Genomic DNA, 72,089 nt, shown 5'->3' on the forward strand with positions numbered 1-72,089 from the left:
GAGTTGCGGAGCGCCTCTATCGCCGTTTGCGCGTACTGTCGTGGCGGCACTGTAAATGTCGTGGCACTGTCACAACAATTTCATTTGATGCTTTTCACTCTCCTTGATCATTGTTTAGACTCTTTTTTAATAGTTACGGTGGAATACTTCAACAGTACTTGGAGGAACATAGACACACAAAAAACTTAAATACACAGTATTGGTGTTCCACAGTAAAATTTATTTTATAGTTCAGTATAAACCAGCTTCACATTAGTTATCTGAAGGTGGCCTAGAAAGCCAAAAGCAACTTCATACAAAGCTACAAAATAAATATTATTGTTACCTATCAATAATGTGTATTTAAGTTTTAATAAGTCTTTCTTTAGCTAATTTTATTTATTACACTCAGAACTGATAACGAGATGCCAGATGTTTGTAATGGACTATGGCTCTATCTGTGAAAATAAATAACAAAGTTCATAGTTATAAGTTGTTATGCCGGCAGTACAATATTGAGTTTTAGTTTCAGCTCAGTAAATTTGTGTTAATTTAGCATTTACCATGGTTCTGCTTCAGCTTTACCTGAAATTGCAGCATTTTCATTGGTGGTATGCCTGGTCTTTCATTTTAATATTGTTTCTTGATCACATCTGGGTCACTACTTGAAGGTTTATACCTCATGTTTCGTAGTCTTTTTGTACAAAAATGAATATCCAAAAAACTGCTTCCATGCAACATTTTTTTTAAATAAAGCATGAACATAGAACTGAATCATTTGTTGTTGAAATGTGTTAAGTCCAATTTTTAAAGTTTTGATGAACACAAAAAAATGTTTTTCCAATCTTGTAATATGAGATGTAATTGTATGTGTAAAGTACACACTCGTGCAGTTATAATAAAGCCAAAATAGCATTGTTCCGTAAGTTACTAATGCTTTTACTGAAAAAATACACAACCGGACTTAGTTCCTATAAACATGGAATGAAGAGAACCTGCAAGTGAGCAACAACATTCACATCCTTTGTGTATTTCCTTTATTTGTAAATGAATACATGGATATGCAAGAATGAAAATAAAAGTTAACATGAATGGAATAAATATCATTTTCTTCCAAAAACACACAGAACTATATCTTATTTTCTTGTGTGGTATTTTTATACAACTCCACTGCTGATAAAACAGATAAGTTATTAAAACAGGTCATACTGTTTAGAAAAGGCAGGTAATGCATTTTCACTGATACGACCAGTCTAGTACTTCATCAATGAATGCTTTACTCACCACAGAAGTCGTTACACAATGATGAACCTCCCTGAGATCATCCTGTTTCATTCATATGATTTCTACTCGTTCTTCCTCTACTGGTTCATAAGAGGACCATTTCTTGGTCCAGTCTGAGAGAAATGGAATGTGTGATGGACTACACTCCCAATGAATGGATGAGCAACCACACTGCCAGGATGATTTGCAGAATACTGGAACTCTGAGAACAATGCAGGAGCAAACAGCACCACCATGTTTCTAGGAATGTCCTTCCCTGTTGATTTATCACCTATAGTTGTTTTCCTATACTGCTTAGGCCACCACACATCCACAACAATGATGTCAGTTCCTTCCACTATTTTTATTGTACCATCCCTTTTTACATTAACAAAGATTGTACAATATCCTTCGGGATTGTAGATTCTGTCACAGCATTTAATTTTTTTCTTGAAAAGACAAAGGGAGGAAGGAATGACCTCTAATAGGGAAGCAGTCAATAATTTCCTCGACCAAACCCATGCGGAAACAAGTAAATGAATGATTCTTATTTTGGCCTGGATGCACATCTGAGTACAAGTGAAGTTTCTTTGTGGCTGGTTTAAATAGTCAGATATGAAATGCACACCTCATTGGCCCCTTTCTCGGTGTGCCCCTCATGAAACAAAATGGTTCAAATGGCTCTGAGCACTATGGGACTTAACAGCTATGGTCATCAGTCCCCTAGAACTTAGAACTACTTAAACCTAACTAACCTAAGGACATCACACAACACCCAGTCATCACGAGGCAGAGAAAATCCCTGACCCCGCCGGTAATCGAACATGGCGCGGGAAGCGAGAACGCTACCGCACGACCACGAGCTGTGGACCCTCATGAAACATGTATACTTTCAAACTATAATAAATACATGTATCCATAGCTGGCTCCTTCTTCAGTTTCTGTTGTTACATTAGTTTAAAACTGAAGACATTCAAGAATGGTATGAAATGAAGGCAATGGGCCCTAAATAAATTGAAAGGACCAGGGGTTATTGATAATGTCCAAGGGAGAATTAGGCAACAATTTACCAAAACAGGTGAGAGAAATACAATAAAAAACAAATAAATTGAGAGCTAAAATAGTGAAGGCAGAAGTGAATCAAATATACAAAAACACTGCCCACCAGAAATCCTTGAATAACACATGAGACACCGAATTTAATTGGCAAATGGAGAAAATATAAAAATGAAACAGACAATGCAAGCAAAAGGATATATAGGCATCAAAAAAATGAAATTGACAGAAGGTACAAAATGGGAAAGCAGGAATGGCTAGAGGACAAATGCAAGGCCGTATAACAGTGCATAACTAGGGGTAAGATAAATGATGCCTATACGATAGCAAGCCAATACTACAAAAAGAAGAAAATGCTATACAATGAAAATGAACTATAACTACAAATTGGACATTAATAATGATCTAGAAAAAACAATGTCATTCGTATCACACAGCAAGACATGCATGTTCAATGGAGCACAAACTGCTGTCACTGACAATGCAGTAGCAATAGCAACTCAAAATCAGAAGAATTTTATGGTCTGTCAAATTTTGGTATTAAAAAGAGAGCTGACATTATACTACAACCACATTGTATAGTAATAGATCAGATTTTTATGAGCTGTTCATTTTGAGCTTGCATAAAGGTGACAGTAATTGTTTCCTTACACGAAATGGAAGAAAGAAAAGTCTATGCTGATAACCACTGTCCAATTTCTCTTGTTCCAATACTTTTGAAAATAGCGGAACATTGCATGTATCAACAAATTTATAAACATTTCACCTGTAATAGAACATTGACTGACAATCATTATAATCTTGGAAAAAAAACCACTGACACCGAAAGCTGATGAATATGTTGTATCGACAATATTTAGTGCCTTTGAAGCAAAATCACTTACTGGTGCTCTGCTAATTGGTCTGAGCAAGACTTTCAACTGAGTGAGTCATTGAATTCTTATAGATAAACTGACAATATTATGAAAAGGATAGTTGCTACTCACCATGTAGAAGAGATGCTATGCTGAGTCGCAAATAGACACAACAAAAAGACTGTTGGAATGTGAACCTTCGGCCAACAAGGACTTTGTCAAAAATAGACAACACACACACAATGAACTAATAAGGGTTGAGGCCAGGAGGGTTAAGGAAACATAGGATATATTGCAGAGAGAGTTCCCACATGTGCAAATCAGAAAAGCTGGTGATCGTAGGAAGGTTCCAGATGGCACATGCTATGAAGCAGTCATTGAAATTAAGAACATCGTGCCGGGTAGCGTGCTCAGCAACAAGGTGGTAAAGTTGTTTCTTGGCAAGTTTGTCAGTGGCCATTCACGTGTACAGACAGCTTGTTGATTGTGAAGCCCACATAGAATGCTGCACAGTGGTTGCAGCTTAGCTTGTAGATCACGTTACTGGTTTCACGGGTAACCCTGCCTTTGATGGGATAGGTGATGTTTGTGACCAGACTGGAGTAGTTGGTTGTGGGAGGATGTATGGGACAGGTCTTGCATCTAGGTCTATTACAGGGATATGAGGCATGGGCTTGGGAGCAGAGGTTGTGTAGGGAGGGACAAAGATACTGGTAGGTTCGGTGGGCAGTGGAATACCACTGTGGGAGGACTTTTCTGGTTTCAGGTCATGATGAGAGGTAGTCAAAACCTGGCAGAGAATGTAATTCAGTTGCTCCAGTCCTGGGTGGTACTGAGCTGCAACCATTGTGCTGCATTCTACATAGGCATGACAACCAACAAGCTGTCAGTGTGCATGAATGGCCACTAAGAAACTGTGGCCTAGAAACACCTTGACCACTCTGTATCCTCCTAGCCTTAACCTTAGTTAGTCATTGTCCCTACCCGTCTACCACCTTCCCTGTTCCCATTCCAGCACTACACAACCCTCTATTCCATCAGCACACCCAGTCTCTTTACTTCTCTCCTTTTCCTCTACCCCCCTCTCTCCCCCATCCCTCCTCCTAATATCCTGACTGCCCTATTCTCCACCTCATTCCTGGACGCTCCCACTAGCAGCACTTAACTGTCTCCCACCCCTACCCTGCTATCCGTCCCCTCCATGCCCCAGCCTCCTCCTTACCCCCACTCAGTTGCCTCTCCCATCATGCACTGCTGCCAGAAACTGTGGTCATGTGTGTATGAGTTGCATTCATGTGAGTTTGTGTATGCATGTACGTTTTCTGTTTCTGACAAAGGCCTTGTTGGCTGATAGCTCACTTTCCAACAGTCTTTTCATTGTGCCTATCTGTGACTCAACATCCCCGCTATATCGTGGGTAGCAACTATTTTTTTTGTAATATTGTTACATTCCATCCTGGATTTTTCATTAATAAATAAACTACAGCATTCAAGGTTCGGAACTCTTGTCAATAAGAAGCAAAAGGTTAACTTTAACAATTTTTAATTCCTAAATGTTTCAAGAGGCCTTCCTCAAGGTTTGGTATTGGGACCCTTATTGTTTATAATTTATGTTAATGACCTGCATAGTATCATCCCTTGTAAATCTGTTCTTTTTGCTGATGATGCAACCACCATTGCAACTGGAAGTGACATAGAGGACCTGAAGACAATGGAAAGCCAACCTAAGAATTCCAGTATCAGGTTTGTTGATGTTGTGGTCTTCAGTCCAAAGACTTGTTTGATACAGCTCTCCATATATTCTATCTATCTTGTGCAAGCCCCTTCAGCTCCTGATAACTACAGCAACCTATATTCATTTGAGCCAGCTTACTGTATTCATCTCTTGGTCTCCCTCTAGAATTTTTACCCCCTGACACTTCCCTCCAACACTAAACTGATGATTCCTTGATGTCTCAGAATACATCCTACCAATCTATCCAATTCCATTCAGTACTTCCTCATTAGTTACACTATGTGCCCATCTAATCTTCAGCATTATTCTATAGCAACACATTTCAAAGGCTTCTATCCTCTTCTTGTCTGAGCTGCTTATTTTCCATGTTTCATTTCTGCACAAGGCTACACTCCAGACGAATTCTTTCCTGAAAGATTTCACAGCACTTACATTTGTATTCTATGTTAACAAATTTTTCTTCTTCAGAAATTATTTTCTTGCCATTGATAGTCTTATGTTTTACACCTCTCTACTTTGGCCATCATCTGTTATTTCAGTGCCCTAATATCAAAATTCATGTACTGCTTTTAATGTTTCATTTCCTGCTCTAATTCCTTCAGCATCATCTGTTTTAGTTGGACTTCATTCCATTCCTCTTGTTTTGCCTTTGTTGATGTTCATCTTTTATCCTCCTTTCAAGACCCTGTTCATTCCATTCAAATGCTCTTCCAAGTCCTTTGCTATCTGTGAAAAAATTACAGCGTTGTCGGAAAACCTCAAAGCTTTTATTTTCTCTCGATGAACTTGAACTCTTTCTCCAAATTTTTCTTTGGTTTTCGTTACTGCTTGTTCAATTTACAGATTGAACAATATCAAGGGAAGGCTACAACCCTGACTCACTCGTTTCTTAATCACTGCTACCCTTTCAAGTCTTCGACTCTTGTAAATGCTGTCCGGTTTCTGTACAAGTCATATACAACCTTTTGCTCCCTGCATTTTATCCCTGCTACCTTCATAGTTTCAAGGAAAGTATTACAGTCAACAGAGTCATAAGCTTTCTCTAAATATACAAATATTATGAAAGTAGGTTTGCCTCTCTTCAGTCTGTCTAATAAGTTATAGGGCCAGTATGACCTCCCTTAATGCTACATTTCTCTGGAATCGAAATTGATCTTCCTCGAGGTCAGTTTCTACCAGTTCTTCCATTCTTCTATAATAGTTTGCGTGAGTATTTCACAACTATGACTGACTAAGTTGATGGTTCAGTAATATTCACATCTATCAGCAGCTGCCTTGTTTGGAATGAGATTTGTTACATTCCTCTTGAAGTCTGAGGTATTTCATCTGCATGATACATCCTGCATAGAGGTGGATTAGTTTATCAGTAGTTCTGAGTGAAAGTTGTCTACTCCAAGCCTTATTTTGACTTAGATCTGGTTTAAATATGGAATATTAACTGTAAATAAGAACAAAATTGTAAACATAAATTTTAGTTTATGGAATACTAACACTGGCTGTATGTCAGTTAAACTTTTGGGTATACAGTTGGTATCAGAATTAACTTGGAACCATCGCACAGGGCCTGTGTTCATTAAATTATGAAGAGTCATATAGTGATATATAAACTTAGAGCGTGAGTGAATGAAAACATGATGCTTAGCTCCTATTACACATTTTTTTGTAACCACATAACATACTGCATACTGCTTTGGGACAGTTGGAGCAGTTCCATTGAGGTAAAAAGAATTTTTAGCTGGCAGAAAAGGCAATCAGATCTGTAGCAGATATATTTTGTAGGCCACTTTTCAAAAATTTGAGTGTCATGACAGTCCTATTATTATTTATACTTAGCTGCCTAATCTACACAAAAGGAAACCAAGAGAGCTACAAAGTGAGGCAATCATTTCACTTTCATTGTACATGTCACTAACAAATGATTGACCAGCCTTACTAGGCTAAGCATGACTCTTACTGAACAATGGAAAATCCAAGACAAAATAACGACAATATTAAGAATAGAGTAGACTGCTGCTCACCATGTAGAGGAGACATCGAGCCGCAGATGGGTACAAAAAAAGATTGCTACACACTTAATCTTTTGGCCAAAAGATCTTTGTCTAAAGCAGTGAGGCCTCAGCAGCCTGAGATAGTGGTCATGTGTGTGTGGTGTGCTTGTGTGAATGTGAGTGTGCTTTCTACTTCAAAAGAAGGCCTTTTGGCCCAAAGTTGAAATGTGTAGCAGGCTTTTTGTTGTGTCTGTCTGTGACTCAATGTCTCCTCTATATGATCAGTAGCAGTCTATCCTTTTCATATTACTGTCAAGATCCATACAACCAGTACATACCTTAGTGTTAAATTGGTTAATACATGCCACCAAAAGCACACTACAAAACTTGATTAAAAAAGACCTTTATGCCATAGAGGAATACTTGGCACAAACTAAAATCTTAACTTTTAACTTATACCCTTATGTTTATATGTAAATCTGCATAATTTAACAATTGTCTTTATTGCTGTTATATTATTATTTTATCATTGTTTGTTACATAATTTGTGCAAACTATGGACATCAACAGTACACAGCACGCTTGTAGACAAAATAAATAAATAAAGATAATAATATACAAAAGGAAGAGGAAGGTGAGGTGAGTGATAAGATAATAGAAGACGAATTTGGTAATAGAACACTGACGGAATTAGGTCAAAACAAAGTCCCTGGGTAGATGACAGTCCCCAAAAATTATCAAGATCCTTGAGAGAGCCAGTTATGCAAAATATTATACCACCTTATGCGCAAGATATATATATGAGACATGCAAAAATTTCCTCAGGCATCAAGGCAAATGTAATAATTCCATTTCTTAAAAAAGGAGGTCCTGACAGGTGTGAATATTTCTGAACTATTAATTTAATAAGCCATGATACCAAATAAGTTTTGAAATGATGGAGCTGATCTCCCATGGTATGTAAAACAGGACAGAACACTGTTGCAAATGCAATGAAAAAAGCATGCCATATTTAAATGAATGCAAAATCCCTAAGACTGATGACCTTAAAATAGTTTGTTTCAAAATCTGGCAGAAAATCCAAAGAGATTCTGGTTGTATGTAAAAGTCTGGTAGAGTAGAGTTATTAAACACAGCCTTCCAAAATTGCTTCACCAAAGAAAATGAAGTAAATATTCCAGAATTTACATCAAGAACAGCTGCCAATATGAGTAACTTAGAAGTAGATATTCTCAGAATAATGAAGCAACTTAAACCACTTAATAAAAACAAGTCTTCTGGTCCAGGATCCTTGCGAAGTATGCTGATGCAATAGCTCCTTACTTAACAATCATATGCAACTGCTCACTTGACGTAAGATCCATTTCCAAAGACTGGAAAGTTGCTCAGGTCACACCAGTATTCAAGAGAGGCAATTGGAGTAATCCACTAAATTACAGGCCCCTATTCTTAATGTCATTATGCCGCAGGATTTTGGAACATATATTGTGTTTGAACATTTTGAAGAGAATAGTTTATTGACACATAGTCAACACAGATTTAGACAACATCATTTTTGTGAAACACAACTAGTTTTTTGCTCACAAAAGCGCTGAGTACTATTGAAAAGGAATTTCGAATTGCTTCTGTATTTCTAGATTTCCGGAAGGCTTTTGACCCCTCACAAACGACTTGGTAATCACGTTGCGTGCTTAGGGAATATTGTTTCAGTTATGTGACTGGATTCGTGATGTTCTGTCACTGAGGTCACATTTTGTAGTAAGTGACAGTAAGTCAATTAATAAAACAGAAGTGAATCTAGCATTCTCCTGGATATTGTTATAGGTACTTTGCTGTTTCTTATCTATATAAATGATTTAGGAGACAATCTGGGCAGCTGTCTTAGTTTGTTTGCAGATGATGCTGTCATTTATCGAATAGTAAAGTCATCAGAATATCAAAACCCATTGCAAAATGATTTACATAGAATATCTGCATGGTGCAAAAATTTGCAGTTGATCCTAAATAATGAAAAGTGTGAGGTCATCCAAATGAGTGCTAAAATGAATCAACTGAACTTCAGTTACACGGTAAATCAGTCAAACATAAAGACCCAAAATTCAACTAAATACCTAGGAATTACAATTACATACTAGTTAAATTGGAAAGAACCAATAGAAAATATTGTGGAAAGGCAAACCAAAGACTGCATTTTGCTGGTGGAACACTGAGAAGATGCAACAGAGCTACTAAGGAGACTGCCTGACTACACTTGTCCATCCTCTTTTGGAGTACTGCTGTGCAGTGTGGGATCCTTACCATATACGATTAACGGAGTACATCGAGAAAGTTCAGAGAAGAGAAGCACATTTTGTATTATTGTAAAATAATGTCACTAACATGATACAGGATCTGCGGTGAACATCATTAAACCAAAGGTGTTTCTCATTGCCGCGGAATCTTCTCACGAAATTTCGACTAACAACTTCCTCCTCGGAATGCGAAAATGTTTTTGATACCAATCTACATAGGGAGAAAAGATGATTATAATAAAATAAGGGAAATCAAATCTCACACAGAAAGATATATGTGATCGTTCATTCCATACACTGTTTGAGAGTGGAATAATAGAGAATAGATTAAAAATAGAGCATTAGTGTGAAGGTGGTTCAGTGAACCTTCTGCCGAGCACTTAAGTGTGATTTGCAGAGTAGCCAAGTAGATGTAGATGAAGAATGGAGAAAATAGTAGAGCCGACATCAGGGAAGATCAGTTTGGGTTCCAGAGAAATGTAGGAAGATGGAAAGTAATACTGGTCCTACAACTTACGTTAGAAGATAGGTTACAGAAAGCCAAACTTGCATTTATAACAGGCACAATCCGTAACACTTCAGGCAGGGGGGCTACATTCATAGTCTCAGATGTTATTGAATTTAGCATATGTTAAATTCAGGACTACCGGTAAGTAAGAAACACCAGTTTGAAGATGCGAATTTCGGGAAAATTTTTAAAATGCTGTATCCCTGTAGCAGTTATAGATATTTCGTTAGAATTTTTTGCTTTACGATTACAATGATATTCTCTGTTTGGACATATCTGTCGAAGTTCTTTTATTGTTGCCTTTTGAATTTTTTTATAATTTACAGAAAAAGTTTTCTTCTATTTTTTTTCTTTCAAAAATGCCAATCCAGAAAAGTTGATTAGTACTATGTAGTACTATATTCTCTGTAAAGGAGAGCTTCCACTTTTAAGTTGGACAGATTTTATTTTAAAAAAAATCATTTTTTTAACTTTCAAGGGTAATGTATGTCTCCACTGATGTTGTTTCTTACTTATTTCTTTCTTACAATGTTTATTTCTACTGTCTTTGTTGCAGTTATTTCTTATCACTTTATTTGTTGCAATTATTTCTTTTCACTTTTATTGTTGCAGATATTTCTTACACTTTGTTGTAGTTGCTTGTCAGTTTCTTTGTAGTGGTTGTTCATTGCAGGTTTCTGAATTGTAGTTGTTCAGTGCTAATTTGTTTACTGAAGAGGCTTCTAAGGAATCTGAGACTATCCAGGCCGGCTGGAGTGACCGTGCGGTTCTAGGCACTACAGTCTTGAGCCGAGCGACCACTACGGTCACAGGTTCGAATCCTGCCTCAGCCATGGATGTGTGTGCTGTCCTTAGGTTAGTTAGGTTTAAGTAGTTCTAAGTTCTAGGCGACTGATGACCTCAGAAGTTAAGTCGCATAGTGCTCAGACCCATTTGAACCGTTTGAGACCATCCAGTGAGTTCCATCCAGTGAGTTTTGTGTTTTCATGAGGAATTTGCCAGTTGACACAGTTGCAGTGTGTTTTGTGAAAAGGTCTGTTTGAAATGTCTTCTGACTGGGGCCACAGGCGAGTGAAGTGTGCTGACTACTTGCATATCCATAAAAGAGTGACATATAAGACAAACAGAAAAACTGACTTTGTTCAGGTTGGGAATAAGTGTTCGCATTTGAAGTCTCTGTTTCAGAGTGAAGATGTGACTTTTTGTGTTCTAAATGTTTTGACAGAATAACAACAATGATAGTATCTGAACATGATGAAGCCTCCTGTGGTGCAGATGATTCAGATTTTGCATAAGTAGAGGAAGAATTGGAATGGAAATGAAGTGCCATGCTTCTTGACAGAGTGTAGGGGAACAATGTGGGAGACCCACACTGCCTTACTAGGCAAGGTCCTAATGGAGGTGGTTTGCCGTTGCCTTCCTCCAACTGTAATGGTGATGAATGGTGACGATGAAGACGACACAACACCCAATCATCTCGGGGCAGGTGAAAATCCCTGACCCCGCCAGGACCCCATGCAAGGTAAGCGAGAATGCTACCACGAGACCACGAGCTGCGGACAGAGGAAGAATTAAATACCCTGAATCAGTCAACTACAGAGATAGGAAGCCGTGGTCAGTGAAGTCGAGTCATAAGCTGTATGCATCAAAAAAGTGCAGAGAAATTAATAAAGCTATAGATGAATACACTACAGCAAAACTGACCACACTCTTCAAAGTAGAAATTCCATCTTCAGAAGAAAATGAACCAAAGCACTCTTGCACCTCTTGCCAGGAATTTTTCACAGATATCAATTCAGCTGTTGAATATTGTGCATCCTACAGTGAAAAGGTGCAAGTTTTAACTATTATTCCAGAGACATTTTCGAAGAAAACAATTTTGAACCACATTCCATCAGTATCAAAGTACATGGTGGACAAATCAAGAAATGTGAGGTCTGTAAAAGGAGTCTTTGGAAGCCCAGACCATTATTATTGTCATCCTGTAGAAGCAACTCAAGTTTAAATAGTGCAGTCATTTTATCTGGAAGATAAATGGGACTGTTCTCGCCAGAGTGCGTACAAAAAAAGATACTATAACTGTAACAGTTGAAGGCCAAAAAGTTGTGAAAGTGAAGAGGTACATGACTTGCAGTATCAAAGAAACTTTTGCAAATTATAAGAGCAACTATACAACTTCACATATTGGAAGATCAAAATTTTATGCACTATGACCTAAGTGGGTAGATCCGCACCGACCTAGAGACGTCTGTTTTGTGTGTACTGCGCGAATTTTGAACTTTGGGTGGTAACTTTGAAGAACTTATTGGAGCATGTAACATATGACACCTTGATTGGAAATGTGAAGTCATTAGTAGTCGCTAACGTAAAACAAGAGACTTGTTTGTTTCAGGAATGTGGTGACTGTCCTGGAAGGGGAGGACTGTCTTTACACAGTAAGTCGCTTGTGCCAGCTGACTAGGTATACAGTGCTACTGGTCATGAAAAGGGGCCTTGTGATGGTGTATGAGGCCTGCTGAAGCGCCATGTTACAAAACATAATCTTTCCAGACCAAATACAGCTGCAATTCAGAGAGTCATGAAATCTTGCACATCCACAGCCCTCATTCTTTTGCACAAAGAGGAAATTGAAGAATTCTATGAGCAGAAAAAAAGGAATGGTCTGAACAAACATATTGCACACACTTTAAAGAGCAAGAAAGAAGAAATTTCATGCATTTGGCCAACACCTCAGAAACAGCAGGATAATGTTCAGTTTCACAACCTGAGAAGAGGGATGTTTCTGGCATGTGTGTGTATGACTGTGACTGGTCTATTGCAGAGATTATAGACACCAGTTATGAGTTAAACAAAATTGTAATGAACTTTATGCTACCACATTGACCAGCTGCTGGATTTATATTTCCAGCTGAAGGATAGCAACAATGCCATCACTGCTCACTTCCTGTTCACAATGTTTTGAAGACTGTTAAGTGCTCCAGTTCCTGTTGGTTCAACAGGAAGGCATCACTCTATTCCAAAGGAAGATACTGAAGCAGTGAAAATGAAATTAAATGTCGTGTGACGAGGACCTCCCGTCGGGTAGACCGCTCGCCTGGTACAAGTCTTTCGATTTGACGACACTTTGGTGACTTGCGCGATGATGGGGATGAAATGATGATGATTAGAACAACACAACACCCAATCCCTGGGCAGAGAAAATCTCCAACCCAGCCGGGAATCGAACCCAGGCCCTTAGGATTGACAGTCTGTCGCGCTGACCACTCAGCTACCAGGGGCGGACACTGAAGCAGTGGAACATATTTTTAGTTCATTGACTGGCTAATTTTAGTACAAAACAGAGTGCACAGAACTTGTATAAGTTCAAACCTTTAACTCACATGCATTTTGGAATCACTTAAAATGGCTGAAAAATAAGTCTCTTTATTCATCTTTCAAAACTAAAATTACGTAAATAAGGCTACGTTTTGATTTTTATGAGCCTGTTATGTGATAATGTGGTAATAAAACAGGTTTTATATATGGAAAAAATTTCAATTGTTTATAAAACCTGTTCAACCTAAAAGTGAAAGCTCTCATTTTCAGGAAATGTAGAACTATATGGTACTAATCAACAGAAAAAAATCAAAACACTATGGACTGGCATTTTTGAAAAAAAAAAATCCATAAATTATAAAAAAAGTTCAGAACACTATAGTAAAATAACTTTGACAGGTAAGCCCAAATGGAGGATTTCTTTGTATTCATAAAGCAATCATCTTTCAAATAAAAAACAGAAACAAAGTATCTAGAACTGTTCCAGAGATACAGCATTTTAAATTTTTTTCCAAAATTCACATCTTCAAAATGGTACGTGCAGTGTCATCTTTGGAGGGCTGTATCTCAGAGCAGATTTTTTTTTTTTTTTTTAGAGAAAACAAAAAAATACATGTTTCTTCATTTTAACATATGCTAAATTAATAACATCCGAGACTATGAAGGTGCTATTTTTCCTAGCCTGCCTGAATTGATATGGACTATGCTGACATCTATATCTCTAGAGGGAGCATTTGGCAATACTAGACAAACACCTTTGAAATTCTGAAGATAGGAGGGATGAAACACAGGGAGTGAAAGGTTACTGCCAGCCGCGGTGGCCGTGCGGTTCTAGGCGCTGCAGTCCGGAACTGCGGGACTGCTATGGTCGCAGGTTCGAATCCTGCCTCGGGCATGGATGTGTTTGATGTCCTTAGGTTAGTTAGGTTTAAGTAGTTCTAAGTTCTAGGGGACTGATGACCTAAGATGTTAAGTCCCATAGTGCTCAGAGCCTTTTTTTTTTTTTTTTTTTTTTTTTTTTTTGAAAGGTTACTCACAACCTGAACACAAACTTGACAGCAGTTATGATTTGAGGGGCAGTAGCATAAAAGGATGTGAGACAGGGTTGTACATTGAAGCCATGAAGGAAACCAAGGAGTAATTTGGAAAGGTAATTTATGTTCAGGGAGAAGAAATAAAACACCTTAAGGTTGCCTGTGACATTGTAATTCTTTTAGAGACAGTAAAGGAATGGAGGAAGGCAATGCAAACCACCTCCACTAGGACCTTGCCTAGTAAAGCGGTGCGGGTCTCCCGCATCGTTCCCCTACGCTCTGTAAAGAAGCATAGGACTTCATTTTTTCATTTTCAAAGGAATTGTATGATCAGTTGAATGAAATAGATAGTGTCTCAAAATTAGGTTATAAGAACAACACCAAAAAAATATAGCAATGGTAAGGGGATGCAGTCAAATTAAACCAGGAAGGGGGGGGGGGATTAGATTAGGAAATAAGACACTAAAAATAGTACGTGAGTTTTGCTGTTTGGCCAGGAAAATAACTGATGATAGCTGAAGTAGAGAGAATAAAAAATGCAGACGGGTCATAGCGAGAAGAGCATCTCCAAAAAAGAGAAATTTGTTGATTTGATTTGATTTTAACAGGAGAGCTAAAACAGCTTAGGTCTACCCCGCCACTGTCCACACTGAAACTAGGTTTATTGTGCAGTATCGCTCCCTGTATATCTAGTAAAGCCAACCAGTGCCCTTAAATAGTGCAAGGCGTCCCTCTACCAGTTTTTTGTTAGACACAATTTCTTCAGGTCTAGTTATCCCGAAGATTCTGTATCTTTTACTCTCGAGTGCCATGCGTTCAAAGATTAGGTGTGATGCAGTTTCTTCACCCTCATCACAGACCCTACATTTAGGGTCCTCTTCCATTATACCCATTGTGTGTAGGTGTTTTTTGAAGTTCCCATGGCCGGTCATCACTCCAGTCATGAGTTTGATCTATTTCCTGTTCAATCCCAGGATTACAGAGCTTCTTTTAAAACATGGCTTGGGCATCATTACCTTACCATGCTTTTGTTTATGGACCTTGGTCCAACATCCTACGTGCCGTTTCCTAAGCCAGTTCTGTACTTCTAATTTGATCATAGCCTTGGTGATTGTCAAGACAGGTTCCGGTCCAATAAATGGAGTTGTTGCCCCCATCCTAGCCAATCTATCGACTTGTTCATTGCCACAGGTCCCTGAATGGCCAGGGACCCACACGAGGTACACCCTATTGCAGGTTGTTCCAGCTCGTCGGCTCCGTTGTGAGCCGCGGAGCGCTCCCTGCTCCAGGGAGCCGTGTCGCTCGCTGTGACCATTCAAGTGGGCCGGCACATGGCACGGCTGGCTGAGGCAGGCGGCAAGGCAAGCGTTTTGATGTGCCAGCTGCATATTACAAGATCGACAACCTGCTAAGAAGTGGTGACATGCACAGCAGGAAATAAGGTGTTCAGGAAATAAATAAGAAAACAACTGTTTTACAAGAAATTGCATACTAAAGTTATTGGGCCTCTGTAGCTTGACATTTTCTTTTCATTACAAGATCGGAAATATCAGGCGTCAAAGTGTTCGCAGCGTTAATGCGGGGGATGGCCTTCATTGTTGCATCCTGAAGAAACGATCGACTCTTACTTTTTACTCTTTTCATTGCTGAGAAAAGCTCACAACAAAACGTAGATCCAAACCTGCACATGATCTGAGCGGCATTGTTGTGAAGCTTGGGAAATGTTTTTTGCTATAATGAACGATACCATCGCGACAAATCCAATGTGTTGTAGTACCTCTCTTTCAACAAAGTTGAATTTTGCAAATCAATAATCTCCAATTGAAGTAACGGTGACAAGTCATCGGGGGAAACTTAAAAAGGAGTGCTGAACACCTTAAGTTCCATTTCCGAACTAGTGAGGTCTCGGAATCGTGTATCAAACGACGTGATGGGCTGCTTTAACTTTGCTTGGTAATCGCCGAAAGTAGTACCTTCAGGAAGTTTTAAAGAAGCAAAACAATTGAAGAACGTTAAATGTCCATTACTCATCTGCCTCTCAAATAAATGTAACTTTTCCACAAATGCTTTGATCTGGTCATGCATGTCAACGATTAGCTGCCCTTTGCCTTGCAATGACAGATTTAAATTATTCAGATGCATAGTTATGTTAGCTAGGGACGCCAGGTCTGATATCCATTTTATACCTTTCAGATAATGCATTTCTTCCCCTTTGATTTCGAGAAAAAGGGATATTTCCTCACGAATGGCAAAGAAAACATCAAGAACTTTTCTCTGACTCAGCCAACGAACTGTACTGTTGTCAGGTATATCCCCATACTCCGCTTCTATATCTTTCAAGAATCCTTTGAATTGGCGATGATTCATACCTTGGCGCCGCACTAAATTCACCCACTTCACGACATCTTTCATTACGCCACCTAGCTCTACTGTTTCAACACACAGTGCCTCTTTGTGAATAAAACAATGAAGAGTCAAAATATCTTTCCCGAATTCGTCCCTGAGTTTATTTTTCAAACAAGAAGCAAAACCTTGGTGACGCCCAATCATTTGTGGTGCACCATCTGTCGCTACAGAATGGGGCTTATCCCACGACAAATTCATATTGTCCACTGATTCACAAACAGCTTCGAAAATGTCACGTCCTTTTGCGGTGTAATCGAGTGGTACCATATCCAAGAGTTATTCAGTTACTTGCAGCTCCATGTTGACACCACGCACAAAGACTGCAAGCTGAGAACAGTCCGATATGTCGGTGCTTTCGTCAAGTGCTAGCGAAAATGCAACAAAGTTCTCCGCCTTTTTCCTGAGCTGTGTCTCTAAATCTGCTGCCATGTCCAGGATTCGACAAGACATTGTTTCCTTCGACAGGCACCCCCTTCAATTGCCTCCACCTCCCATGGAAGCAAACATTCTGCAACTGCTACCATGCACGATTTTACGAGTGGTCTCACCGAAAACGGCTTGCCACTCGTCGCAATGAGGTGAACGACCCTGAAGCTTGCTCGAATTGCAGGTTCAGTAGTGTTTTCTCCACTCTCATTCACCTGAAAATTATAAACGCATTACAGAACACGAACTATGTTGCATGTTTTGATACCCTCCGTATTACGAAACCATTTTTAAACTTACGTCTCCTGGTATGTCGTTCTTAAGCCTGGCTACAAGTTCTCTGTGTGCAATGCCTTCTACCTGATCGTAGTATGCTGCGTGAAGACGTGTATAATGTCGTCGTATATTGTACCTCTTCACAGAATTAAATACTTTACGACATACAAGACACTGCGGATGACGATCCCTCTCAGTGGATAGAAAGGTATCCTCCAATAGAGGTACAGGGCTCCCGCGGCTAGTCATAGCTGTCATTGAAGATGGATTATTGCGTCAGTTGCAGCTGCATGCGGCCAGGGGGCAGTGAGTTCGCTTTCCCCCTCCACGCAGGCTCCGAGCTGCAGCAGTGAGCGCTCCGGGTCCCTGGAGCTCGGTTGGAACAGCCTGCCCTATTACTTCCCCCTAGCTCCATTAGAGCCCTGTGACAATCTGCAGCAATCTTAGATCTTGTTGCAGGAGCTGCCAATGATTTCAGTGCTGCCTGGCTGTCTGAATAGATGTAGATGCTATGTTCATTGTAGCACCTACTCATATTCTCCTCCACACAAGGCCTGATTGCAGTAATTTCGGCTTGGAATACAGAGGCCAGTTTGCCTAGAAAGATGCTGCTCTCCAGTCTTGGCTGAACCCCGTACAACCCTGCCCCAACACCTTGATCTGTTTTCAACCCATTGGTGAACCAAACGATGTCCCCCGTACGGTGTCAAACTGTTTTTTCCCACTGCTCCCTACTTCCAATTATTATATTGTAAGGCTTGTCGAAGCAGTTAGGAGTTATTATATAGTCAGAGGGGATTTCCCCAGCCATACCTATATTTACCTCACTCACTATGTTAGTGTGTGATTCTGGATATCCAAATGAGACCCAGTTTTGGCCAGTTTTAAGTCTGTATGCCCCAGCTGCTGCTGCCATCTTAACCCAAAGGTGAAGTGGAGGCATGTCCAGCATGGCTTCCATTCCAGCGGTTGGTGGCTTCCATTCCAGCGGTTGGTGTGCTGCTAATTCCGCCCGTTATGGCTAAGCAGGCCAATCTCTGCACCTTTAGCAGCAACCCACTGGTCAACCTTCTTCCACCACACTACGGCCCCATAGGAAATCCTAGGTCTAACCACTGTGGTGTATATCCAGTGCATACCCCTGGGGCTTAAGTCCCTGTTCTTGCCACAAGCCCTCCTAGTACTCACTAAAGTGCTTTATGCCTTGGAGTAGATACTCTTAATATGAGGGGTCCAAGTTAGCTTCACATCCAAGGTTACCCCTAGATATTTCACTGTCCCCTTCACAGGTAGAGTTTCGTCGTAGAGCTTTAGATTCCAACTTGCATGCTGAATATGTCTCTTCGTAAATGGCACCACAACAGTCTTCATAGAATTAACTCTCAGATCCTGTTTAATGCCCCATTTTTGCACAATGTGCAACCCTCCTTGTGCCATATTCCTAACTGTGTCAGTGAATTTGCCAAGTATTACTATGACAAGGTCATCTGCGTATCCTTGGCAGAAGCATTGTCTGGAATTTAGTTCCTCAATGAGTTCGTTCACAACTAGATTCCACAATAGAGGGGACAAAACTCCTCCTTATGGGCGGCCTCTAGTGGTCTTAATTACCATCTTTTCATTCATCATGGTTGCCTCTACCTATCTTCCACTAAGCATGGCTCTGGTCCACCTACATATAGTGGTCCCCTGATCATGCACCTCTGCTGCCCTTACCATGGAATCGAAGGTCATGTTGCTAAAGGCCCCCTCGATATCCAGGAAGATGCAGAGGGCTATTTCTTGTAAGTGAAGTGCTTTTTCCACCTTCTCGACGGATTGGTGGAGAGCTGTTTCACATGATTTACCTGGTTGGTATGCGTGTTGTTTCAGGTGTAGAGGGACCCTATATAGCCTCCTCTCCCCGACATATACATTAACGAGTTTTTCCAGTGTTTTGAGAATGAAGGAGGACAGACTGATGGGTCTCATATCCTTGGCCTTGGTATGATCAATTCTCCCTGGCTTTGGAATGAAGACAACCTTCACTGCCCTCCAAACATTGGGAATGATTCCTACTGCTAAGCTAACCCTAAATAGCCTGCATAGGATTCTTATAAGCTTTCCTTCTGCCTGTTGCAGGAGAGCTGGAAAAATTCCTTCTGGGCCAGGTGACTTGAACGGCTGGAATGTTCCCTCTGCCCACTGGATTTTGTTGAAGTTCACACACTCCTTGGCCGATTCCCAGTCCTCTCTTTGAGTGTCTGAGAACTGTTGTCTCTTTGGGTCACATACTGGTCTTTGTTAGCCAGAAGAGCATGTTGAGGAAAGTGAGTTTTGAGGAGCAATTCCAGGGTTTCATGTGCTGTCTTTGTATATTCCCCATCCTCCTTCCTCAACGTACCTCCTGGGTTAGTTGGTACTCTAGTGAGAATCTTCTGAAGTCTGGCTTGTGCAGCTGTGCTTCCACTTCCTCGCAGAATGCCTTCCGGGATGCCTCCTTTGTCTTATTGCAAGGTTGTAACTGACAAGGGCCTCACGATATTTAGCCCATTGTCCTTTGCGTATCGCAATATTAAACAGTCTCCATACCTGTTTTCTTTGCGTTTCCAATTTGTTATTCCACCAAGGAACACTCCTATTTGTGCACTTCCTGGTGATTGTGCAGATGTCCTGATATGAGGTCACTATGGCAGAGGTAACAGCCTCTGCTACTTCCTCAAATTCTACTGGCTTCCTTATCGTGGTTTTAATTTCCGATAAGCCTAAGTCAAGGTCCCTCCTATATGTTTCCCAGTCTGTTTTCCTGGGATTTCTATAAGTCATGGTCTGTCTTATTCCCATTTCATCCCTGAATTTAATTACATGTGTTCCGATGAGGATGGCTCCAACACCACGTGCCATTGTTTGACATAGCTACCCATCGTCATGGAACCAAATGTTATGTCAATTACTTCTTCCCTTCTGCTATTCCTGAATGTAGGTTCATTGCCCCTATTCAGGACCTCTAAGCTGTTAGCTAAGAGGAATTCAAGATGGTACTCACCTCTACTGTTGGTGTCCTTGCTGCCCCACTCTAGGTTGTGGGCATTGGCGTCGCACCCGACCAGCAGTTGATCACGTTGCCAATGGCAAGACTCTACCAGTCTCCTCACCTCCAAGGGAGGGGGAGAACTGTCTTCGTAAGGAAGGTATGCTGAGGCCAAGACAATTTCCCTCATGATACCTTCCTCACATTGCTCCATTTTGATGGTCAATAAGTCCGTAGAGCAGAAATCCATCATTGGCATGAAAGAAATGCCGTTTCTAACATCGATGCATGTTCTGGAGTTTCTTAGATTTCTAGCATAGATCAGCTTACTTCCGGCCCAATAGACCCCCTTCGTATAAATAGGGTTCTTGTATCAGGGCCACGTCCACTTCCTGTCTCCTCAGGCAATGGCTCAGGGCAGCAGAGGCCCCTACAGGCTCCGTCTTACTGCCATCTTTGAGGTCTTTGAGAACCCTGATGGTGACCTGCAAGAACCCTAAAAACAGTTTCAGGTCCTGCTTCCGCATTGCCTTCAGGGACTTCTCACCAACCTCCACCACCAGGTTTCGTCCTTCCAGAGCAACCTTCTGGTTAAACACTCTGCAGTCTTCTGTCGGGACTTTTGGGTTCTGGGCCCTTATTTCCCCAAACAGAGTCTTGGGAGAGACTTCCTTAAGGATCTTGGGTACCCATAATGATATCTTTGCGGTCTTAAGAAGCTCTGCTGCTGTCTCGACCAGCATCTTCACATCTTCCCATGGGGATATCATGGGCACCTTGCCCTGAAGCCATTCTACTGTGTGCACCCCCTCACAGACAAAAATGAGTGCACCACGGTCTAGATAGACTCTCCTAAAGTTGGGATCTGGGCCAGTGTCCCCCCCCCCCCCCTCCCGCCCCCAATCTTTTCAAAGAGGGCCATCTATACTAGTTCCTCCTGCTGTGAGGTAATGGCCACCGGTGGATAACCTTCCTGGATAACTGCCATCCTAAAAACCGAGACAGCAGTACTATAGGTCTGTTTCCCTATTTCTTGCCTCAGTTTTTTCTGGACTCACTTATCCAGGGAGGAGGGAGTCTTTGATTCCTCCCTTATCCACTTACTACCTGTCTTTGACGTTGTGGGGGTCTGCGTGTCCCCTTCAACCTGAGACAGTTTTTTCCTGGGGGTCTTGGGTTCTAGTCCATTTGCTTCCCTCCATTTGTGTTTAGGAAGCCATTCTTTTCATTCCTTTTCCCTCTGTTCCCTGAGTAGCTTCCTCCTTTGGGCCCCAGACAAGCCTTTGATCTTAATCTGGTCTAGCTTCTCGGTTACCGTTCCCACTTTTGGCTCAGGTCTAGACCCTGATTGAGTAGTGGAAGTGCCTTCCATCGGTTCAGCCCCCAATGTTTGGGTATCTGAGGTCTCAATTTGCACCCTCAGTTTCTTTTTCTGTAATCGTGTCCATGTCTGTCCCACGAGATTTGGGTATCTAGAAGGTCCACACCACGAATACCCCACATGGTGTAAGGCTAATTAGTCAGGGAGGTCGCTCGTATCCCTGAGGCTCTGTTTGCGACACATCTTCCTATGTGCCACACACCCCTCAGCACGGATCGCATCACACCTTGGGTTGGGTCAGGGAATAGGGTAGGACTAGCAGTGGATAGGGAAGAATGGACGTTGTGGGACACTCTTAGGCTGATCCATTGGCTGAGGCCTTTCTGGCAGTAGGTCCTCTACCTTCGGCATAGCCCTCAGCTTCTCGTGGATACGCAAGCCTCTCCACCCGCACGGACAGTGCTTCATCAAGGTGGTGTCCCCCGGAGAGGAGAAATTTGTTAGTGTCAAATATAAAATTAAATCTTTGGAACTCTTTTCTGAAGTATTTGTGTAGAATCTAGCCTTGTAAAGGAGTGAAACAAAGACGATATACTGTTCAGACAAGGAGAAACTAGAAGGTTTTGAAATACAGTTCTACAGAAGAAAAAAAAGTGTGGCATTACATGGCTAAAAGAAGGGACTGTTTAATAGGACACACCTTAAGGCATCAAAGAATCATCAGTTTGGTAATAGACGGAAGCATTGGGAGTAAACACTATAGGGAGAGACCAATGCATAGCTACAGTAATCATGTTTAGCCAGATTTAGGCTGTAGTAATTATGCAGAGATGAAGAGACTTCCACAGAATAAAGTAGCATGGCAAGCTCGGTCAAACCTGTCTTCGGACTGAAGATCAAAACAACAACAATTAATTGTCTGTTACTCAGCTAGATTTGTGCAAACTGAGTCTACATCTACATCTACATCTACATCTACATGATTACTCTGCAATTCACATTTAAGTTCTTGGCAGAGGGTTCATCGAACCACAATCATACTATCTCTCTACCATTCCACTCCCGAACAGCGTGCGGGAAAAACGAACACCCAAACCTTTCTGTTCGAGCTCTGATTTCTCTTATTTTATTTTGATGATCATTCCTACCTATGTAGGTTGGGCTCAACAAAATATTTTCGCATTCGGAAAAGAAAGTTGGTGACTGAAATTTCGTAAATAGATCTCGCCGCCACGAAAAGCGTCTTTGCTTTAATGACTTCCATCCCAACTCACGTATCATATCTGCCACACTCTCTCCCCTATTATGTGACAATACAAAACGAGCTGCCCTTTTTTGCACCCTTTCGATGTCCTCCGTCAATCCACCTGGTAAGGATCCCACACCGCGCAGCAATATTCTAACAGAGGACGAACGAGTATGGTGTAAGCTGTCTCTTTAGTGGACTTGTTGCATCTTCTAAGTGTCCTGCCAATGAAACGCAACCTTCCCCACAATATTATCTATGTGGTCTTTCCAACTGAAGTTGTTCATAATTTTAACACCCAGGTACTTAGTTGAATTGACAGCCTTGAGAACTGTACTATTTATTGAGTAATTGAATTCCAACGGGTTTCTTTTGGAACTCTTGTGGATCACCTCACACTTTTCGTTATTTAACGTCAACTGCCACCTGCCACACCATCAACTGCCACCTGCCACACCATACAGCAATCTTTTCTAAATTGCTTTGCAACTGATACTGGTCTTCGGATGACCTTACTAGATGGTAAATCACAGCATCATCTGTGAACAACCTAAGAGAACTACTGCTCAGATTGTCACCCAGGTCATTTATATAGATCAGGAACGACAGAGGTCCCAGGACACTTCCCTGAGGAACTCCTGATATCACTTCAGTTTTCCTCGATGATTTGCCGTCTATTACTACGAACTGCGACCTTCCTGACAGGAAATCACGAATCCAGTTGCACAACTGAGACGATACCCCATAGGCCCGCAGCTTGATTAGAATTCACTTGTGAGGAATGGTGTCAAAAGCTTTCTGGAAATCTAGAAATACGGAATCAACTTGAGATCCCCTGTCGATAGCGGCCATTACTTCGTGCGAATAAAGAGCTAGCTGCGTTGCACAAGAACAATGTTTTCTGAAACCATGCTGATTACATATCAATAGATCGTTCCCTTCGAGGTGATTCATAATGTCTGAATACCGTATATGCTCCAAAACCCTACTGCAAACCAACGTCAATGATATAGGTCTGTAGTTCGATGGATTACTCCTACTACCCTTCTTAAACACTGGTGCGATCTGCGCAATTTTCCAATCTGTAGGTACAGATCTATCGGTGAGCGAGCGATTGTATATGATTGCTAAGTAGGGAGCTATTGTATCAGCGTGATCTGAAAGGAATCTAATCGGTATACAATCTGGACCTGAAGACTTGCCCGTATCAAGCGATTTGAGTTGCTTCGCAACCCCTAAGGCATCTACTTGTTAGAAACTCATGCCAGCAGCTGTTCGTGTTTCAAATTCTGGAATATTCCATTCGTCTTCCCTGACGACGGAATTTTGGAAAACTGTGTTCCATAACTCCGCTTTAGCGGCACAGTCATCGGTAACAGTACCATCGGCACTGCGCAGCGAAGGTATTGACTGCGTCTTGCCGCTTGTGTACTTTACATACGACCAGAATTTCTTTGGATTTTCTACCAAATTTAGAGACAATGTTTCGTTGTGGAACCTATTAAAGGCATCTCGCATTGAAGTCCGTGCCATATTTCGTGCGTTTGTAAATTTTAGCCAATCTTCGGGATTTTGCGTTCTTCTGAACTTCACATGCTTTTTCTGTTGCCTCTGCAACAGCGTTTGGACCTGTTTTGTGTGCCATGGGGGAGTCCCTGTTGTGGGCCATTCATTCATTTCCCAAGCATTGGAAAAAGTACAAGTGTCTCCTGTATTTATACCAAGGGTAAAAGAAGTGACTTGATGGGGGGGGGGGGGGGGGCTTCAACACACACCAAGCACCAATTGCCTGTGAGTGTTCATTCAAGCAAGACTTTGTTTTAGGGGAGCCCTATCGAATGACTTGGTGGAAATGCAAAATGCAGCAAATGGCTCTGAGCACTATGGGACTCAACTTCTGAGGTCATTAGACAAAATGCAGCAAATGATTGAACAACAGTACACCATCAAATTTTGTGTGAAGCAAGGGAAATTGGGTATGGAGATGCAACATCATTTCATCCAAAAAAGCATGGAATGAACAAAGCCAGAGTGAAAGCCATGCTCACTGTTTTCTTCAATATCAAGTGTGTGGTCCACTATGAATTTGTAACAGAGACCAGACAGTGAATGGTGCTTTTTACCTAGAAGTGGAAGAATGAAGAGAAGGGTCAACTGGGTTAGGCCAGCTATCATTAGAAATTGAAAACTGCATCTCGACAATGCACCCAGCCACACCTACTACCTGACAATAAAAAGCAGCACCAGAAAACTATTTTCTATTCCCTAAAGTGAAATCCTCCCTCAAAGGACACCACCATGGGGTCCTAAGTGCCATCAAAAGGACCTTCTGGAATCTGCCTATCATGGAGCATTTGAATCATGGAAAATCTACCAGCAAAATGTGTTGATGCTCAAGGGCTGCACTTCAAAGAATTTTGAGGCCTTGTAGCAATATCTCAAATAAATCTATTTTTCTGAAACTTTTCCCAATACTGTTAATACAAACCCTGTATGTTGTCTGACTCATCTCGCAAAGTACTCCCTTGAAATTTCAGTAGTAAACCTGTCTGTGATGGACAAGACCTCTCTTGCAGCATCTGCCACTGGTGTTTATTGAGCATCATTGTAATGCTCTCACGCCAACTAAATGATCCTTTGATGAAAAGTGTCTTACTTCATTGTATCTTCTCCATCCCTTCTATCAGTCGTACCTTGTAAGGGTCACAGATTGATGAACAATACTCAAAATTCATTGAACAAGCACCTTGTAAGCCACTTCTTTCATGGATGGGTTGCATTTCCTTAAGATTCTTCGTATGAATCTTTCTGGTGTCTGCTTTTCCTACTATCTCCTTTATGTGGTCATTCCACTAAAGGTTGTACTGAATATTTTACTGTATACATTGTTTCCAGCAGTTTATCATCAGTAGTGTAGTTTTACAGTAGTGGATTTCTTTTCCTATGTATATGAAACATGTTACATGGGTCAACAGCTCGAGACAGCACCATTCATGTCTTCTGTAGGTTGTTTTAGAAATTGATACTGTATTCTGGCATTGCTGCTTTCTTATAGACAGCCACATCATCAGCATACAGTCTTGAATAGTTTCCAATGCTTTCTACTATATCCTTTATATACATTGTAAACAGTAATGGTTCCATCACACTTCCTTGGGGTACTCCTTTACATATGTAGAATTTGTTTCATTAAGAGCAACATGTTAATTTCTATCTGCATGACAGACCTGACTCCAGTCATAAATCAGTTCTGACACTCAGTAATTTCATATTTTTTGACTAAATGGCAGTGTGAGATGGTGCCAATGCCTTCCTGATGTCAAGGAATGGGACATTAACTTGAGTACCATTGTGTATAGTGGTATGAATCTCATGGAGGAACTGACTTTTGTGGAATCTGTGGTGATTTGTATAGAGGAGATTTTCATTCTCCAAAAAGTCGTAATTCTTGAGCATAAAACATGTTCCATAATACTATAACAGATTGATGTCATATTTATAGGCATATAATTATGTGCATCTGTTTTATTTTTTTACTTTTTAATTTTACATGTCTATTTCCATTGGACCAAATTGTGGAGCAAATCTCCAAGGTCATGGAACATATCAGTGCATGAAATTACAACATGAAAGAAACAACAGATAAAATGAAATGTTTATAACCCTAAAAAAGACAAACCACAAGTTTATGTAAATGCAATCAACAATATAACACAGGAATCAGCTTAATTTTTCAAGGAACTCCTTGAAAAGCTACCCCCAAAATATAATAACATATGCCATTAGCGAACAAAAATATGCAAAGTAGTCTACTTTGTGTGAGCAACTATCACTTACTTCAGATACCGTTCAAATAGTAAAAATGGCAGCATTAGGTCTTTGAACAAGATCCTGATTGAGCTTTCCAAGACAGTTTTTACTATCTGTCTGAACACCTAGAAATTTGAACAGTTCAGTTTCACTAATCATATGCCCATTCTGTGAAATTAAAACATCAGATTTCTTTGAATTGTGTGCTAGAGACTGTAATACCTGAATCTTACTCTGATTTAGCATTAGTTTATTTTCTACAAGCCATGAACTTGTGTTATGAACTGCACTACTTCAAACAGAGCCATTTGTTACATAGTTTAATTCTTAATTTCTTTGTGTGTTTTTGGTACTTGCATTGTTTAACTCATAAATTTCGGGCGTATTATAGTATTTGAGAGTTGTAGCATCGCATTTTAGTACCTGAATAGTGTAAAATCGCGTAGTCTCCTTCCGCCGCCAAGCAGTGTGTCAACAGTGCGCAAGTAGCAGCATTACTGCATTTACTAGGCAATCTTGTATTTTAGTAACCGTTTAAATTTTGTGTCGATTTGTTTGCGCTCTCTGTAGATTAGTTCAGACGTTCTTTGCACAACAGTTTTTAGCATGGATAGGGACTGCAACTGCTGTGTTCGGATGCAGGCTGAGTTGGCATCCCTTCGCTCCCAGCTTTAGGCAGCTTGAGGCTGTTGCCAATGGGCATCACTGTGGGGTTCCGGATGGGGGTTTGTTGGGGACGGCCAGCTCGTCCCACACATCCCCCAATCGGACTACGACTGTGGTTGCCCGGGATACTGCCCGCATTGAGGCTGATCCCTCACCTGTGGTAGAGTGGGAGGTCGTCTCAAGGTGTGGCAGGGAGCGAAAGACATTCCGGAGGGCTGAACGGAAGGCCTCTCCAGTTTGTCTGACGAACCAGTTTCAGGCTCTGTCTCAGGCTGATACTGATCTTCGGACTGACATGGCTGCTTGTCCTGTTCCAGAGGTTGCACCTCAGTCTGCAAGATCCGGGCGGTCGCAGAGGGTGGGCTTACTGGTAGTTGGGAGCTCCAACGTCAGGCGCGTAATGGGGCCCCTTAGGGGTATGGCAGCAAGAGAGGGGAAGAAAACCAATGTGCACTCCATGTGCATACCGGGGGGAGTCATTCCAGATGTGGAAAGGGTCCTTCCGAATGCCATGAAGGGTACAGGGTGCACCCATCTGCAGGTGGTCGCTCATGTCGGCACCAATGATGTGTGTCGCTATGGATCCGAGGAAATCCTCTCTGGCTTCCAGCGGCTATCTGATTTGGTGAAGACTGCCAGTCTCGCTAGCGGAAAGCAGAGCTCACCATCTGCAGCATCGTCGACAGGACTGACTACGAATCTTTGGTTGAGAGCCGAGTGGACGGTCTGAATCAGAGGCTGAGACTGTTCTGCGACTGTGTGGGCTGCAGATTCCTCGACTTGTGCCATAGGGTGGTGGGGTTTCGGGTTCCGCTGGATAGGTCAGGAGTCCACTACACGCAACAAGCAGCTACACGGGTAGCAGGGGTTGTGTGGCGTGGGCTGGGCGGTTTTTTAGGTTAGATGGCCTTGGGCAAGTACAGAAAGGGCAACAGCCTCAGCGGGTGCAGGGCAAAGTCAGGACATGCGGGGACCAAGCAGCAATCGGTATTGTAATTGTAAACTGTCGAAGCTGCGTTGGTAAAGTACCGGAACTTCAAGCACTGATAGAAAGCACCGAAGCCGAAATCGTTATAGGTACAGAAAGCTGGCTGAAGCCAGAGATACATTCTGCAGAAATTTTTACAAAGGTACAGATGGTGTTTAGAAAGGATAGATTGCATGCAACCGGTGGTGGAGTGTTCGTCGCTGTTAGTAGTAGTTTATCCTGTAGTGAAGTAGAAGTGGATAGTTCCTGTGAATTATTATGGGCGGAGGTTACACTCAACAACCGAGCTAGGTTAATAATTGGCTCCTTTTACCGACCTCCCGACCCAGCAGCATTAGTGGCGGAACAACTGAGAGAAAATTTGGAATACATTTCACATAAATTTTCTCAGCATTTTATAGTCTTAGGTGGAGATTTCAATTTATCAGATATAGACTGGGACACTCAGATGTTTAGGATGGGTGGTAGGGACAGAGCATCGAGTGACATTATACTGAGTGCACTATCCGAAAATTACCTCGAGCAATTAAACAGAGAACCGACTCGTGGAGATAACATCTTGGACCTACTGATAACAAACAGACCCAAACTTTTCGACTCTGTATGTACAGAACAGGGAATCAGAGATCATAAGGCCGTTGCAGCATCCCTGAATATGGAAGTTAGTAGGAATATAAAAAAAGGGAGGAAGGTTTATCTGTTTAGCAAGAGTAATAGAAGGCAGATTTCAGACTACCTAACAGATCAAAACGAAAATTTCTGTTCTGACACTGACAATGTTGAGTGTTTATGGGAAAAGTTCAAAGCAATCGTAAAATGAGTTTTAGACAGGTACGTGCTGAGTAAAACTGTGAGGGACGGGAAAAACCCACCGTGGTACAACAACAAAGTTAGGAAACTACTGCGAAAGCAAAGGGAGCTTCACTCTAAGTTTAAACGCACCCAAAACCTCTCAGACAAACAGAAGCTAAACGATGTCAAAGTTAGCGTAAGGAGGGCTATGTGTGAAGCGTTCAGTGAATTCGAAAGTAAAATTCTATGTACCGACTTGACAGAAAATCCTAGGAAGTTCTGGTCTTATGTTAAATCAGTAAGTGGCTCGAAACAGCATATCCAGACACTCCGGGATGATGACGGCATTGAAACAGAGGATGACATGCGTAAAGCTGAAATACTAAACACCTTTTTCCAAAGCTGTTTCACAGAGGAAGACCACACTGCAGTTCCTTCTCTAAATCCTTGCACAAACGAAAAAATGGCTGACATCGAAATAAGTGTCCAAGGAATAGAAAAGCAACTGGAATCACTCAACAGAGGAAAGTCCACTGGACCTGACGGGATACCAGTTCGATTCTACACAGAGTACGCGAAAGAACTTGCCCCCCTTCTAACAGCCGTGTACTGCAAGTCTCTAGAGGAACGGATGGTTCCAAATTATTGGAAAAGAGCACAGGTAGTCCCAGTCTTCAAGAAGGGTCATCGAGCAGATGCGCAAAACTATAGACCTATATCTCTGAGGTCGATCTGTTGTAGAATTTTAGAACATGTTTTTTGCTCGAGTATCATGTCGTTTTTGGAAACCCAGAATCTACTATGTAGGAATCAACATGGATTCCGGAAACAGCGATTGTGTGAGACCCAACTCGCTTTATTTGTTCATGAGACCCAGAAAATATTAGATACAGGCTCCCAGGTAGATGCTATTTTTCTTGACTTCCGGAAGGCGTTTGATACAGTTCCGCACTGTCGCCTGATAAACAAAGTAAGACCCTACGGAATATCAGACCAGCTGTGTGGCTGGATTGAAGAGTTTTTAGCAAACAGAACACAGCATGTTGTTATCAATGGAGAGACGTCTACAGATGTTAAAGTAACCTCTGGCGTGCCATAGGGGAGTGTTATGGTACCATTGCTTTTCACAATATATATAAATGACCTAGTAGATAGTGTCGGAAGTCCCATGCGGCTTTTCACGGATGATGCTGTAGTATACAGAGAAGTTGCAGCATTAGAAAATTGTAGCGAAATGCAGGAAGATCTGCAGCGGATAGGCACTTGGTGCAGGGAGTGGCAACTGACCCTTAACATAGACAAATGTAATGTATTGCGAATACATAGAAAGAAGGATCCTTTATTGTATGATTATATGATAGCTGAACAAACACTGGTAGCAGTTACTTCTGTAAAATATCTGGGAGTATGCGTGCGGAATGATTTGAAGTGGAATGATCATATAATATTAATTGTTGGTAAGGCGGGTACCAGGTTGAGATTCATTGGGAGAGTCCTTTGAAAATGTAGTCCATCAACAAAGGAGGTGGCTTACAAAACACTCGTTCGACCTATACTTGAGTATTGCTCATCAGTGTGGGATCCGTACCAGATCGGGTTGACGGAGGAGATAGAGAAGATCCAAAGAAAAGCGGCGCGTTTCGTCACAGGGTTATTTGGTAACCGTGATAGCATTACGGAGATGTTTAACAAACTCAAGTGGCAGACTCTGCAAGAGAGGCGCTCTGCATCGCGGTGTAGCTTGCTCGCCAGGTTTCGAGAGGGTGTGTTTCTGGATGAGGTATCGAATATATTGTTTCCCCCTACTTATACCTCCCGAGGAGATCATGAATGTAAAATTAGAGAGATTAGAGCGCGCACGGAAGCTTTCAGACAGTCGGTCTTCCCGCGAACCATATGCGACTGGAACAGGAAAGGGAGGTAATGACAGTGGCACGTAAAGTGCCCTCCGCCACACACCATTGGGTAGCTTGCGGAGTATAAATGTAGATGTAGAACACCCTTTTCTACCAAGCTAGTGTCATCAGCAAACAGAAATATTTTAGAATTATCTGTAATACTAGAAGGCATATCATTTATATAAATAAGGAATAGGAGTGGCCCTAATGCTGATAAAGCTGATCCCTGGAGCAACCCCCCCCCCGCCCCCCCCCCCCCACCCCAATTTGACCGTGCCCTGTTCAGACCCCACATCATATCCATTCGCAACACTGTGAGTAATGTCCTTTTGCTCTCTGTTGTTAAAGTAGGAGGTGAGCCAGCTGTGAGCCCATATTCCATAATGGTCGAACTTCTGGAGCAATATTTTGTAATCAACACAATCAAACGCCTTAGTTAAATCAAAAAAGATGCCTAGCATTCAAAACCTTTTGTTTAATCAAGAGAAAAGAAGATATAGCATTTTCAGTTGTTAAACCACTTGTAAAACCAAACTGTACATTTTATAGCAAATTATGTGAAATAAAGTGATCAATTATCCTTATACACACAGCCTTTTCAATAACTTCAGCAAACACTGATGGCGTAGAACTAGGTTTAAAATTGTCTACATTACCCATTTCTCCCTTTTTATGAAGCGGCTTTACCACCGAGTACTTTAATTGTTCAGGAAACTGACCATTCTTAAAGGAAAAATTACAAATATGGCTAAGTACAGTGCTAACATGTGCAGCACTGTACTTTAATATTCTGCTAGCCACTCCATCATATCCAGGAGAGCCCTTAGTCTTCAGTGATTTAATTATTGACTCAATCTCCCCCTTATCAGTTCTTCTTCTTCTTCTTCTTCTTCTTCTTCTTCTTCATTGTCACCTTGTCCCACGTCATGTAGGGTGGGCGTTGCTCTTCTGGATCCTTCTCCTCCATAGTACTCTATCCATTGCCTCTTCCTTCTTCCATCCTCTCTCCCTTAGGTCCCCGGATATCTTAACCTTCCACCTAATCTTCGGTCTTTCTCTCCTTCTCGCTCCTTCAATCTTTATATCTTCAAATCTTCAACTCTGTTTCCAATATACTCTTCCCCTTTTCTCTTTAAGTGTCTGTACCACCTTAGTCTGCTCTCTTGTATCTTTCTCCCCATGGGTCCCACTTTCACAGCTCCTCTAACAAATTCATTTCTAATCCTGTCCTTCCTTGTTACCCCACACATCCACCTCAGCATCCTCATTTCCGCCACTTCCATCTTCCTTTCCTGGGCTACTGTGATTGGCCATGTCTCTGCCCTGTATATCATAGCAGGCCTTACCACCGACTTGTACACTTTCCCTTTCAACCCAATGCTCACCTTCTTGTCACACAACACTCCACTCATTTTCCTCCAATTGTTCCAACCGCAATTTATTCGGTGTTGTATCTCGCTTTCCAGTCCTCCGTCCCTCTGTATGTACAACCCCAGGTATATAAATTTGCAGACCGATTTCAGGCAGCTGGCCGGTGTGGCCGTACGGTACTAGGTGCTTCAGTCTGGAATCGCGTGACCACTACGGTCGCAGGTTCGAATCCTGCCTCGGGCTTGGATGTGTGTGATGTCCTTAGGTTAGTTAGGTTAAAGTAGTTCTAGGGGACTGATAACCACAGATGTTAAGTCCCATAGTGCTCAGAGCCATTTGAACCATTTTTTGAACCGATTTCAGCCCATCATCCTCGATCTTGAAAGACTTCATTTGCACATCCTTCAGTGCTAAATATTCTGATTTTGTCCTGCTAATTTTCATCCCTCTTTCTTCTAGTGCCTTCCTCTAATCCTCCAGCTTTTCCTCAAGTCTGTCGATGCTCTGCTCACAAAGAACCACATCATCTGCAAACATCATGTTCCATGGCGCTTCCTTCTTCACATCTTTCACTAGCACATCCAAATCAGGTCAAAGAGGTAGGGACTAAGTGCAGACCCTTGATATAACCCTACTTTTACTGGAAATTCCTTTGTCATGCCCACACTACTTCTCACCTGTGTTATTGCTCCTCTGTAAATTTCCTTCACTAACCTCACATACTTCTATGGCAGCACTGCTCTCTCATGCTTCTCCATATTTCGTCCCTAGGGACTCTGTCATATGCTTTCTCCAAATCAATGAAAGCCATATGTAGATTGGCTTGTAGCTCCCTGTGTCCCTCCACTATCCACCTTAAAGCATGTATTGCATCAGTCGTTCCTGTTCCAGGCATGAACCCAAACTGTTCTTCACACACCACAGTCTCCTTCCATAATCTTGCTTCTATAACTCTTCCCAAATTTTCATTGTGTGTGCCATCAGTTTAATACCTCTATAGTTACTGCAGTCCTGTGTATCACCTTTCCCCGTAAATATTGGGATCAGTACACTAGTTCTCCACTCGTCTGTCATCTCCTCCTGTCGCCAAATCTTCTTCATTATATCCCAAAGAAGCTCAATTCCCTTTTTAGCGAGACACTTCCATACCTCAATGTGGATCTGGTCTGGGCCAACTGCCTTCTCATTTTTCATCTTTGCAACTGCCCGTTCGACTTCATCCCTACTTATATCCATTGTTAATCCTTCGTTTGCCCCTCCTTCCTCAGTTTTCACTCTTACATTTTCTTCATTCAGCAACATCTTAAAATAATTCAACCACCTTTGGATTATTTTTCAATGGTCATGCAGAATTATTCCTGTTTCATCTTTCATTTGTTTTATTGCTGTTAGATCCTTAGAAGCTTTATCTCTTGATTTGCCTATCCGTATCAGTTGTCTCATATCCTAATTTTTGTGTAGTTGTTCATATGCCTCCCTTACTGATTCAGCTTTAGCTTTAGCCACAGCTCATTTTGCCTCCTTCTTTGCACTTTTGTATGCTTGCCCATCCTCAGTGCTTCTGGACATATCCCACTTCCTCTTACTGTCTTTCTTTTCCTTCACAACCTTCTGCACCTCTTCATTCCACCACCATGCTTCCTTATCTTTTGGCACCCCTCTACCAGATGTTAACCCAAACATTTCCTTCCCAGTCTTCCTTATAACAGCACTATTTATTTTCCACCACTCCTGCACACTCTCTGCCAATTTTACCTTTCCCAGTACTTTTTCACTAAACTCCTCTCTCAAATTTTTATCCTTTAATCTCCACCACTTAATTTTCCTTTCACATTGATGTATGTGCCTCTGTCTTTTACATACTTTCATCTCACAATTCGCTACAAATAACTTATGTTGTGTTGCTATTCCTTCACCGTATATGACCTTAGTATTTTGCACCTCCCCACTATTTTTCCTTCTACATAATATGTAATCAATTTGGCTTTTATTTTTGCCACTCCTGTATGTTATTAGTTTTTCTCGTTTCCTTTGCAAGTAGGTATTCGTAATCACTAGATCAAAAGCCACTGCAAACTCCACTATCTTTTTTCCTTCCCCATTTCTCTTGCCATACCCCCATCCTCCATTCCACCTCTCTTCCCCACCTTTCCTTCCGCCAACATGACCATTTAGATCCCCTCCGACTATCACTCTTTCATTCTCTGGTATTACGACCATTACTCCATCCAAATCTCTCCAAAATGTTTCCTTCTTATCCTCCGAACTTTCCACTTGGGGTGCATAGGCTGTCAGCACTGTTACCATTTCTCCACCAAACATCATCTTAACATACATCATCCTATCATTTACTCTGCTGACTTCACATACCTCTTCTTGAAGCTCTCTGTGCAAAATAACTCCAACTCCATTTCTTGATTCCGGGCTTGCACTACTATAAAGTAGCTTATAGCCTTCAGCTAAGATCTTTGCCTTATTCCCCTTCCACCTTGTCTCTTGCACACACAAAGCCTTTATCTTTCACCTCTGCATCATATCTACTATCTCTCTTCCCTTTCTTGTCATTGTTCCCACGTTTAGAGTTCCCACTCTGATCTTGAACACCTTTGGATCCTTCGCAAAATGCCTCCCCTGGAGATCTGAATGGGAGGCTATTACTCGGAATATTTATCTTGAGAAGCATCCATCATTCCTTTTGTTTTGGCAATGTTTTTACAGCCGGATGCCCTTCCTGCCACCAACCCCCTTCCCTTTTTAGAGGGGCGGAGGCTTGCTAGTTTTGGTCTGCCCTGGGTATTTTATTTCCCCAGTACCCACCATATCTGGTGAGCATTCCCCTATCTGCCACCCGGGGAGGCGCCCAATGGGAGACTAGCAATTCCACATGGGAATCTCCCCATTCTCAGTATAACACAGGAATGTTTTGGACATCAATCCTGGAAAGGCATTTTCCAAGAGAATTATATGATTCCCTGTAGAAACTTATTTAATTCACCAGTAATGCTAAGAAAATTATTGTGAAATATTGTACATATATCTGACTTATCAGTAACAGAAGTATTTTTACTGTGAGCTGAATTTACACTCCTGGAAATGGAAAAAAGAACACATTGACACCGGTGTGTCAGACCCACCATACTTGCTCCGGACACTGCGAGAGGGCTGTACAAGCAATGATCACACGCACGGCACAGCGGACACACCAGGAACCGCGGTGTTGGCCGTCGAATGGTGCTAGCTGCGCAGCATTTGTGCACCGCCGCCGTCAGTGTCAGCCAGTTTGCCGTGGCATACGGAGCTCCATCGCAGTCTTTAACACTGGTAGCATGCCGCGACAGTGTGGACGTGAACCGTATGTGCAGTTGACGGACTTTGAGCGAGGGCGTATAGTGGGCATGCGGGAGGCCGGGTGGACGTACCGCCGAATTGCTCAACACATGGGGCGTGAGGTCTCCACAGTACATCGATGTTGTCGCCAGTGGTCGGCGGAAGGTGCACGTGCCCGTCGACCTGGGACCGGACCGCAGCGACGCACGGATGCACGCCAAGACCGTAGGATCCTACGCAGTGCCGTAGGGGACCGCACCACCACTTCCCAGCAAATTAGGGACACTGTTGCTCCTGGGGTATCGGCGAGTACCATTCGCAACCGTCTCCATGAAGCTGGGCTACAGTCCCGCACACCATTAGGCCGTCTTCCGCTCACGCCCCAACATCGTGCAGCCCGCCTCCAGTGGTGTCACGACAGGCGTGAATGGAGGGACGAATGGAGACGTGTCGTCTTCAGCGATGAGAGTCGCTTCTGCCTTGGTGCCAATGATGGTCGTATGCGTGTTTGGCGCCGTGCAGGTGAGCGCCACAATCAGGACTGCATACGACCGAGGCACACAGGGCCAACACCCGGCATCATGGTGTGGGGAGCGATCTCCTACACTGGCCGTACACCACTGGTGATCGTCGAGGGGACACTGAATAGTGCACGGTACATCCAAACCGTCATCGAACCCATCGTTCTACCATTCCTAGACCGGCAAGGGAACTTGCTGTTCCAACAGGACAATGCACGTCCGCATGTATCCCGTGCCACCCAACGTGCTCTAGAAGGTGTAAGTCAACTACCCTGGCCAGCAAGATCTCCGGATCTGTCCCCCATTGAGCATGTTAGGGACTGGATGAAGCGTCGTCTCACGCGGTCTGCACGTCCAGCACGAACGCTGGTCCAACTGAGGCGCCAGGTGGAAATGGCATGGCAAGCCGTTCCACAGGACTACATCCAGCATCTCTACGATCGTCTCCATGGGAGAATAGCAGCCTGCATTGCTGCGAAAGGTGGATATACACTGTACTAGTGCCGACATTGTACATGCTCTGTTGCCTGTGTCTATGTGCCTGTGGTTCTGTCAGTGTGATCGTGTGATGTATCTGACCCCAGGAATGTGTCAATAAAGTTTCCCCTTCCTGGGACAATGAATTCACGGTGTTCTTATTTCAATTTCCAGGAGTGTATATCGTCAACCTTGGGCTGCTGACCAGACACTTCCTTCACAACTGACCATGTGGTTTTAATTTTAACCTGTGAATTAGCTATTCTGTTTGCATACCACATTGTCTCTGCCTTCCCAATAACATGTTTAAGCACCTTACAACACTGCTTGTAATGGGCTACTTTTCATTGTTACTAGTTCTAACATTTTGATAGAATTCATAGTTTGTTCTACATGATATCCTTAACCCACTAATCATCCACCCAGACTGCCTTTTAGTGCTAGTACCTTGTTTAGAACGTTCTAATGGAAAGAAGATTTCAAATAACATGAGAAATATGTTAAGGAAAGCATTATAATTGTTATCTAAGTTATCGGCACTGTAAATATCCTGCCACTCTTGCTCCTTAACGAGGTTTAAAAAACTCTCTGTTGCTGTTGCATTAGCTTTTCTATATAGTTTGTAATTATATATAGCATTTGTTTGAGTACAATAACCTTTTAGTGTTGAAATTTGTGCATCATGGTCTGAAAGGCCATTCACCCATTTACTAACAGAGTGCCCATCTAGTTATGAAGAATGAATGGAAATATTGTCTATGGCTGTGCTATTGTTCCCCTGCACCCTGGTTGGATAAAACACAGTCTGCATCAGATCATATGATCTTGCAACATCCTTTTTCTTGCACAATCACATACAAAATTAATATTTGAATCACCATATATAACTAATTTTTGGTACTTCCTATAAAGTGAACCAAGAACCCTCTCTAGCTTCAGCAGAAATGCTCTGAAGCCAGGTTTAGGGGACCTATAAACAACAAGTTTAGTTTCACTAAATTCAACTGCCCCTGCACAACAATCAAATGCCTGTTCAGTGCAGTGCCATGATACGTCTAAGGACTCAAATGGAATACTGTTTTTTACATGCATAGACACTCCTCCACTCCGCAAAGAACTCCTTGAAAAACAGCCAGCTAATCTGTTCCTGGGAAAGGAAAACTCTGAATTGTCAAATTATTTAAGTGGTGCTCCAATATACCAATAATGTCAGAGTCAACATCTGTAAGCAGTTCACTAATTTTATCTCTAATGCCTCTTATATTTTGATGAAATATACTAATTCCTTCTCTACTTGGATACCTGTCCTCCTCTGAAGGTGATTCCATTGTTAGAGGAACTTCCTTTAAGCATGGATACCTATCAGCTGACTTCAATATAAAAAAGGTCCAGCACTAAAACCAACTACTACAGGAATTTTTCCATGAATGATCCCACCACCGCCCACTACATTGTCACCTAAAAGCTTTGCCAGCCTCTCCTTCCCATACCTATTGAGATGCAGGCTATGTCTAGTGGAACCTGATTTATTGATGGACTCGACTGACACCACTGCAATGTGAGCCATTTCAGCTGCCATCAGTGCCTTCTCCAGCCCCATGTTAATGTGCCTAGCAGCATTAAGCTGATGATGCTGAAACAGTTGTGTAAAGTGCACATTGGTGCCACTAGTTGGAGTAGCTATCTTTACCAGGTCAACACCTGCGCCATAGCGCAGGTGACACCTGTATATAAGAAGGGTAGAAGGACGGATCCTCAAAATTACAGACCGATATCCTTAACATCGGTTTGTTGCAGGATTCTCGAACATATTCTCAGTTCGAATATAATGAATTTCTTTGAGACAGAAAAGTTGCTGTCCATGCATCAGCACGGCTTTAGAAAGCATCGCTCCTGTGAAACGCAACTCGCCCTTTTTTCACATGATATCTTGCAAACCATGGATGAAGGATATCAGATGGATGCCATATTCCTTGACTTCCGGAAAGTGTTTGACTCGGTGCCCCACTGCAGACTCCTAACTAAGGTACGAGCATATAGGATTGGTTCCCAAGTATGTGAGTGGCTCGAATGATTCTTAAGTAATAGAACCCAGTATGTTGTCCTCGATGGTGTGTGTTCATCGGAGGTGAGGGTATCATCTGGAGTGCCCCAGGGAAATGTGGTAGGTCCGCTGTTGTTTTATATCTACATAAATGATCTTTTGGATAGAGTGGATAGCAATGTGTGGCTGTTTGCTGATGTTGCTGTGGTGTACGGGAAGGTGTCATCATTGAGTGACTGTAGGAGGATTCAAGATGACTTGGACAGGATTTGTGATTGGTGTAAAGAATGGCAGCTAACTCTAAATATAGATAAATGTAAATTAATGCAGATGAATAGGAAAAAGAATCCTGTAATGTTTGAATACTCCATTAGTAGTGTAGCGCTTGACACAGTCACGTCAATTAAATATTTGGGCGTAACATTGCAGAGCGATACGAAGTGGGACAAGCATGTAATGGCAGTTGGGAAGGCGGATAGTCGTCTTCAGTTCATTGGTAGAATTTTGTAAAGATGTGGTTCATCTGTAAAGGAGACCACTTATAAAACACTAATACAACATATTCTTGAGTACTGCTCTAGCGTTTGGGATCCCTATCAGGTCGTATTGAGGGAGGACATATAAGCAATTCAGAGGTGGGCTGCTAGATTTGTTACTGGTAGGTTTGATCATCATGCGAGTGTTACGGAAATGCTTCAGGAACTCGGGTGGGAGTCTCTAGAGGAAAGGAGGCATTCTTTTCATGAATCGCTACTGAGGAAATTTAGAGAACCAGCATTTGAGGCTGACTGCAGTACAATTTTACTGCCGCCAACTTACATTTTGTGAAAAGACCACAAAGATAAGATAAGAGAGATTAGGGCTCGTACAGAGGCATATATGCAGTCATTTTTCCCTCGTTCTGTTTGGGAGTGGAACAGGGAGAGAAGATGCTAGTTGTGGTTCGAGGTACCTTCTGCCATGCACCGTATGGTAGATTGCGGAGTATGTATGTAGATGTAGATGTAGATATTCCCCATCCCCAGCAAGACTATTTCCTGCTAGACACACACAATCAGTACCTGATCCTCTTTCATAAAATTCCTACATAACAGTTAACAATTACCTGAGCCAACCCTGCCCTAGGCTTCACAATGCTGGTGACCTGGTACTCACTCCCCAACACCTCCTGCAACTGCTGGCCCACATCTCTGCCATGCGAACTACTTAGTAGCAGAACTTTGTTCTTTCTGTTACAGTTTGCAACTGACTTAGGCTCCTTAGCTGCTGAGGACTGCTGCATGCTTCCTACATCTATAGCTGTCCTACGACTCTTCTTGAAAATGGGATTGGGAATGACCTGTTCTCTTTTCCATTTGCTGGGTACCCTTAATTGCCTCAGCGAACTCTGATAAACTGCTAGAAGGGGATCAAGTCTTTTTGCGTAATCTTTGAAGAATCTTACGTGGCTCTTACGTGGTCCTGATGCCTTTCTGATGCTAAATGATTGTAGCTGCTTTTTGATTTTGCAGTTGGTTATCTCAGTATCTGCCATTTTGACATTCATACACTGAGAGAAAGGACGAACCATATTATGATTTTACATGGTGAAACAGTTTCAGAGATCCAAATGTAGTAGTTTGGCCTTCTCTGTGTTATCTTCTGTTTTTATGTATGTGCGGTCGCCGAATAACTGAAAAGATGATTTCGATCCACTTACTGATTTTATGTAAGACCAAAACATCTTTAGGTTTTCAGTAAGATCAGTTGACAAAATTCATTTTCAAAGCCAGTGAACACTTCTTTCATTGGTCTTCTTATTCTCATTTTTTGTTCATTCATGTTTTGTCTGATAGGTTTAGACTTTGATTGAATATGTGATGATGCCCTCTCCATTTAAATAGCAGTTTTCTAATATGGCTATTAAACCACATTGGGTCTTTCCTATCACTTAAGACCTTGCTCAGAACATACTTTTGTAAGACAGAGTGAATGATTCTTATGAATTTCCTCCATTTGTGTTCCACATCTTCATCCTCAGCACGAGATATTCATTGTTGACTACTCAGATATATTGCTATTTCTATGTTGTCACCCTTGCCAAGCAAAAAAATTTTCATACCTTCTGTAACATTTCTTGCAATACCCATAGCCATAGTTGCTATCACTGCATTATTATCAATGCTACCTTCCCCTTCATTATCTTCTTTGATAATTCAGATCTGTTTGTAGCTAGGAACTTCAAGATGTTTCCTTCTCGAGTTGGTTCTCCAATTATCTGCTTGAAGTAATTGTTGGACAAGACATTCAGAATAATGTCACATGAATCCATGACTCTAGGCACCAGTTTGACAGCATAACTCTCCCAATATATACCTGGCCAGTTGAAGTCTTTCACTATACAACAGCATGATCAGGAAAGTTATTAACAATATTCTGCAAGTTTTCTCTGAAGCACTCTACTACAACAGCTCCTGCCCAGGCAGGCTTAACTTCACTAATATTAATTCACATTCAGAACACATGATAGCCTCAGTATATATTATCATATCTTTTACTGCAACAAACATGCAGCCACCATTGGTGACTAACATATCGTGCAATAAGTATTATAATCTGAACTTAGGATTTTGTTGCTATTCACTTACAGTTTCAACCAACTTTATGTTCCTAACACTACCTGTGTAGAGGGTACCCTCCACCACACCATAGTATGCCTTGCAGAGTATGTATGTAGATGAAGGTTATAACTTTCAACAATCAATACTAATTCTGGAACCTTTCCTTCAATGCTCCTGCTGTTTACTAATATCATATTAATATTTTATATGTCTGATCTGTGAGGATTAGCACTTTTGAGAACATTTTGCCTGATATATCTTTAATTTTGGCTGTCAGTTCATCTCTGATCTCAATCAGATGATCCTCTGACAAAATAAGAATGCATTTGCACACCACATGTACTCCACTGCCCTAGTAGCTGCTTCCTGTGTGCAGTGCACACCTGACCTATTAAGTGGAGCCCTGCAATTCCCCACCTGATAGTGGAGTTCAAGAAATTTGCATCCTATACCATCACAGAATCGTATGAGCCTCTTGATTAGACCTTGCACTCTGTTCTAAACCAGAGAACCCTTACCATGACGCTACAGATAGTCAAATTACCCTGCACTTCACATGCTATGCTAATTGCCTTCACCAAATCAGCCATCCACTACAAGGAACTGAGGATGGCCTTAGAACCCAAGTGGCAGGCATTATCCCTATTGCAGTACATTCAATAGCTGTCAGCAGGGCTTCCTCTATGTCTCGGATAAGCCTTCCCAGCAAATATACCAAGTGCACAATGGCATTCTTTCCCACCCTGTTTGCCATTTCCCTGAAGGGCTCTGTTACCCACCTAACACTGGAACTACCAAAGTCTAGCATACCCACCCTCAGCACTTGTCAGGACTGGGTAGAAAAATCAGCCGACTGGAAAGGCAGTTGCTCAGAAGTACTATCTACACTTGCTAGCAATTTGTAACTGTTGCTCAGGCATAAGGAGCCAGCCGTGGTGCAGCCCATTCCCTCTTTTGTCCTCCTCCAAGTGATGTGTATCCTATTCACTAACAAATGAAGATGGATCATTCAGATGCTGTATATCTGAAGACACAGCTACAACCATATCACCAGGTGATTCCAATGGCACCAGAGGTGTTGCACATCTCATCATTGGTGCCCTAATGTCACTGCAGCTTTGAGCAGTAGCCAAAAGCCTGTTGCCTGTGGTTGACACAGCTTCCAGCCATTTACAGACAGCAGCTGATTCTCCTTGTGTCTGTTCACAACAACCACAGTCTGTCTCCATATCCTACTGTATAAGAAAACTGAATAAGATATCAAACAAAGCAAACAATGTATAAAAACTGTGTACTACTCTACAAAGTAAACTCACTCAACATAAACAATATGCTAACTCTTAGAACAAAAGTAGATAGCATTACTAGAAACAGCCAAATAATCGGCTAGTGTTCACTTCTGTTCAGAAGTGAGTTTAATTAAAACTAAACTAAATGAGGTGTACACACTGTGTACTACATTACAAAGTAAACTCACTCTGCTCAAACAGTCAAAAACTATGCTAACTCTTACACCAAAAACAAAAAAAGCACTAATATAAATGGCTAAATAATCAGCTAATGATCACTTCTACTCAGAAGTGAGTTAGAATAACGCTAAATTAAATGATGTATACAAACTGCTTCTCCTGCTGCTGCTGCTGTTCTCTGCTCTGCTAGGAGGCTGGAGCTCTACTTGAACATGTTCTTCTGTCGACAATCAGCAATGGTTTAGAAAGCATCAATCGGGTAAAACTCAGCTTGTCCTTTTCTCAAAAGATATCCTGCAAACTCATGGATGAAGGGCAAGAGGCAGATTCCATATTCTTAGATTTCTGTAAAACATTTGACACAATACCAATACCACACTGCTGACTGTTAACAAAGGTACAAACATACAGAATAGGTTCCCATGTATGTGAGTGGCTCAAAGACTTCTTAAGTAATAGAACCCAGTATATTATGAATTAATTCCTAAAAGCTACTTGTTTTTTTGAGATGTTTATTTAATCACGACAGGCCTGTTTCAGCACTATTGCCATCATCAGGTGATCTGAAAATAATGGTTTTATTATATACTATTTTCTAGGGCAGACGGTAGCCTACCTCTCGTATATGAGATTGACAACCATACGTTTATGGAATTCTTAACTTACCTATACCATCGCTGGTTAGTCACTTAAGCATTTTTCTTACATCTTTTAAAGTTATTTTATGACATAGCTTTCATAGGCTATATTTGTTGGAAGTTATAGCCTGAATTTTATTTGTTGTGTGAGACAGTTTTTTGTTTGACGATGTTATAAGTTTACATCAGAGCAGTTACTCATCAATTTCCCTTAGTTACCATGTTGTTTATTTTTATCTGTGAATGTGTGATTGGTTTGGCTTAGTTTAGGTCTTTGGTTGTTTATCTGTTTTCATGATTGATGATTTGAATAAAGTTTTCTGTATAGTGTTTATGTTTTAGATCTAATTGCTTGTTGAGTATTTATTGTCGATATTTGTGTTCATGTGTATAGATTTTGACATCTTCCAGAATATTGAGTAAGCAACCTTTAGGTGTTATGTGCAAAATTTGGATTGCTATTTCTACATTGTATGTGGTATGTTGTTATATCTGTAGGTGTTGGAAGAAGGTTGATGGGTTGCGTTCAGTGTTTCTAGTGTGTTCACTGTATCTGCATCTCGAAAATGAAGCAGCTTTTTGGATTTAATTCATAATGTCTCTACATGGCTTATATTGAGCTGCGGGACCATTGGAGGAGGGGGGAGGGGGAAAAGAACCCAGTACGTTGTCTTTGATGGTGAGTGTTCATCAGAGTCAAGGGTAACATCAGGAGTAGCCTAGGGAAGTGTGATAGGACCACTCTTATTCTCTGTATACATAAATAATCTGAAGGACAAGGTGAGCAGCAATCTACAGCTGTTTGCTGATAATGCTGTGGTGCACAGGAAGGTATCATTGTTGAGTGACTGTGGGAGGATACAGTTTGACTTAGAAAAAATTTGTGGTCGGTGTGATGAATGGCAGCTTGCTCTAAATGTAGGAAAAGGCAAGGTAATATAATGCGTGGGAAAAACAATCCCATAATCTTCAAATACAGCATTATTAGCGACCTTCCGCCATGCACCATGTGGTGGCTTGTGAAATATATATTTACATATGTAAGTAAAATATTTATTTGCTTTGTAGAATATTTTGTTAATGAGAATGACTCATTTTAAAATACTCATATATTATCGTCTAACAGTGGAAACACCAGAATGGAATATAAGAAAAAGATAGATCACTGCTTATCCTAAAGGATTGGATTGGATTGTTCGGGGGAAGACACCAAACAGCGAGGTCATGGGTCTCATCGGATTAAGGAAGGACGGGGAAGGAAGTCGGCTGTGCCCTTTCTAAGGAACCATCCCGGCAGTCGCCTGGAGCGATTTAGGGAAATCATGGAAAACCTAAATCAGGATGGCCGGACGCGGGATTGAACCATCGTCCTCCCGAATGCGAGCCCAGTGTGCTAACCACTGAACCACCTCACTCAGTGCTTATCCTAAAGATGACATTCTTAGGCTATTGTGCAGATTAATTATTTTCTCTAATCCAAACCTCTACAGAGACACTTTGCTGCTCTGCTACTTCTGGCCCCCTCTCTTTGTATGTTGATGCCCACTGGTGGGTACAACTCCTTATGTGCATGATGTCAGGCACAATAGACAGGTACATCATAAATATGGGATCCAACACAGGTAAGGTACAAAGTTTTTGCAAGGAAGAATGAAGTTCAGCTGCTGTTGTTAAATGTCTGGCAGTGCCTGTGAAAAATACTGGTAGAAAAAGTGCTGCAGACCGATACCACATGTCAGAATGCATATTCCAGAAATAATGAAGAAAACATCAAATCAAGAGCTATATTCTTCAACATTCTTGTTCACAGACCCAACAACAGATAGGCCACCAGTTACTTTGGTATCCTGCATAGTGAAAACCAAGAAGAAACTTAGTGATGTTATCATCTATGCACCAAGATGAAGGCACTGAAGGAGGAGATAAGAATTAAATCAACATAAATACATTTTATAATTCCACTAAATGTGGAATTGATAATGTTGATCAAATGATTCATACATACACTTGCAGGAGGGGAACAAAGAGATGGCTTCTATCAATATTTTACTTTCTCATTGATATCTGTGCCATCAGTTCAACCACCATATTCATCTAGCAACAGCCAAGATGAAATGAGAAGAAACACAACAAACAGAAACTTTTTCTTCTCCAGGCTGGGCTGGAACTAGTGAAACTTCAGGTAGCAGGAAGAAGTGTTAGTGTGAGAAGGTTATCTAACCTAACTGTTCAGTCAATGGAAAGTATTGTACAAAATAAAATGAAAAGAACTGCAACACATACAGATCAGCCTCCTGCAGGAAAGTTCAGTGTCATGTTTGTGCAAAACAAACTAAAATAAAGAAGCAGAAGGATTACTATCTATGTAAACCAAAACAGTATTGTGAGCAGTGACATAATCATGTTTGTAACACACATTCAGAATGAACTGTGAAGTGTATCTCCTCCCCTGAAACTGAGGACTCAGAGTAGTTTGCGTAATACATCAACATATTTTATTTTGTGTTATAATATGCCAATTTTATATTGGCTCCACATAATGTTTATAACTATTAACAACATTTATAAGTTACTCTGTTAGCTAAAATACATAAATCTTTCTGAAAGTCACAATTTCTTACGAGTTTATTATTTTAATGTCAGTTGGTCTCGGCATAAATGTTACAAAAAAAAAGTTAGGTGTCCTAGTGTTAAAGTGGCCCCAGTAAGGTTTTATGTGATACCAACTAGATTATAGGACCATGGCATATGGATCAGTGCGACATACTTATTTCAAAAGCATCAGCACTATCCCCTGTGAGAGCTTTAGGTTAGTCACAGGTGAAACAACTGGCAGGACTGAAAGCAAATAAGTCACCAGGTCCTCATGGAATCCCAATTCGGTTGCACAAAGTGTACTATACAGCATTGAACCCTTACTTAGCTTGCAGTCATCATGAATCTCTCGCCTAGCACAAAGTCACCATCAACTGGAAAAATGCTCAGGTGACTCCTGTATATAAGAATGGCAACAGTAAGGATTCACAAAATTACAGACCAATATCTCTATCGTCGGTTTGCTGCAGAATTCTGTAATATATTCTTAGTTCAAATATAATAAATTTCCTTCAGACTGAAAAGCTTCTGTCCACAAATCAGCACAGTTTTAGAAAGCATTGCTCATGCCAAACTCAGCTTGGCCTTTCTCAAATGAGAGCCTGCAAACCATTGATGAAGGGCAACAGGCCGATTCCATATTCCTAGATATCCCTGAAGCATTTGACACACTGCTGACTGTTGATGAAGGTACAAGCTTACGAAATGGATTCCCACGTATGTGAGTGGCTCGAAGGCTTCTTAACTATAGAAACCAGTATGTTGTTCTCGACAGCGAATATTCATGAGAGATAAGGGTATCATCAGGAATGCCCCAGGGAAGCATGATAGGACCGTTGTTATTTTTTGTGTACACAAATGATGAAGCAGACATGGTAAGTAGCAGTCTGCAGCTGTTTGATAATGATGCTGTAATGTGTGGAAAGGTGTCATTGTTGAGTGACTGTAGCGAGATACAAGATGACTTAGACAAAATTACTTGTTGATGTGATGAACGGCATCTAGCTCTAAATGTAGAAAAGTGTAAGTTAATGCAGATGATTAGGAAAAACAAACCCTTAATGTTTGAGTAAGCATTAACAGTGCGCTGCTTGACACAGTCACATCAATTAAATATTGTCACATAGAAAAAGGTGTAATTAGATGAATGATGAACACTAACTTCACTTAACGAAGGTTTATTCAGCACTTGCACGTACAAGAGCATGAAGTGAACTGCCTCTGGCCAGAACACGTACGGTATATATACAGTTACAGAACATTCCAGTAAAATGATTCTTGACATTTGGGAATACTTCTAGAATGTACTCGAACTGAATATAGAAATTAAAATTTTACACTTCCGGCAGGTTTAGAACTCAGCAGCCTCCATGCAACAGTCTATTATCATGATCACTACACCACAGTGACTGTGCTGCTGAGCTTCTTCTCTGACAATATCTAGAGGGAACATTGTAAAGCAATACGGAATGGAATGGGCATATAAGGATTGTAGCAGGGAAGGCGAAATGTCGACTTCAGTTCACAGGAGAATTTTAGGAAAGTGTGGTTCATCTGTAGAGGAGACCACACACAGGACACTAATGCAATCCATTGTTGAGTTCTCTTCAGTTTTTTGAGACCTGCACCAGGTCAAATTACAGGAAGATATCAAAGCACCTTAGAGGCAGGCTGCTAGGTTCATTACCAGTAAGTTTGAACAAGGTGCAAGCATTATGAGATGCTTTGGGAACTCAAATAAGAATCAATAGAGGGATTTCAGACTCATTAACATACCACACCAATGCTCATTCTGTTATGGTTTTGTCATAAATTGCATGCATTTTCATGTGAGGTCTACAAAACATATTATATCATAGCATTTGATCCTCTAACATATCACTGGAGCCAACTACCACCCTGGGTACTGAGAAGCCCCAGAAGTAATTTCAGTTTCCTGATTTATGAGAGAGTTGTTTTACTCTACATGTCAAACAACATGCAAGTATTACAAGATGCTTTGGGAATGCAAATGGGAATCCCTAGAGGGAAGGTGATGTTCTTTTCGAGGAGCACCATTGAGAAAATTTAGAGAACCAGCATTTGAGGCTGATTGCAGAATGATTCTACTGCTGATAACACACATTTAGCATAAGAACCATGGAGAACAGATTAGAGAGACTAGTTATTGTACTGAGGCTTGTAGACAATCATTTTTCCCTCACTCTGTTTGTGAGTGGTCATGCATCAGCTGGTGACTTGCGAAGTATGTTTGTAAATGTAGATATGGATGAATACTGGAACATTTCATGTCCAGTCCCAGTATGAAGGTTGGAGAACTGCCTCTTATCTTCCAGTGGCAGCTCCTCACATTATGTCAAGCATTCAGGATCTCTACCATTTCAGACTCACTAGCATAGTGGCAGCTCCTCATGTTATGTCAAGCATTCAGGATCTCTGCCCTTTTCAGACTCACTAGTATACCAAACCAGTGCTCATTCTGTTACAAAATTCTCATAAATTGCTTGCATTTTCGTGTGGGATATCACTGGAGCCAACTCCCGCCCTCATTATTGAGAAGCCCCAGAATTAATTTCAGTTAATGATTTATGTGAAAGTTGATACAAGTGCATATGTTTTAGTCTAAATTTTATTAAATTTAAATGAGCAGTACAAGTTACAGCAATTTGACTCCTCTGCTGCTTTCAGTCAGGTTATCAACAACACCCATTTACCAAATGAGTTTACTTTGTTTGCTGCAGAGTCATGTAGTCACATTGAAAGAGATGAGATGTACTTTTGTTTTAAGATGGCACAATTTTCTGGACTATTGGCTGTTTGATAAATTGTATGTGTGATATCAATGCCGAGGATATATAAAATCCAAAATATCAATATTTCAGTACACTGAAAAGAATGATTCGTATTTGAAACAAGTTGTAAGGTCTGTTACAAGAAACTATTATTATTTGCATTTGTTCTACAAGTGCTCTTTCATTGTTGATTTAGACATGTGTTCTGTCAAGAAATTAGTTTAATTTTTATACAAAACATTTGAATATTTTCATTGTTTTTAAATTAAAGCACATTTATAGAGGCAGTTAATAACACTAATTCTATATTAAAAAAAGATGAAAGCGCTGGCAGGTCGATAGACACACAAACAAACACAAACACACACACAAAATTCAAGCTTTCGCAACAAACTGTTGCCTCATCAGGAAAGAGGGAAGGAGAGGGAAAGACGAAAGGATGTGGGTTTTAAGGGAGAGGGTAAGGAGTCATTCCAATCCCGGGAGCGGAAAGACTTACCTTAGGGGGAAAAAAGGACGGGTATACACTCGCACACACACACATATCCATCCACACATATTCAGACACAAGCAGACATATTTAAAGACAAAGAGTTTGGGCAGAGCTCTGCCCAAACTCTTTGTCTTTAAATATGTCTGCTTGTGAGATGTCTGCTTGTGTCTGAATATGTGTGGATGGATATGTGTGTGTGTGCGTGAGTGTATACCCGTCCTTTTTTCCCCCTAAGGTAAGTCTTTCCGCTCCCGGGATTGGAATGACTCCTTACCCTCTCCCTTAAAACCCACATCCTTTCTTCTTTCCCTCTCCTTCCCTCTTTCCTGATGAGGCAACAGTTTGTTGTGAAAGCTTGAATTTTGTGTGTGTGTTTGTGTTTGTTTGTGTGTCTATCGACCTGCCAGCGCTTTCGTTCGGTAAGTCACATCATCTTTGTTTTTAGATATATTTTTCCCACGTGGAATGTTTCCCTCTATTATATTAATTCTATATTCACACAGATGCCAGAGAGAAAATAGTTCTTTTAAATGGAAAATAATATTTGGGAATCAGCAACAATGAAATATTATATAGTACATAGAATCTTAACTCACTGTGGCCTCAAATGACTGATCTTCAAAAGTATGGTAACTTTAAACAAAAAAAATACAAGACTACTCTAACTGTTAAAAATTTAAGGATGTGCCTAAAGTTATTTACCACCCATTTTTGAAGCTGAGAAAACTATTCCCCCACACAGAAAATCTGAGAACATCTGTTTCAGTCTCTTTTAAGAGCATTCATTTCGTGCATCTGTTTTGATTAAATAACACTAGCTAGTGGGTTTTGCTTCCTTACAATATTTTTGAGGCAATCCAATAAAAAAGCAGCTTTGATAAGAGACTGTCATAAAATCTATTTTTTTTTTTTCAATAATGTCCACCTACATAGCTCAGTGGTCAGCATGTCTGGCCACTATGTGCAGGACCTGGGTTTAATTTCCAGTACTGCCAGTGTGGGAAGAGTAGACCGGGGTGCACTCAGCCTCATGGTGGCAACTGAGGAGCTATCTGAATGAGAAGTAGTGGCTCTAAGGTCAAGAAAGCTGACAATGATTGATAGAGCAGTTTGGCGACCACATGCCCGTCCAAATGGCATCCAATGCCTCCATTGGAGGATGGTGACATTGTGGTTGGGCGGCTCAGCCCATCAGGGCCATAATGTGGAGCCTTGCTTCTTCAAACAGTGGAAACTCCAGGATGGAATGATGAAAATATTATGTAAAGGATACACTGCTACTCTTCATATAGAGGAGGTGTTGAGCTGCAAACAGGCACACCAAAAAGGCTGCTAAACATGTGGGCCTTCAGTCCAAAGGGCCTTCTTCTAAAGTAGATAACGCACTCATTTCCACACATTCATACAAGCACAACTCACACACACATGACCACTGTCTCTAGTCACTGAGACTTTGCTCATTCAATGATATTGTTGCCAGCTTTTGAAAATAGCCTCTCAGCTGGGACAGTGGTGGTTAGATGGGTTTTTCATCTTTCCTTACCTCAGTAGGATTTGCCCTGTTATTGCTGCTACTGGTGTTCTCAATTAAACGATTATTTATACTATGTCAAGGTTCAAAACTAGCTCCCCTTTTGTCAACTGTGTTGATTGCAAGTGACTTGTGATGTGATCTTACATCTGAAAGTTCTCCTCCATTTTAAGGTTTCAAAATTTTAACACAAATGCAACACTTTGCATCTTTTCTATCGTTTTTGTTTTTGTAAAGTGTCTCCACATACTGTGTTTAGTATTCATGCCTCACTGCATTAGTATTGTAACTTCTCCCCATACTCAATAAAGAATCAACGAAAGATGCAGTATGGCACTTCATCAACTGCAAACCAACACCCACACCACGCAACACAGGTGTGACAGCAACTGAACAGAACAGATAGAGACATGTCAGTTCTGAGAAACAGGGGTGTTCTGACAGACAGGATATTCATTAGCTTTGGAATTGCAGACATATCAGGAGTTAAGTGAGCCATTCAGTATTTATATCGAATGAGAGACATGAATATGTGTGATATATGTAAAATATACAGACTGCCAAAAGTTGAAATGAATTTATTAAAATTAATTAAGTATTTAACGCATAGATGAGCTGAAGCATCATAGTGATTATAATTACATTCGGTACCCAATAGAAGAATATCGATAATATGAAAGCCAAATATACTGGTACATAAATTGATACTGTTGATAAATCAACAGTATATATATATATATATATATATATATATATATATATATATATATATATATATATATATATATATATATATATATATATATCCACGTGGGAAAAATATATCTAAAAACAAAGATGATGTGACTTACCGAACGAAAGCGCTGGCAGGTCGATAGACACACAAACACACACACAAAATTCAAGCTTTCGCAACAAACTGTTGCCTCATCAGGAAAGAGGGAAGGAGAGGGAAAGACGAAAGGATGTGGGTTTTAGGGGAGAGGGTAAGGAGTCATTCCAATCCCGGGAGCGGAAAGACTTACCTTAGGGGGAAAAAAGGTCGGGTATACACTCGCGCACACACACACATATCCATCCACACATATACAGACACAAGCAGACATCTCACAAGCCAGTGTGTGTATACCCGTCCTTTTTTTCCCCCTAAGGTAAGTCTTTCCACTCCCGGGATTGGAATGACTCCTTACCCTCTCCCCTAAAACCCACATCCTTTCATCTTTCCCTCTCCTTCCCTCTTTCCTGATGAGGCAACAGTTTGTTGCGAAAGCTTGAATTTTGTGTGTGTGTTTGTGTTTGTTTGTGTGTCTATCGACCTGCCAGTAGTTTCGTTCGGTAAGTCACATCATCTTTGTTTTTAGACTGGACTGGAGTAGGTGGTGGTGGGAGGGTGCATGGGACAGGTTTTACACCGGGGGCGGTTGCAAGGGTAGGAGCCAGAGGGTAGGGAAGGTGGTTTGGGGATTTCATAGGGATGAACTAAGAGGTTACGAAGGTTAGGTGGATGGCGGAAAGACACTCTTGGTGGAGTGGGGAGGATTTCATGAAGGATGGATCTCATATATATATATTTTGCAATAACTGTTCTTCATCTGCTTTGACTCCCTTCAATTTATACAATATGTGTACCCAGTAGCCGGCCGAAGTGGCCGTGCGGTTAAAGGCGCTGCAGTCTGGAACCGCAAGACCGCTACGGTCGCAGGTTCGAATCCTGTCTCGGGCATGGATGTTTGTGATGTCCTTAGGTTAGTTCGGTTTAACTAGTTCTAAGTTATAGGGGACTAATGACCTCAGCAGTTGAGTCCCATAGTGCTCAGAGCCATTTGAACCATTTTTTTGTACCCAGTAGACAAAATAATCGATGATCCGTTCTCTGCTTAGGAAGGTTAAGAAAGGTGGTTCAAGGGAAATGAACTAGAAGAATTGGCTGCCTAGCAAGTGTGTACTGAAACTGAATGGTTCAAGGTGGTGATATTCCTCTATATGATGTCATGTTACTATTGAGGTAAATGGCCATGCATCAATGAAAATACAAGTTGTTGGGAGTGATGGACAATGATCTATGGTTGGTTGAATCAGCTCCTCAACCAAGACAGTTCTTCTTTTGCATCCTCAAACAAAATGAAATCGTTCTCACTAGATTTTGAATGGAGCATAATCACGTGTAGATGTCTTCCTGATCCAATAAGAGGACCCTCCAATATGTGGTGTTTGTGGTAGACAGACTCAATTGTCAGCTTATCTATCCTAATTTCTAGCAAATTAAATTTTTCAAAATGTATGGAATACATTCTATATTATTACGTTGCTGATTTTAATTTTGCATAAATAATCAGTTAGCCACATTTCTCCAGGTTGTTATTTTAATCTTTCTTCTGTTACTGGAATGAGAATGGCTACCATTTGTACAGCCAAAGTGATAGTGGGATTGTGCAGGTGACCTGAGTGAATAATGGTTTAAGAGATTTTATCCATGCTCTTGACATGAATTAAAGAAAAATTAATCACTACAATAACTCAGGATCATATCTTCTACTTTCAGGCAGCAACTTATGACAAGGATTGAATGTGAAGTTCTGAAAATAGTGCAGGATATTTCTGAAGGAAAGTCACCTGTAATACAGCTTCCTAATCCAGACTGGGCAAGTGTTGATTATGATGATGGGTAAGCAATGACCGAGTACCAATTCTAGTTAGTCATTGTATAAATTATTTTTATTATTACAAGCAAAAAATGTTATGGATAATTTCTTCTGAACCAAATCAATTTGTATGCAATGAACAATGAAAGACAGTTTGCAGTACAAAACTTACTGGTGGTAGCATTTAGTTGGAAAGAAAAGTAATTAAGAATCAAAATTTGAGTTCAGCAAGATGAAATATATATCTTTGTGATTTTTGTTTTGTATCTGACAAGAACTTTACACCACATATTAGTTACATGACAATACGCAAATCATGGCCTGCACCTCAACAGGTATGGAAAGGGGAGGTTTGCAAAGCTTATAGGTGACAGCGTAGGTGGGATCACTCATGGTAAAATTCCTGTACTAGTCGGTGTTAGAGCTGCACCTCTTTCAGATTGAAGTCAGCTGATAGGTATTCCTGCTGAAGGAAAGTCTCTCTAACAAAGAAACCACTTTCGACAAAGCTTAGGTATCTGAGTAATGAGGGAATTAGTTGTTGTGTTGTTGTGGTCTTCAGTCCTGAGACTGGTTTGATGCAGCTCTCCATGCTACTCTATCCTGTGCAAGCTTCTTCATCTCCCAGTACCTACTGCAACCTACATCCTTCTGAATCTGCTTAGTGTATTGATCTCTTGGTCTCCCTCTACGATTTTTACCCTCCACGCTGCCCTCCAATGCTAAATTTGTGATCCCTTGATGCCTCAAAACATGTCCTACCAACCGATCCCTTCTTCTAGTCAAGTTGTGCCACAAACTTCTCTTCTCCCCAATCCTATTCAATACCTCCTCATTAGTTACGTGATCTACCCACCTTATCTTCAGCATTCTTCTGTAGCACCACATTTCGAAAGCTTCTATTCGATTCTTGTCCAAACTGGTTATCGTCCATGTTTCACTTCCATACATGGCTACACTCCATACAAGTACTTTCAGAAACGACTTCCTGACACCTAAATCTATACTCGATGTTAACAAATTTCTCTTCTTCAGAAACGCTTTCCTTGCCATTGTCAGTCTACATTTTATATCCTCTCTACTTCGACCATCATCGGTTATTTTACTCCCTAAATAGCAAAACTCCTTTACTACTTTAAGTGTCTCATTTCCTAATCTAATTCCCTCAGCATCACCCGACTTAATTTGACTACATTCCATTATCCTCGTTTTGCTTTTGTTGATGTTCATCTTATATCCTCCTTTCAAGACACTGTCCATTCCGTTCAACTGCTCTTCCAAGTCCTTTGCTGTCTCTGACAGAATTACAATGTCATCGGCGAACCTCAAAGTTTTTACTTCTTCTCCATGAATTTTAATACCTACTCCGAATTTTTCTTTTGTTTCCTTTACTGCTTGCTCAATATACAGATTGAATAACATCGGGGAGAGGCTACAACCCTGTCTCACTCCCTTCCCAACCACTGCTTCCCTTTCATGCCCCTCGACTCTAATAACTGCCATCTGGTTTCTGTACAAATTGTAAATAGCCCTTCGTTCCCTGTATTTTACCCCTGCCACCTTCAGAATTTGAAAGAGAGTATTCCAGTCAACATTGTCGAAAGCTTTCTCTAAGTCTACAAATGCCAGAAACGTAGGTTTGCCTTTTCTTAATCTTTCTTCCAAGATAAGTCGTAAGGTCAGTATTGCCTCGCGTGTTCCAACATTTCTACGGAATCCAAACTGATCATCCCCGAGGTCGGCTTCTACCAGTTTTGCCATTCGTCTGTAAAGAATTCGCGTTAGTATTTTGCAGCTGTGACTTATTAAACTGATAGTTCGGTAATTTTCACATCTGTCAACACCTGCTTTCTTTGGGATTGGAATTATTATATTCTTCTTGAAGTCTGAGGGTATTTCGCCTGTCTCATACATCTTGCTCACCAGATGGTAGAGTTTTGTCAGGACTGGCTCTCCCGAGGCCATCAGTAGTTCTAATGGAATGTTGTCTACTCCCGGGGCCTTGTTTCGACTCAGGTCTTTCAGTGCTCTGTCAAACTCTTCACGCAGTATCTTATCTCCCATTTCATCTTCATTTACATCCTCTTCCATTTCCATAATATTTTCCTCAAGTACATCTCCCTTGTATAAACCCTCTATATACTCCTTCCACCTTTCTGCCTTCCCTTCTTTGCTTAGAACTGGGTTTCCATCTGAGCTCTTGATATTCATACAAGTGGTTCTCTTCTCTCCAAAGGTCTCTTTAATTTTCCTGTAGGCAGTATCTATCTTACCCCTAGTGAGACAAGCCTCTACATCCTTACATTTGTCCTCTAGCCATCCCTGCTTAGCCATTTTGCACTTCCTGTCGATTTCATTTTTGAGACGTTTGTATTCCTTTTTGCCTGCTTCATTTACTGCATTTTTATATTTTCTCCTTTCATCAATTAAATTCAATATTTCTTCTGTTACCCAAGGATTTCTATTAGCCCTCGTCTTTTTACCTACTTGATCGTCTGCTGCCTTCACCACTTCATCCCTCAGAGCTACCCATTCTTCTTCTACTGTATTTCTTTCCCCCATTCCTGTCAATTGTCCCCTTATGCTCTCCCTGAAACTCTCTACAACCTCTGGTTCTTTCAGTTTATCCAGATCCCATCTCCTTAAATTCCCACCTTTTTGCAGTTTCTTCAGTTTCAATCTGCAGTTCATAACCAATAGATTGTGGTCAGAATCCACATCTGCCCCTGGAAATGTCTTACAATTTAAAACCTGGTTCCTAAATCTCTGTCTTACCATTATATAATCTATCTGAAACCTGTCAGTATCTCCAGGCTTCTTCCATGTATACAGCCTCCTTTCATGATTCTTGAACCAAGTGTTAGCTATGATTAAGTTATGCTCTGTGCAAAATTCTACAAGGCGGCTTCCTCTTTCATTCCTTCCCCCCAATCCATATTCACCTACTATGTTTCCTTCTCTCCCTTTTCCTACTGACGAATTCCAGTCGCCCATGACTATTAAATTTTCGTCTCCCTTCACTACCTGAATAATTTCTTTTATCTCGTCATACATTTCATCTATTTCTTCATCATCTGCAGAGCTAGTTGGCATATAAACTTGTACTACTGTAGTAGGCATGGGCTTCGTGTCTATCTTGGCCACAATAATGCGTTCACTATGCTGTTTGTAGTAGCTAACCCGCACTCCTATTCTTTTATTCATTATTAAACCTACTCCTGCATTACCCCTATTTGATTTTGTATTTATAACCCTGTAATCACCTGACCAAAAGTCTTGTTCCTCCTGCCACCGAACTTCACTAATTCCCACTATATCTAACTTTAACCTATCCATTTCCCTTTTTAAATTTTCTAACCTACCTGCCCGATTAAGTGATCTGACATTCCACGCTCCGATCCGTAGAACGCCAGTTTTCTTTCTCCTGATAACGACGTCCTCTTGAGTAGTCCCCGCCCGGAGATCCGAATGGGGGACTATTTTACCTCCGGAATATTTTACCCAAGAGGACGCCATCATCATTTAATCATACAGTAGAGCTGCATGTCCTCGGGAAAAATTACGGCTGTAGTTTCCCCTTGCTTTCAGCCGTTCGCAGTACCAGCACAGCAAGGCCGTTTTGGTTAATGTTACAAGGCCAGATCAGTCAATCATCCAGACTGTTGCCCCTGCAACTACTGAAAAGGCTGCTGCCCCTCTTCAGGAACCACATGTTTGTCTGGCCTCTCAACAGATGCCCCTCTGTTGTGGTTGCACCTACGGTATGGCCATCTGTATCGCTGAGGCACGCAAGCCTCCCCACCAACGGCAAGGTCCATGGTTCATGGAGGGAATTAGTATATTTCATCAAAATATACAAGGTATTAGAGATAAAGTTAGTGAACTGCTTATAGATGTTGACTCTGAAATTATTGGTACATCTGAACACTTCTTAAATAAGGAGGTAATTCAGAGGCTTCATTTATCAGGATACAGGTTGGGTGGCAGCTTTTCTAGGAGCTCTTTGCGGTGTGGGGGAGTAGCCATGTATGTGAAAAATGGTATCCCATTTGAGTCAGTTGATGTTTCAAAGTACTGCACTGAAAAGGTGTTTGAATGTTGTGCAGGTGTGGTTAAATTTAGTGGAGTTAAACTTCTAACTGTTGTTATTTGTAGATCCCCAGACTCTGATTTCACAACATTTTTTCCAAGGCTAGAGGAGGTTCTTGGTTCACTTTATAGGAAATACAAAAAGTTAGTTATATGTGGTGACTTCAATATTAATTGTATAAGTGATTGTGCAAGGAAAAGGATGCTGGTAAACCTCCTTAATTCATATAATCTTATGCAAACTGTATTCTTTCCAATGAGAGTGCAAGGGAACAGTAGAACAACGATAGACAATATTTTTGTTCATTTCTCATTACTAGAAGGGCATTCTGTTATCAAAAATGTGAATGGCCTTTCAGATCATGATGCACAAGTGTTAACTCTAAAAGATTTTTGTGCTGCAACACATGTTAAATATAGTTATCAACTTGTTAGGAAAACTGATCCAGTTGTTGTAGAGACCTTTGTAAACCTTATCAAGGAACAAGAGTGGCAAGATGTTTATAGTGCTGATACAGTAGATGATAAATATAATGCTTTCCCCAAGATTTTTCTCATGCTCTTTGAAAGTTGCTTTCCATTAGAACGTTCAAAACAGGGTACTAGCACAAACAGGTAGCCTGGGTGGCTGACTAGAGGGATAAGAATATCCTGTAGAACAAAGTGGCAATTATATCAAAATGTTAGAAACAGTCAAAATCTAAATGCAGCCGCCCATTACAAACAGTATTGTAAGGTGCTTAAAAAGTTATTAGGAAGGCAAAAAGTATGTGGTATGCAGATAGAATAGCTAAGTCTCAGGATAAAATTAAAACCATATGGTCAGTCGTAAAGGAAGTGGCTGGTCTGCAGGGACAGGTTGAGGATATAGAATCAGTGGGAATGTCCGTGTTACTGATAAGTCGCATATATGTACAGTATTTAATAATCACTTTCTGAATGTAGCAGGTGAACTAAATAGAAACCTAGTCCCAACAGGGAATCATATAGCACTTGTAGAAAAAGTGTTCCGAGACTGTTACCTGAAATGCTCCTCCATGATACTGACAAGAGGGAGATTGAGTTAATAATTAAATCACTAAAGACCAAGAACTCTCATGGATATGACGGGGTATCTAGCAGAATACTGAAGTATTATTCTATGTATGTTAGCCCAGTACTTAGCCATATCTGTACCTTTTCCTTTAGGAGTGGTCGGTTTCCTGACCGATTAAAGTACTCGGTAGTGAAGCCACTTTATAAAAAGGGAGACATTGATAATGTTGACAATTTTAGACCTATTTCTATGCCACCGGTGTTTGCTAAAGTTATCGAGAAGGTTGTATATACAAGGTTACTGGAGCATTTAAATTCACATAATTTGCTGTCAAATGTTCAGTTTGGTTTTAGAAATGGTTTAACAACTGAAAATGCTATATTCTCTTTTCTCTGTGAGGTTTTGGATGGATTAAATAAAAGGTTGCGAACACTAGGTGTTTTCTTTGATTTAACGAAGGCTTTTGACTGTGTTGACCACAAAATATTACTGCATAAGTTGGACCATTATGGAGTAAGGGGAGTAGCTTACAATTGGTTCACCTCTTACTTTAAGAACAGAAAGCAGAAGGTAATTCTCCGCAATAATGAGAGTGGTAGTCATGTTCAGTCCCAATGGGGCACTGTTAAGTGGGGCGTTCCCCAAGGGTCGGTGCTGGGGCCACTGCTGTTTCTTATTTATGTAAATGATATGCCTTCTAGTATTACAGGTGATTCAAAAATATTTCTGTTTGCTGATGACACCAGCTTGATAGTGAAGGATCTTGTGTGTAATATAGAAACAGTAACAAATAATGTAGTTCATGAAATAAGTTCGTGGCTTGTGGAAAATAATTTGATGCTAAATCACAGTAAGACTCAGTTTTTACAGTTTCTAACTCACAATTCAACAAGAACCGATATTTTTATGAGACAGAATGGGCATATTATAAGCGAGACAGAACAGTTCAAGTTCCTAGGCGTTCGGATAGATAGTAAGCTGTTGTGGAAAGCCCATGTCCAGGATCTTGTTCAGAAACTAAATGCTGCTTTATTTACCATTAGAACAGTATCTGAAGTAAGTGACACTTCAACATGAAAAGTAGTCTACTTCGCATATTTTCATACGCTTATGTCGTATGGTATTATTTTTTAGGGTAATTCTTCTGATTCAAAGAGGGTATTTTTGGCTCAAAAACAGGCTGTTCGAGCTATGTGTGGTGTTAGTTTGAGAACCTCTTGTCGACCCCTATTCAATAGTCTGGGAATTCTGACATTGCCCTCACAGTATATATTTTCTTTAATGTCGTTTGTTGTTAGCAATATTAGCCTATTCCCAAGAGTTAGCAGCTTTCACTCAGTTAATGCTAGGCAGAAATCAAATCTGCATGTGGAATGCACTTCCTTGAATCTTGTGCAGAAAGGAGTGCACTATTCTGCTGCATCCATTTTCAGTAAGCTACCACAAGAACTCAAAAATCTTAGCAGTAGCCCAAACACTTTTAAGTCTAAACTGAAGAGTTTCCTCATGGCTCACTCCTTCTATTCTGTTGAGGAGCTCCTGGAAGAGCTGAAAAATTAAGCAAATTCCAGTGTTACATTGCTGATTTTCTTTATTTAAACTTACAAAATGTCGGCTGAATACGTTTCTTATATTTCATATTATGTGTTTCTACTATTGTGTTATAATTTCATGTATTGACTTGTTCCATGTCCATGGAGACTACTCCTCAATTTGGTCCCACGGAACATAAAATAAATAAATAAAAACGTCAAAAATCATGTTGTACCACAATCACCTGCCACAAAAATGTTGTTATTACTACCAGATTTTACTGTTATAATGATCATTAGGCTCAAGAAGATCTTCAAATATAGTAGACCTATCTGTATGGGTACATACATCACATTCTGCATGACCTCAAAAACACAAACTGGTTGATATAAATCAGTAAACAGAATGTAAACTTTGTTCAGAAGATACTGACACTTTGGTTCTTCTGAAGAGTGTTTAAATTTATTTACTGAGTTCTGTTGCCCAGTTCATATTCTTAAAGCTCATGTAGAATAGGATGGTACTTCATGTGTGTATCCACACAGATACTGTTATTGAGAAATTTGTAGTGCCAGATGACAATTAAAATCAAACTGATAGCAATAGGAATGATTTTCATAGCAGCTGTTGTAGGAAAAATATGGTTTTTGACAAATATGTGCAAGCTGCAAATATTACTAGTAATCAGAATGAGATTTTCACTCTGCAGCGGAGTGTGCGCTGATATGAAATGTCCTGTCAGATTAAAACTGTGTGCCGGGCCGAGACTCGAACTTGGGAGCTTTGCCTTTTGCAGGCAAGTGATTTACCAACTGAGGTACCCAAGCATGACTCACGCCCTGTCCTCACATCTTTACTTCTGCCAGTACCTCATCTCCTACCTTCCAAACTTTACAGAAACTCTCCTGCGAACCTTGCAGAACTAGCACTCCTGAAAGAAAGGATATTGCAGAGACATGGCTTACCCACAGCCTGGGGGATGTTTCCAGAATGAGATTTTCACTCTGCAGTGGAGTGTACACTGATATGAAACTTCCTGGCAGATTAAAACTGTGTTCTGTGCCGAGACTCGAATTCGGGACCTTTGCAAGGTTCGCAGGAGAGCTTCTGTAAAGTTTGGAAGGTAGGAGACGAGGTGCTGGCAGAAGTAAAGCTGTGAGGATGGGGCGTGAGTCGTGCTTGGGTAGCTCAGTTGGTAGAGCACTTGCTCACGAAAGGCAAAGGTCCCGAGTTCGAGTCTCGGCCCGGCACACAGTTTTAATCTGCCAGGAAGTTTCATTACTAGTATTAACCAAAATGAACATGCTTTCTTACTTTGAAACTCCAGTATGGTTTGAAGGTACTCTGAATATGATGGTATGGGGTAAAGGAAGGCCTGTATAATGTTTTTTACTGCACAGGCAAGATAACACCGCTAAACAACATATTAGCTATGGCATTCATGCACCCATTGCTGTCAGATGCGCTTGTAATATTTCTCTCCAATGGTATCAAATACATTTGTGTGCCTGCTGCCATCATTTTGTCCGTTGGCACATGTTACTTGTAACTACCCTATTATTTTCTCCTACAGTTGCATATGTAATAAAATAAGTTTACAAATTTTATCACCTAAGTTGAAAAGGAAGACTGGTACAATTTAATAATAATAGAATACTTACCTAGTTTTAGCCCGCCCGGTTAGCTGTGCAGTCTAACCTATGGCTTTCAGGGCTGGGAAGGAGCGCCTGGTCCCCAGCATGAATCCGCCCACTAGACATGTGTCCACCGGGGGCCGAATCACATAATAAACCGGAAAGAGTGGTTCGGTGTGGGGCGGCAGAGGGGTGAATTGGACTGCGGTAGTCGTCGTGGGATTGTGGACCACTGCAGCTGTGGTGGGGACGGAGCCTCTCCGTTGTTTCTAGCCCCCCCACCCCCCCCCCCCCCCCCCAGTTAATAACATACAATACAATACAATACCTAGTTTTATCTGCTGTGCTCTTGGAAGTTATCATAGTAGCTTATTTACCATAGTACAAGGAGCAGCTTGGAAAAGATACAAAATCAAAGAAATTATGTTCTCATTTTTGTCTTGTAAATCAAAATGCAGGTACCAAAAATATTTTATTTACTCCATTTAGCCTATTTTCAGAGAGAGTTTCATCTATAAGTCTTTGCAGAATCTTGCCATTGACAAATTTCACGTTTTAAATTAAGAAAATTTTTACTATCAGCTCTACATTACATATTGTAACACAACACATTGTTCATTATTTATGTGATGTATGTTCAGTTCTGAACCTGTGTCAATGACACAGCATCAGCATCCTAAACTAATAAAGTATACATGGAACTGTAAGATTATAGAACTAAAAGTACATTAATGAGGGTTTTAGTAGAAAGAGTACAAATACAGTTCTAGAAGTTATATCATTACCATGGACTACGCAAATTAAAAGGGCTGTATCAGATAAACAATTCTATACATTCCTTACATGTATGGTTTTCATAATAGCAGCAAGCAGTGTAGTGATACTTCATCTGAACAGGCCTCAGGAGGCCCAACAGTACCAGCTGACCACGTGTCTTCCTCAGTCAATAGGCTGTTGTCAGTTTTCATGGCCTGAGCCTCTATTTCTCAATCAAGTAGCTGCTCAATTGGTCTCACGAGGGCTGATTGCACCTCACTTGCCCACAGCGCTTGGCAGACTCAGATGGTGACCCATCCAAGTGCTACCCAAGCCTGACAACACCTAACTTAGGTGATCTGACAGTAACTGGTATTGCCACTGCAGCAGGGCCATTGGCAGTGTAGTGCTAGCTTATTATTAATACAGAATACAGATTAAGCTTGTCTTATGTTAAGGTCTGAAGGTTTTGCTTCTTGATGTGATCTACGGAACACAATGAATGCACAAATGAACACATTGATATCAAATAACACTGATCTGCCCATATCCATATCTGGCAAAAAGACTTCATTCCAAAACTTCTGTCTTATGCATAATTGCATCATCTGCACATAAGGATGCCATCTAACCTGCTTACTTTTGATATTTTCATGGATTTTAATAACTCAAAAATGTAATATAACACACCTAAGAAACTATTGTGTTAACAGTACCAGTAGGTACTAAAAAAAACCGGAATTACATTGCCATAGGCGGAGCTTGTGTAGTACATATTTCTGCCAATAGGGATGTATAGCGCAACTCATTGCTACCTGTATTGTTGACTGGCTTGTTCTGTGATTGTTTTTGCTAGCACTGTTGTGTTCTTGGTTCATTTTTTATGACGGCAAGTTTGAGTGAGCAGTGTGCAGCAGTGAAATTTTGTTTTCTGCTCAGTAAAAATGCTGCTGAAACTGTTTTAATGTTAAAAACAACTTTCTGAGAGGACGCTAGGGGAAAAACTCAAGTGTAGAAGTGGTTTGCTCGATTTAAAAATGGTGGAGGCTGTTGTATGAGAGCACAAGAGCATGTGAACACCCTAGCTATTGACACCTTGCAGACTTTTTGGTTATTTTTATTTGAACACTGTTAAACATAACTGTTTGAATGCTGTTTAATGTATCTGAAATACACAGCACTAAATCTTCCATGCTATTTATTGCTACTCCTCTAGACTATGTGAATCTTGGCATCACAGTCGTGAGCACATCTTCAGTTGTGTACGTTTTAAGGAGCTTTTGCCCATGAACAACAGATGTGGCATTATTGCCTTATGGGTCAAATACATACAGATTTGATAAGCAACATGCACTGTTCACGGTATCCCCTACCATGCAATTACTTGTTTATGTCAGTGTCACCAGGTGGTAGCATACTGCAGCAGACTTGTTTCCCCATTTGCATTGCACAACTCTTGGTGGACAGTAGCACACTCCTCAGATATGAAAATTCACTCACTGTATAGCAAAATTAGATTGGACGTCAGTATATGTTACAGGAAAACCTAGTTTGTGGGTTTGTGAATAAGTTACAGTATATTAAGTTTTGGATTTTCTCATACAGTAATCCATTTGAGGTGAAATGATCATAATGGCCATGAGGCCGTACATATTATTATACATGTGTGGTGTCTGTTCTTTCAGACAGATGTTATTAATTTCTATTTTCCACGAATCACAGAAATTAAACAGTTGCTTAGTACATCACAGGACCTGTTAGCCTGGATGGGGATAAGTAATTGTTTGAAACGGGTTCATGAATTAATTTACATTAATGGATGCAAATATTCACCAAGCAGCTCAAAGTTGTATTGCCTCCAGCAAGAAATGAGTTCCATCTTGGCCAATCCAAAGTTTGTAGGCCAGCTACAAGATAAAACAGATTTCATTGTCTGGTGAAAAGGCCTCATAAATGTATCAGGCAGTGGTCCTTCAGGTATTCAATGTCTTGATGCCAGTAACTGTCTGTTGATGACTGCAGAAAAACTGCTGGAAAAATGAAGATAGCTTCTTATCTGTGCAGCCACTTTTAATTCTTTGGCCTTCCCTCTTCTGTAATTTCTGGGAAACCAGTTTTCCTCCACTTTGTATCACTGGTCAAATGTAATATGTAATTTGGCCAATGAAGGCAGCTGTTATAGTTTTTTCAAACGTCTTATTCCATATATACAGGTAATTCTTTTCCAACACATATTCTGTTATCTTCACTTGGGCTCTAAAATCATCCTAAATAGTTTTAATTGGTTACAGACCTCATAAACCTTCTTGTACAGAAAAGATGGACTGGTTCCCATCTGGACTTTTACAGCAGTCCGTGCTGTCTGATAACAAGAGAACAAGGAATGCAGCAGACTGTCCTTGACTGCAGAAACTCATGGGGATGGTCAGGTATTGAGTAAGGAATACTAGTGTCAATAATTATATCTGTGTCTTGTTGAAGTCATGTGTTCTGATGCCTGCTGGTGCTAAAAGCAGTTGTGAGAAAAAAAGGAATGTAAAAAATGTTTTTGACTGTCCTTGATCCCATAAAGTCCTGAGAATCCTTGGGTACTGAGACAGGAACCTCACTGGACACTGATTTTATGGCTGCCTTCATGGAGGATTTATGGGGAAAGTTATGCATACTTAGCTAAGAGCAGGCGTCACACAATGAGGCAGGCACCAAACAGTAGCATTAGTAATATTTTTTATATTTCATTTCAGTGAACTGGGAATTGAACTTCTGTCACTCCCATGACTATACTCTCGCTTTCTTCCATATTGTTTACATTTATTTTTCTTGCAAAGCCCATAATGTTAGGCTCTATAATAATCATTTCTTAAGACATTACAGTGAGGATGACAGATGACTTTTGGTTTTACTGTAAGCTGTGATGCTGTTCCCACATTCTGATGTCTCATGTTATGCTCACTGAGCTGTCTGTCTTTCTTCAGATTGTGTTTTATATGTCTTACTAGAATGCAGCTTTCATTAAGTGCGATATAAAACTACATAATACATTTTATTTCTCATTAAAACTGTGTTAACTATTCTTTCGAGGCACTGTCAGTTCCTCAGTTGTTGAATAAATGATTCTACTGCTGACTAATTAGTGAGTATTGATATTCCTCATTTATTCTTTCATAATATCTCCCAACATTAAGACCAGTGTCTTGTCTGATAACACGACGCAGCAAAGAATTTGCTACTTGGGTGAAAATAATGCCAGTGTTATGTAATGGGTGCACTGATTCTGAGATTTAAGGTTATATCTGAAAGTCATAATATGTACCTACATCAATGAACCATGCTTGATGTAAAATTGTGTGAGTGTATGTGTGTGGATTCTCAAGGTCACTCTGCTTTATGCATCTGTTGGTTGGTTGGTTTGCGGAAGGAGACCAGACAGTGAGGTCATCGGTCTCATCTGATTAGGGAAGGACGGGGAAGGAAGTCGGCCGTGCCCTTTGAAAGGAACCATCCCGGAATTTGCCTGGAGCGATTTAGGGAAATCACGGAAAACCTAAATCAGGATGGCCGGACACGGGATTGAACCGTCGTCCTCCCGAATGCGAGTCCAGTGTCTAACCACTGCGCCACCTCACTCGGTAGTTTATGCATCTGTGGAAAGATAAGTGTGCATTAGTCAAAATAAACAGGCAGGCTTCAACAAGTTCTAACTAGTCTGTGACAAGTTCTAACTTGTCTGCGAGCTACAACATGCAGAGAGGTTTCAACATGTTTTATAAAATTGGTTCCCATGCAATTTCTCCTGTTTGTCCATCAGTCTGATTTGGAGATCACTAGAGAATAGTTCATGCTAGTGTGGTTCTGTGTTTAATTAATCAACATTTGCAGTAACATACATTTAAGTGATTTCATATATGACAATTCGGTAATTCATTATATGGTGATTCAGTAAACAAAAAATGAATAGGCACAGTTTTGTGAATTGTCCGGGCTGCTTTTGCTACATTTGTGGCAAGTATACCATATTCAACCAGCACAAGAAAATGACCAGAAAGCTACATATAGCTTACAAACATTACGTTAGATGTGAAATCAGAGGTCAAACAAAATCCTGGGCTCATCAGCTCTGTTGCATCATCTGTTGCTCCGGCCTATCCCACTGGTTAAACAGTAAGCACAAAATCGAATACCTGTTGCTGTTCTCATGATTTGGTGGTAGTGGGGAGATCACCACTCAGATTGCTGTTTCTGCTTGAGCAACATATCCAGGTATAGCAAAAGGAATTCTTCCTTCATCCAATGCAATGAACAATGAATAAAGTGATACTGAAGGTAATGGCAGTGACGCTGGAGCTTTGGAATACACGAATGATTCTGACAAAATTAAAAAGCCACATTTGATCAGCCAAGCTGAACTGGAAGACCTTGTTCACAATTTGTCGCTGTCGAAAGAAAAGTCTCAACTGCTGGGTTCCAGACAGAAGGAGTGGAACTTACTCGAGAGATGTGCTACAGTTATGCATTTTCGAGAGTGCCACATGAAATTCACAGCATACTATGCAGTTGAACACAGTGTTTGCTTCTGCCATGATGTGACAGTACTCATAAACAAACTAGGTAACAAATACATAGCACAAGAGTGCAGACTTATTTTTGACTGTAGCTCAAGCAGTCTCAAAGCTGCACTACTACACAATGGCAAAGAGAAACCATCATTTTCTATTGCTCATGCTGTGGGAACGAAGGAAACCTATGAAACAATGAATACTCTCCTGATGCTGATTAAGTACTCTGAGCATAACTGGAATATTTGGTGTGATTTAAAGGATGTAGTCCTTCTGTTAGGAATGCAGATTGGGTATACAAGGCACATGTGCTTTCTTTGCCTGCGGAATAGTTGTGATGGCAAGAATCACTACATAGTGAAAAATTGGCCACCCAGAAATTTACCTGTATTCAGGCAGCACAATGTTCAACATGTACCTCTTTTGGATCATAATAAGATTTACCTACCTCCACTCCATATCAGATTGGGTCTTATGAAACGGTTTGTTGCAGCAATGGATAAAACAGATTGTGGTTTTCAGTACCTAAAAGGCAAGTTTGGAAAGATGAAAACTGACACAAAATTGAAAGCAGGAGTCTTCGTTGGACCAGAAATGCAAAAGTTGATTCGAGATCCGCATTTCAGATTGGAGCTCATGGAATGAGAACTAGCGGCTTGGGACACATTTGTGCTTGTCATGCACAACTTTCTTGGGAACAACAGAGCACACAACTATGCAGAAATTTTGAACAACTTGCTAATGGTCTTCCAGCACCTCAGCTGCTGAATGTTACTAAGATGCATTTCTTGTGTTCACATCTCCAACAAATATGGGAGCTGCAAGTGACAAGCACAGCGAAAGATTCCACCAGGAGATGTCCACTATGGAAGCAAGATATGGAGGCCTGTTCAGTCTGAACACTATGGAGGATTACTGTTAGTTTTTGCAGAGAGCAACAGAACGGTTTTCACGGGCAGAAAACAAGAAGCTCTACACACTTTTAAATCATCTTAGTGTAACTAACTCATTTCAGAGGTAAACAGACATATATAATGCACTGCTTAATTGTAATATTTAGCATTTTCATTCCAAAGTATGCACATTAATTTCCCTAAAAATTTCTCACATTCACAATTCAACGCAGTTAACAGCATTAACCGTGATAACCTTTACACGTACGTAACTTTTTTTACTGACATGCCAGAGCAAATCTGACTGCAGTTCTGTATTCAGCACATGTGAATTACTACAAGGAATGTATTTTCAACCCAGTAACAGAGAAAAATTATTTTGTTGCATAGTGTAATGCATCACCATTCACTTTCACACTGCATGTATCCATTTATAGAACTTCAGTGTAAATCTAATACCTTGCAGTGCTGCTGCTTATTGTTGTGAAAGACAGAATTCAATGTAAATTATGAAGAAAAGAGATGTTTTACCTCCTTCTTATTCATATAAGTCTTTAGAAGGCCCACAGCAAAGTACTTATTTAGTATTCTTCTTTTAAGCATAATTTACAGTAGTTTCAAGTCTGATCAGAAAGATTATTAAGTCAAAACTGTTACTTAATCACTTAAAATTTGATGCCAATAATTTCAGTGTGGCACAGCACTAAATGGTTCTGTTTGTTATCATCAACAGCTTTTTCTTTTTTATGTTATTCCTCCTTCCCTTTGTTACATAAAGGCTCTGATTCTTTAAAGCCTAGATTACAATCACAGTCTTGCACAACTATTACAAGTTCTTTGGACAATATGAAAAGGACAGATTGCTACTCACAACATACCTGAGGCATTGAGTGGCAGACAGGCACACTGAAGATGACTGTTGGATATTATTCAGCTACCAAACTGCAGGCAAAAGACAGCTGGATCACTCAGTTGTTTCACAATGCACCCAACATGATGTGCTTGACTTCAGTGACTGCTTCAAAGCCTGTGCCATCTGGATTCTTCCCACCAAAACCAGCTGTTCTGAACTGCCAGGTGGGAACATCCTGCAACATATCCTTCATTCCTGTAGCACCTTACCTCAACTTCCACTAGTCTCTACCCTCCACCTGCCTGTCCACTGTCTTATATCCTGATAGCACACCTGCAATAGCTCTTTTCCCTTCCCTACTTCTCTCCTCTCCCCTTTGCCCCCTCCCAAGCACAGCCTCCCAATGCAGTACATAGCAGCCCATTGCCTTGCTCCACCACATCCCTGCATGTTCATACAGGCAGCAGTAGTGTCTCTCCTCACTGATTCAGTCTTCCATTCTTATCCCCTCCTGTAAGTCTTCGCTGATGAGGGGTTCTGGATGACTTTTCTGTAACTCTCCCCATTTCCAAAATCTCACCAGTCCCCAACCATTCTGCCAGAATAAGGAACCATTGGCCCTGAAAGCGTGCACATTCCCATAAATTTTATGTGTTTTCTTCTGTCTCTGCTTAGTGAGTAGATTTTTTTGTCCATTCAGTCAAATTATATTTTCAGAAATTGATTATTTTCATTAATCTACTAAATAGAATAATCACCCAGTACTTTTGAAAAACATATTTCACAAATGTTAGTGTAATGCATTTCCTTTAGACAATATTAGAAGAATGTGTCAGTGAAATTAAACCCCATGGCTTGTAGCACAGTGTTTACTCAACAACAGGTCAGCACTAATTTTAGACACATACTGTTATTCATTTGGGTGGAAACCAATTTAGGTCATATCACTCCATAAAAATATTGAGTAGTTGCTCAAACTAGAGCTTAGTACTTCTGCTTCAGTAGCCACCAATATATGCAGAAATCAACTAAAGCTATTGAAATATCAGCCCTGGGCCCATGATTTATTTTAGACACTCAAAAGCCATTATAGGCACAAATATACAATATTACATGTGATGCACTTTAAGAGACACCAGGCTGAAGTGGCAGTCTGTAAACCAGCTCATAGCAAGTGCTCCACAATATGGTCACGCTCAGTCCAAATAAGGTCTACAAAACATAGTCCAGATATCAATTTCTTTTCCATTTTAACTTTACTGAAATTTAAGAGTATTTTCACTAGATGTGTTTTACTTTAATTTACAAAGCATCTTTAGTGGTCATTTTGTAAATATGATATACTTACTATGTGCCTGCATCTTGCTATTTATAGATTAAAAATTGTTTTTCTTTACAAATTTGGCATACAGTTTACTTGCAATGTTTATTCCTTTTTTCATGTTCTCTGGAGTCCATTGCTTTTTCTCCCAATCATTGTTAGCCGACATTGAAATCCTCACACAAAAAGAAGAATAAACACCATAAGTAAGTTGTACACCAAATTTGTAAAGAAAGGCTGTTGCTAATTTATGAATGGCAAAATGTAGAAACATATTATTTATAGTATGACCACCCAAGTTGCTTCCTAATGAAAGCAAAACATGTCTGGGGGAGAACATTCTGAAATTACAGTAAGCTGAAGATAGGAAAAACAATAACAATTGGAATATAACAGATGCTTCAGAAGATGGCCATGCAAACTAACGTAGTTGAGGCAGTGCATCAAGTCTTACCTGTAGTGAAGTCTGGCAGGTAGCTTAAGTGAGCAATGTGATGAGCAGTGAATGGAAAGTGAGGTAATTGGGCTACAAAAGTACCTGCCACAAGCCACACTCACTATACGTGGTTTAGCCTACCCGCAGAATAGTGTGCTGCGCTCTGGTGAAAGACTGCCCCAATTGCAGCGATAACAGTTCTGGAAATGCTGTGTCCTCTCTGTCTCCTGAGATTAGTGCATAATATTATAAATGCTTTATTCCTTGCTGGATCTAATGTGGAAGAGATTCCATGGCCACACTTATTTCTATTGTCCAGGAAGGCCTCCTGCATTAATAATTACAGTGAAACCTCTTTAAGGTGACCACTTAAATTTTTGTGAGAAAGTGGTCATCTGAAGGGGTGGTCTTCTTAAAGGGTGATCAAGATAAAATGTGATACTGAACATAATCATTTTAACACAATTAATGATAACAACTCCTACAATGAAAAACCAACTCTTACAGTGTAAGAAACTCTAATAAAAATGCATAATTGTTTGTAAAATATGTGAAAATCAGCATCTGCACACATTTTTCATACATTAGTTTACAATCATATTTTCATATCTCTTTTCCACCTTAGATAGTAAGCACATCAGTTTCTGTTTGGAAAGCGCAGTAGCAAGGGACTTGAGTCCAGCAATACTATGTAATGCATCACCTAATGGCATTGCCTGTACAGGAATTGCATCATGTTCAAATCACTGTTTTGGTTGTCACTGCACTGAGGATCTGGGTTCATTTTTGCAATGATATCTTCCCAATTATCACCACAATTGAAGCAAGCAATTTATTCTTTCACTGTGCCCTTCAGTTGGCGAATCCGACTCTAGATGAAGTTCTCTCCATTGCGCAGTCTTTTGAAATTTCGCGCGCCGCTGGGGAGCAAATAAAGGCGTAGGGTAATGTCGGGGAAATACAACCTCTGTACGCTGTTGACGACGCGTGCGGCGCGTCCCCGCCGGCCGACGTGGCCGCAGTGCGCTCCCACGCGCAGCCTCGGCCTAGGGAGGATGGTAAGTTCACCCAACCTGGATATGATGTGACGTCATTATGACGTGTATACGCTTTAGTCGATTAACACACCTATCGACTTTTACGAACGTTCGAGATTCTAAACTGTCGTCGGCTAGTTGTTTGTTTTGACACGTGCGATTCTGAAAACAGCTCAGTGTGCCAGTGTATATGTATTTCGCCAAAATAAAAGTAAAAGAGCTGCATATTAATAGAAATATTCCTGACCGTGGCCTTGAAAACACCACGGACAACATGTTTCGTAAAAAAGTGGTCTTCTTATGTCCCGACCAGATTAGATTGTGTGATTGTTGTATTGAATGCTTACGCCGAAAATAATATATATTTATTATCAACATTTTAGTTTGGTTTCATACAATTGGGCTTGTCAGTACATATTAGATTGTAGCAGCATACTCTTGCTGACTTTTTTTCTTAATTTATATAGCTGAAAGAGAACTCGTGCAAGTTTGTTAGCTAAGTAATTTATATGTCCATCCCAAGATAGTCTTTTTATCAACCATAATTCCAAGTAATTTTACACTCGGACCGCAGAGACAGGTA

The sequence above is a fragment of the Schistocerca nitens genome, chromosome 6, assembly GCF_023898315.1.
Source record: "Schistocerca nitens isolate TAMUIC-IGC-003100 chromosome 6, iqSchNite1.1, whole genome shotgun sequence".
Taxonomy (NCBI): Eukaryota; Metazoa; Arthropoda; class Insecta; order Orthoptera; family Acrididae; genus Schistocerca; species Schistocerca nitens.